Source organism: Crocodylus siamensis, chromosome 6 (assembly GCF_052110815.1).
Source record: "Crocodylus siamensis isolate JL-2025a chromosome 6, ASM5211081v1, whole genome shotgun sequence".
Classification (NCBI taxonomy): domain Eukaryota; kingdom Metazoa; phylum Chordata; order Crocodylia; family Crocodylidae; genus Crocodylus; species Crocodylus siamensis.
Genome location: NC_143400.1, coordinates 14895778 through 14966702, shown reverse-complemented (window position 1 = coordinate 14966702; position 70925 = coordinate 14895778). Strand labels below are relative to the sequence as shown.

The window sequence follows — 70925 nt, the reverse complement described above, 5'->3', positions numbered from 1 at the left end:
CGACCCAGCCAGGGACAGAGGCGAGCGGGGTACCTGATGCGCGAGGCGATCTCGTAGGGCGTCGTGCGCCCGGCCTCGCCCTCCAGGTGTCGGCCATCGGGCAGGGCCACGCGGATGGGCCCCCGGGCCTCCGCCTGTGGCTGGGCCCGGGCTGCCTTCAGCTCCGCGTAGAGCCGCAGGCGCTCGGCGACGCGGGGCGCGAGGACGCCGGCCTGCGGGGGAGCCACGCGTGAGGCGGGGGCGAGGCCGGACTCGGCTCTGGCTCGAGGCTGAGGCAGGCAGAGCTGGGTCTGGGGGGCGGGGGAAGCCTGTGCTGGGGCTGCGGGGCTCCGCAGAGGAGCAGGCCTGCAGGGAAGAGCTGGGGGGCTGCGGGGGGCCGGGGGTGACACGAAGGGACGACAGCTCCAGTCTGTGCAGCTGGGACCACGGCGGGGCCGTGCAAGGGAAGGGGGGTGCAGTGTGCAGTGCAGTACGCGGGGGGGCACATTCCGGTACGGGGGACGAGCGGTGCAGTGCAATGCGTGGGGGGGGGAATCACGCACCACGTGGTGTCGGCGGCGGCCCAGGCCGGCCCCGCTCCCCGCCAGGCGCCGCGCGCAGGCCCCGAGCAGCCCCATCCCGCGTCCGCCAGCCGCGCCGACCCCGCCCCCGCGCACGCCGATTGGCCAGCGCCGGGCGCCGCGGGGCGGCCTCGTTGGCTGCCGCAGGAGCCAATCCGTCCGCTCCTGGCCCCGCCCCCGCCAACACCCCGCCTCCCCGGCCGCTCATGCGCACGAGCCGGGGGCGCTGAAGCGGGATAAGCGCCTTGTTGTGTGTCTGCGGGTTTGGCGCGGGATAGCTATCCCCCGCAGGGGCCTACAAACCCAGCACTGACCCCCACCGTGGGAGTTACCCCTTCTTCCCCAGGGGGCACCAGTCCCCCCCAGCCTGCCGGGGCGCTGTACTCACCCCCTGGAGCTGGCTCGCTCAGGCCCAGGCGCCCCAAGGTCCAGCTCACGGGGCTGCGAGGCAGCACGGATCAGCCCGCAGGGAGAGGGGGTGTTGGTCACGGCAGCCCCCGTCTGCTCTGCTCCACTGCCTGCCGGACATGGTGGCAAGGGGACTGTCCTGGCAGTGCGGCGCGGGGGCCTGTTGGAACAAGGGAGAGGTCAGTCCGTGAGCCTGAGAGATCAGGGAAGAAAACCCCACCCTGGACGGACGGACACAGGTGCACACATACAGACACATGTATGTGTGGCCATGCATGTAGGCACATACGGACACGTGCACACACACACACATGTATGTATGGACATAGATGCAGGCACGAATGGACACAGGTACAGATGCGTGTGTGCACACGCGTGTATGTATGGACAACAAGATATGGGCATGCGTGCACACAGACTCATATAGACACCTGTGGATATGGGCACGCATGCACAGACAGGGACACGTGCACAGATAGACACGTGTACGTATGGACACATGCAGACATGGGCATGCACACAGACGTGGACATGCACACAGACTGGACCACGGGTATAGATGGCTATACCCTGTACACGAGGGATTGTGTAGGTAAAAGGGGTGGGGGTGTACCTCTCTATGTTAAGGAAAGCTACACGTCCCTGCAAGCTGGTGTTGGCAACCAGGGTGGACAACTGGAGACCCTCTGGGTTAAAATTCGTGGGGAACACAGCACAGGGGACACAATGGTGGGAGTCTAATACAGACCTCCCACCCAAAGTCCTGACCTTGACCAGGAGTTTGCCCAGGAACGGGGTGAGGCCACATGCTCCAGGACCATGGTTGTCATGGGTGACTTCAATTACCCGGACATCTCGTGGGAAGATCACTCAGCAAAATCCGAGCCGTCGCAAAGCTTCCGCTCATGCGTGGATGACCTCTACCTGACTCAAGAAGTCTATGGGCCAATGAGAGGCAAAGCGCTGCTCAACCTGGTACTGGTTACTGGGGATGACCTAATCAGTGACCTACTGATCGATGGGAAGCTGGGTGACAGCGACCACAAGCTGATCACCTTCACCATCCACTGTAAAGTCAGTCAGCAACACAGAAGTCCTTGACTTCAGAAAAGCCGACTTTGACAAGCTCCGGAGGCTTGTGAGTGAGGCCCTTAGGGACCATGACCCCAGGGAGATGGGTGTTCAAGAAGAGTGGTTGCTCCTCAAGGGAGCGATCCTCAATGCACAAGCTAAGTCTATTCCATCTCGAAGGAAAGACAGCAAGAGGACACAGCAGCCCTCCTGGCTCTCCAGGGACCTCCTAAGGCTAAAAAGAAAGTCCTACAAAAGATGGAGGATGGGATTCATCTCCAAGGAGGATTATTTTGCACAGGTCCGGTCCTGCAGGGAGCAAACCAGGAAAGCCAAAGCTGCAACTGAACTCCAACTAGCTTCGAGCATCAAGGACAATAAAAAGTCCTTTTTCAGATATGTGGGGAGCCGGAGGAAAAGCAAGGGCAACATTGGACCCCTGCTGAACCAGATCGGGCAACTGACGCCCAGGAAAAAGCCAACCTATTAAATGGGTACTTTGCATTGGTCTTTCATCAGTCCCATGGGACGCCCATGTCCGCTACATGACAGGGAGGTCTGGGTGGGGGACATCCCCTGCCCTCCATCAATGCTGACCTCATGAAGGAACACCTTGAGAAGCTGGATACCTTCAAGTCAGCCGGCCCTGACAATCTGCACCCCAGGGTACTCAAGGAGCTGGCGAGCGTCATAGCCCAGCCCCTGGCACGGATCTTTGAAAACTCCTGGCGCTCTGGTGTAGTGCCCGAAGACTGGAAGAAGGCCAATGTGGTGCTGATCTTCAAGAAAGGGAGGAGAGTGGATCTGGCTAACTACAGGCCCATTAGCCTGACTTCTATCCTGGGGAAGATCTTAGAAAAGTTTATTAAAGAGGCCATCCTTGATGGACTGGCCCAGGCTAACATCCTAAGTGATAGCCAGCACGGGTTTGTTGCAGGTAGGTCTTGCTTGACCAATCTCATTTCCTGCTATGACCAGGTGACCTATCACCTGGACGAGGGAGAAGAGATTGATGTCATGTATCTTGACTTCAAAAAAGCTTTTGATCTGGTATCCCATGATCACCTCTTGGCCAAACTGGCCAGTTGTGGCCTTGGCTCCACCATGATCCGCTGGCTGGGGGACTGGCTCCGTGGTCGGACCCAGAGGGTTGTAATCGATGGCAGTCACTCATCGTGGTGCCCTGTGACCAGTGGGGTCCCCCCAGGCTTTGTCCTGGGACCCATACTGTTCAACATCTTCATTAATGATGTGGACACTGGAGTCAGGAGCGGACTGGCCAAGTTCGCCGATGACACCAAACTTTGGGGCAAAGCATCCACGCCAGAAGATAGGCGGGTGATCCAGGCTGACCTGGACAAGCTCAGCAAATGGGCAGACGAGAACCTGATGGTGTTTAACACCAAAAAATGCAAGGTTCTCCACCTTGGGAGGAAAAACCTGCAGCTTCCTTATAGGCTCGACAGTGCTACGCTGGCTAGCACTACAGAAGAAAGAGACTTGGGGGTCATCACTGACCACAAGATGAACATGAGCCTCCAATGCGATGCTGCGGCTAGTAAAGCGACCAAAACGCTGGCTTGCATCCATAGATGCTTCTCGAGCAAATCCTGGGACGTCATTCTCCCCTTGTACTCAGCCCTGGTGAGGCCGCAGCTGGAGTACTGCGTCCAGTTTTGGGCTCCACAATTCAAAAAGGATGTGGAGAAGCTTGAGAGGGTCCAAAGAGCCACGCACATGATCAGAGGGCAGGAAAACAGAGCTTATGATGAGAGGCTAAGAGCCATGGGGCTCTTTAGCTTGGAAAAGCACAAGCTCAGGGGTGATCTGATGGCCACCTATAAGTTTATCAGGGGTGACAACCAGGATCTGGGGGAATGTTTGTTCACCAGAGCACCCCAAGGCATGACAAGGTCAAACGGTCATAAACTACTACAAGACCGTTTCAGGCTGGACATAAGGAAGAATTTCTTTACTGTCCGAGCCCCCAAGGTCTGGAACAGACTGCCAGCGGAGGTGGTTCAAGCACCTACATTGAACACCTTCAAGAGCAAATTGGATGCTTTTTTTGCTGGGATCCTATGACCCCAGATGACTTCCTGCTCTTTGGGCAGGGGGCTGGACTTGATGATCTTCCAAGGTCCTTTCCAGCCCAAATGTCTATGAAATCTATGAAATATGTATGCATGGAGACATGCAGACAGGCACACATACACACAGGCACGGACATGTGCATGCACACAGATACACACAATGTACCTATGGACATATATCCAGACATGTGGACACAGCCACACACATACAGACACAGGCAGACGCAGACACATGCATATGCACAGGTAGACTAGTCTTACTCAAACCATTTCCCCTTCAGCAGCAACCACCAGTGAGGAGAAAAGCCTCGTGACCACAGCAGCTTTTGCTGCTCTGCAACGACTTGCGTTGAAACATATGACACATGACAGCAGCCCTGCACCAGGCCCAGTGGCCAGCTGGCACAGCAATGCCCGTCTCAGCATAGTTTTTCCTCCTCCTCCGACAACAATTCCCACCTGAACAGCAGCCTGGAGAATTTGCAAGAGCACAGACGTGCGCGCACACACACAGACACTACACAGCTCGTGTCACCCCCTGCTCTTGGCAGCAGAACCCGATGGTTCCTCACCATCACACACTACATTGACTTGGCCCTGGTCCAGCAAAAACCCTTTTCAAAGGAAATCTCCTCCCAGGGCTGTGTGGCGGGTTGCAATAATGAGGCCACACTACTTCATAAGCTGCCTAACAACACCACGCAGGGCTTTCCTGTTGCACACAGCTTGGGTTTCTCTGGTCATCTACGGTCCAGTCTTCAAAAGCAACCGGCATGGACCTAACTCCGTTCCCATTGTGTTCAGCAGCACAGAGCTAAACCAGAGGTAACTTGCTGGGGACAATCTCCCCCACACACATCACCTAGGGAAAGAACTCCCATCATTTCTTGCATATAAACACATTTCCCCCTCAAAAAAGGCTGCTGCAAATTGGAGTGCATGTTATATGCAAAAAATACGGTAAGAGCAGTTTCTACCCATTGCCAGACAATAGCAAAAGCAAAATCTTCAGGGATCCACATAGAGCTGGTCCCACTCCCTCGCTGCTGCTACCATTAAAAGGAAAGATCCTTACCCCCTTCATTCTGCCTTTCAAAAACAAGGCAACTTATAATCCAGGGTGTGTTGTATGTGAGCAAATACGGTCTTCCAATTCCAGTTCTGATACCGTTTTCTATGCAGCAGCCAGGAGGAAGCATGCAAATGAGCTGGATGAGAGCTCCCGGCACACCAGGACAGGAGAGTGAGAGACGGGTCCAGCTAAAAGGCTGCTTTGTTAAGAGTCAGCTGCTACTGTTTTATTCCAGCTGTGCTGCCCTTTCCCCGACAGCCAGGGGGACAAGCACAGGCAGCTGGGCCCCACGGCACAGGGAAGAGGGAATCCAAAGACAGATGCGGTAATGCCATAGGTTGGGCCTGATCCTGGCAGGTTTCTAAGTACTCCGGTTACCCTCCCAAGCACCTCCCAGGATTGAACCCAAGTATGGAGGAGACGAAGTGCATTGTGCACTTCACTAGAGCTGCCATGGAGGACACTGAAGATACCAGATCCCATGGCAGTGGCACACTGTGGCTGGGCGCCCTTCCAAGCAGGCCTGCTCTACTTCACACACCAAGGTGGAGCACTGGATGCCGGGAACATCTGGGCAAGCCTGTAACCTGCCTCAATCCCACCTGGCCTCGCAGCGGCAGGATGAAGGGGACGGATTCCGCAGGCAGTGAAGGGGTTGGACAGATGAGCCGCTTCTTCCCTGGGTCTTGGCCCTGGAGTTTCATCTGCCAAGGACTTGGATAACTGGCAGAGGATACACCTGATGTAAGCACCAAAAGGAGCAGGGTAGCAGGGCCAGGGCGGAGAAGAACAGAAATGGAGAAAGTCTGAGCACAAAGTCAGGCCCATTGACACTGTGCACTGCCCTTGTGCCAGGAGCAGCCAAGCTGGTTGGACCCACTCCACATTCACCAGTCTAGGCCTAAAACCCAGTTCATGCTCCGCTCTCTGAGCCTGACTGCAGCTTGGGGGCACCAGCCGAGTGCAGTGTATTGCCCAAGTCAGCTGCACATCTCCCAGGCTTGACCCCAACCTGTCAGAGCCAAGGGCCCCTCTCTGCCATCATCGATCCTAAATGTGGACACGTAGCTGCTGAAGACACGTCCCACCTCTGCTGTGACAGATCAGGCTCACTTGCATGGAGTGAGTAAACTCTGCTGAAAACCCTGAGCTGCTCATCTTGCGTCATTGACTGCAGCATATTCTGGGAGCGGCATAAGGAGCCTGCCAAGAAATCAGGTCACATTTGAGATCCTACGTGATTAGCATGAGGGTGGACATGGTCTTTGACTGTGGCTACAGTGTGGAGCTGTGCACAGGCAAGGGCAGCGCAGGGCAAGGTCTGGCTACAGCGGCCTCTAAAAGGAAAGAATTCCTCCACCCACAGCCTGCGGAGGCCAGGCCTCACTGCCTGTCCCATGCCAGGAAGTTTGGATGAGTGCAAAACCATTGTGCTCCAAGCATCTCTTGTAACTTCCAAGAACTTGGCTTGAACAAGTGCCTGCAATAACAGGGACTTGACTCAGTGACCTTGGAGTTTCCTTCCAGCCAACACTCCTTACAAGAATATAAACTGACTGCTCCAATGGACAGAAGGAATTCAGTTACCGAGGGAAAACCCCTCGTTATTCTGGGGTGGCTGTGACGGCATCATGTTTCAAAATGGAGAGAAGAGGTGAATTTTCTAAAGCACCAAACAGTTTCTTAAGATCCATCAACTTTCCATCAGGTTTAGGTCCTTGCAGCAGTTTTACTCAAGACATGATGTGGCTGTAGCGTAAGAGAAAACTCCCCACAATGCATGGATGTTCACTGGGGAGAGAGAGGAGCCTAAGGGAATTAGGTGCCAAATCTCACAGGTGTTTCAAATGGGATTTAGGCATCTAACTCTTAAAAGGTCCCTTTGGAAATAGCAACTGCATATCTTTGCTGTAGCACGGAAAGACCTGGCACTTTTAGAACCTCTTAAAAGGAGCTCACCCTGATTTTTAATAGTGGGCAACATAGTGCCAAGTTGGAAGACAGATAAGTTGGGATACCAGTCAGGGCATTACCTAGCACATCTGTCCACTGCAGAACAAAGCTAGCGTAGAGCGTTAGCTTAGACCCAAATGCAAAGGGGCACAGCCGTGCAGGCTTGCAAAGAGCATTTAGAGTCAGATTATTGAAATGAGCGGTGAATCCCAGCTGGCCCTTGCAAACCAAGGTGCGCTGTAGAGATGGGCCATTCGGAAATGTGAATGCCTCATCTCTCATGTTCTTCCAGCGAAAGAGGGGTCACGTGGGCACTGCTGTTCTCTTGCTGGCATGGTGACAGTAGCTGTTCCTTGCTACCGACAAGCAGGATCTTCAATTCCAGATTCAGTTCCTCGTCTCATGGCAATGGCCAGAAATAGCTCTTTGAATTGTCAGGTGAGGAGCAGTTTGTCCTTATAAAAGCCTCTACCACAAGTGCATCATTCCCTTCCATGGGCGGCATCATTTCCTTCCCACTTAAGCTCTGCTTGGCTCCTCCTAACCGAGGGTCTCCTTTGCTTTGAGGCCTGGAGTGGACAGGTGTGATTCACATGACTGCTCAAGACTCCTGCCTTCCTGTGACGCATGGGGAGGGATATATCAGTGCCCTTTCCCAGCCCCAAGTCTCCGATCTCAAATTACAAGGTGGTCAGACACGGTCAAAGCAGTAGATACCTTCCTACCAGGAGAAATCACTCGCATTTTACAGTTGCACCATTTCATTGCACCCTAGCCATCGATAGAGGAAGGCTGGACCACTTAAATCTCATCTGAATAGAGAAGGATATTAAGAGTCCACCACTCCGCCTGGAGCCACGCTCAGTGGTCAATAGAGGCAGTAGGTCTCAGCCTGCTACGATCAAAGCAGAGAACTGGCAGGCACTGCCATGCTAAATGAAAGGGCGGGCAACTGTAAGCATCTTCAGCCTTTAAGTGAATTAAGGCAGCAAGCCCTTGTCAGGTTGCCAAGGCTGCTCGGTATTGGACTGTCCCGATACAGGCTCAGCAGCACGTTTTCAGATTACCTTATTCACATACCGCACTCCCCTTTCCCCACAAAAAAAATAGCAATTGAAAAACTGGGTCATCTTAAACTGACTTCAAACAGTTTGGTTAAAAGGAAAATAAATCCCCCCACCACCACCAAGGCGTATGACATATTCAGGGAGGTGTGTGGTATATGAATAAATATGGTAAATGGCTTGGAATACAGTTGAAGCCACATCTATCTACCGCAGGGCTGCCACTGGGGGCAGCTGTGTTGGAACCAGGCCTTGCTTGTGATGCTGTGTACAAAATGCATGGGGAGAAATGCACAGTAAAGTTGGGCTATGAAAAGTTGAAAGCCAATGGGTCTGGTTAGGATGGCTGGAAAACAGGATGAAGGAGTCTTACAGACTAGGCCTCCATCACACTGAGGGTCACAGCAGAAAGTCAAGATGCTGGCTGTAGTTTAGGCTAATCGCAAATGCCTATTGCAGCTGGGCTGGGAAGGCCTTTTCTCAGGGCAATTCAAGGAGTATTCTCTCTGCACAGGTTTGGAACCCTAGATTATCTTTTATCCTAGAAAATGAGGGTGGGAAGAGAGCTCAAGAGGTCACATCTAGTCCAACCCCCTGCTCAAAGCAGGACCAGCCCCAACTACATTATCCCAGCCAAGGCTTTGTCTAGCTGGGTCTTAAAAAAACCTCTAAGGATGCAAAATGTTGGATAAAAATCTACCTTAAACACCCCCAGGCTGTGGGTCTCCAGATCCCCTCTCCATTTGGCTTCACCCATGCCAAACCAGTGGAGACGGAGGGTTATAGATCCTACATGGACAGTAAGAGGGGACGTGTGCCACTGTCAGGGGAGCTTCTAAGAGCAGTGCCTGGCTGAGAATCCAGTCCATGGCATCCTCCCTGCGTCACTGGCACTCTGCAAGAGGCAGCTTTTATCACTGTGTTGCAGTTGAGGCAGCTATAGGCAACATGGGATTTCTCCTAGGTAATGCACCGGCCAAGCAGTTTGCAACGGTCTAACTCTTCCTCACAGCCGATGAGCTGCGGCATTGGGCCAACATGGATGCGGGATGCGTGGGCAGTGAACGCCATCGTCCAGATCCAAAAGCAGGGTTGGTAGGGGTGCCGTTTCAAGAACCCCACATGGATATTCACTTGGGAGAGTAAAAAAGCATTGATACAAGTGTCACAGGAGTGCAAGCACTCTCAAGGATGCATGAAGAGCAGAGGGGGAAGGGGAAGGCAGGAAGAAGGAAATGCCTGAAGGGCAGGAGCTACTGCAAAAGCAAGGAGGGCCGGGAGGGAAACCAGGCACCATGCCAGAGGATGACTGCTCCAGCCAGTCTGGCATTGCTGTATGCAGCGACCTCTCAACAGACTTGCAAAAGGGCCTTAACAAGCCTTCTCCAGAAGAGGGAAATGATAGCCAAGGCCAGCAGCTGAAAGGAGAGGGAGGCAGCGGCTATTTGAAACTGAGCAACTGCCCATGAGTAGGTGGCTGCTACTGCAGAGCAACGGCAATGCCACAGAATGAGGACTTCCTCCCTGTTGGGAAGGAAGCAAGTCTGACGCACCTGGTCCATGCCACCACCAGCATTTTTGCACAACCCATTGGCAGTGAGGATCTTTATGTTTAAGATACAACAGAGGGATTAAGTTGTTGGAGTCTGTCTGCTATGGGTGTGCCATAAAGATCATGTAAAGGCTATAAATGGGCTTTATTATACCCAGGAGGATTTTGCTCAGGCTACGAAAAAAAAAGCAAAATAAAGCAAGCTTTAAAGACTTGCGTTTCTTCATGAAAGATGGGGATAAATACCGTAGCCAGCTAAGTTTCAACAAGATCAGCTTATGTTAAGACTCACAGATACTAGGTGAGAAGGGGCTCTTGGCTTTAGTCTATTGGCAAACGAGTTAGCACTGGTTTGTGCCTTGGTTTCAAGGCAATGCAAAACCTTTCCTGCCAGCATATTTTGATCTTTACAAGAAACATGGAAATAGGTTGTGAAACAACAGCTTTAGCTTGATCCTGTAACTGTTTTCCAAGAAACAAATGTGAAGTGAGAAGTCCTGGTTTGGAGTTATGCAAGAGGCAAGGATCGTCATGGATGGGTATTGTTTATTGGACCAACTTCACAGCTGGGATGTCAGACAAGCTTACACACGCTACGGATTCCTCACCAGGCCTGATGAAGAATGCCTTACAGTCAGAAGCTTGTCCAACTTGATCCCTACCATAGTTGGTCCAATAGAAGATACTGCCCACATTAAGCCCTTGCTCCATGTGTAATTTCTGCACCAGCATTTCTCAACCTCCTTAAACAGAAGGCATCTTTGGATATTCCCAAGGTCCCCCTTGGAAAATGCCAGTTCTTCAGTTTTCACTCTTTTTTGCTTACAGAAAGTTTTTCTGTTGCAAAGAACTTGGAAAGACCACATCTGTGGAGTCTGATTTGAAATCTATGGGTTTATCTTGGGAATCACGTTTGTAAACCAAACAGGGCACCCCACACCACCCTTGAAATAATCTCAAGGCACCCCACAGTAACCAGGTTGAGAAGCATTGTCTTAAACCATCCCAGCTACATCACTCCAATGCTACCAAAACATGGAAGATATGGAAATCCACTCCTTACAATGGTGTGGGATTATTCATGTTTTTAAAGCACCTGGAAACCTAAATGCTAGGACAGCCCACTGTTGTGCCAAAATCAGAAGCCAAGCATCCCACGTTATTTTAATTGTTCAACTTAAGTGAATTGCAGAACCAGCAAGAAGAGCTAAACCCAAATTATTTTCATTTTAATTATCTAAAGTAGTCCAGGGAAAGAAAATGGACTTAAAGCCTTTTAAAAACCAACAGGCACCTTTCACAGTTGTGAAAGGAAATCTGATCCTTGCTTCTTGGGCTGTTTGGCTACAACTAGGAAATTAAAACCCCATCAGTAGATATACAAACAGGTTCCCTCAAGAACACGTAGCCAGTTGTTACCACCCCTTTTCTGGCCAATTGGGACAGAAAGGTAAGACAATCCTGAAAGTCATTATCACTCTTTAAGAAAATTATGACAGAGATGAATATATATGCAGTATCCCAAGTAAACTGGTGCAATCTTACTCCTTTAAGAGGAAACCACACAAAATATAGTACATTTTATTAATAGGCAATACAGAAATATGGGGGGTAGAGGAAACTGTCTTAGAAGGCAAGTGCGAGTTGGAAAGACATTCTTTTTTCAGGTGTTACTTTGTTAGTTACCCAGTAGCTTTTGACTTGTTGCCAAATGCATCTTTCTTGTACAATTAAACAAGTTGAACACATTTTTGGAAAAAAACGGTTTTCAATTCCTTTCAGCCTTCTTCGAAATAGGTTCACAGAGCTTGAGGTGCAACAGATCTGATTCTTTTTTTTTCTTTTCAGAAGGAAAAAGGGTCAAAGCTACATCAACTCTATATTGCTCATCCAGCAATGATGCAAATAAAGCCACTCTGTTGTCCTAAAATACAAGTGTTAAGGGGAAAAAAAAAAATCACTAGTCTTCTGTCTTCAACCCCGGATTTCGATCTTTTTCACACACTGGGCAGTTGATACCCCCTGTACACTTAAAACAGAAGTTCCAGTTAAAAAAGAAATATCAAAACATTAGAACTAGTTATTTTATTAAATGTATTAATACACATTTCAAAATGATCTGCAGTTTTATTGTCACTTCCTCTAATGCAAGTTTCTTTTCTCCACACGGAACACTTGAGAATATCAATCCAACATTTCCAAGTTATCTTAAACAGGCACAAAAAAAAGCAGTCAATATTTACAGCGATTTCGAAACAACAGCACTGCAGCTTATATGCGAATCATCCACTTCAGAATATGATAATTTATTCTGCAGGTTTCTTTAAAAAAAAAAAATTAGCATTATTCACATTATCTAAACAGGTGTTTCAGACCTGAACAAAACTTTAGAATCTCTAAATGTGTTTAGATCACAGTCAGCCACAGTTGCAGAACATCCCCTTTGATATGCCAACCATACCAGTGTGTCTGGAATTTCTCCAGAGTTTGGTACGTTTGCTACATGTTGGAGGGGACAGAAGTACTCTAAAATGGTACATATCATATATGTCTGATGAGAGAGCATTTGTATTACACTGGTCTTATATAAAAGAGGGTTTGTTTCTAAGTGTCTGTAACTTCTAGTAAGTTAATTTTCTAGTGACTGCAAAGTTTTACCAGAGTAATACTTAAGCTCAACTGTGATTCTACAACAGCTAAGGTGAACACTGAAGGCTGTCTGCCATTTGACTATTTTCCTCTTTATGAAGTTATGTGCTTCATGAGACACGCTGTTTCATGCTTTATTTTTAAAAAATGTGTTTATTTCTCTCTCTCTGAAGGTGAAATACAAAAAGTTAAAGCATGTTTAGGGAACTGAAGTCACAGACACAGGGAAAAAAATGCCTTCATGTCCAGGAACAAGGTTGTGGTTTTTACATATGTACACTTGTGTCTTCAGTTACTGTAGACATTTTGTTTAAAGTAACAGCACAGAGAATAAAATGAAAAGAACTCTAAACAGAAAAAAAAAACCCTATGGAGATTTCACCATTAAAATATCCCACACCCCCCTCTTTTTACAGTAAGGTTTCCTTCTTTTCTTTTTAAATCATCAGTCCATTTACTTTGAGTTGTCCTCAACCCAGCTTGGAGAGCAAGAAAACCACTCTCCATACCAGACGGCACTGTTAGAGTGGCACATAGGTGGCATGACATCTATCTGATTTTAATTCTTTTCTTTGAAATCCAACATTTTAAAAGCAAGAGCAGCAGAAATAATTATTCACATTCTTTTATTCTAGAGGGAAAACTTGTTCAAGATAATATTGGTTTCATGCTTGCATTAGAACCTCCTGAGTCCTCTCACCCGCTCTGTTCCCCCCCCAACAAAGCATCCTGGAGTCACAAATACTCTGAAAGAGTCCCTTTGAGCCAAGACAGTAAAGCAACAGGATTATGTAGTCTGATATCTGAAGCAAATGGGATGCCAGGCTGGGACTGATTGAAAGCCTTGTTTAAAATGTCTCGGTAAGAGCAAAGAAGCAGGGCTGAGTTATGCACCATTTCCAACAGACTTAAGAAGCCAGTGAAATATTTTTGGTTTTCTTGCTAAAGATTCTAACATTAGACATTAAAAACAGCCATGTGGCAGAAATCCTGCCTTTTAAATGTATGGCTGGGAATGAAAGCTGGCTTCGGCATTCTTTCATCTTGCACTGATTTTTGGATGAACAACTCTATTCTTAGGAATGAGAAATAGGATTGTATGTTCCAAGTGAGGATATCAGAAACTCAGCTATAAATATCTTACTTCATGTCACTGGATAAATACACACTCCAGGACTTTCCAGAGTTTTTTAAATGCATCCAACAAATTCATTTTTTTAACTTTACAAATATTTTCTTTAAATTTATTTGAGCTTCCTTCAGCAATGATTGGGTATTTGCCACTGAATAACCCTATGAAAGGATCACTGAAAGGAACTCAAAGGTAATGAATAAAAGGAACTGGTACAGTTAAATGCACCATGAAGCTATCAAATCCAATTTATGCATGAATTCTACATGCACTTACATTTTTCAGAGAGCTTAATCAGTTGGAAAAACAGTCTATAGAACTAGACCCACCATTCTGTAAGACTGCCTACGCACACTTCCCTTCCAGGGAACAGCAACAGCGCTGCCTGCCGGAGACTGCAAAATTAAACAATGCCATTTTTGTCTTAAGATGAGAAAACTGAGAGAAGAGGGGTGGTTTTACACATTGGCACTGGAACAGCATCATACCAGGGCAGTTCAATCACACAGCCTTGCAACCTTCAATTCTCCAACTAGTGTGTACAGATCTAATCGAACACTGGAATATATTAAATAAAACACAGCCCAAGCGCACACAATATAAAATAAATGGTCTGCCCATTTTCTTATGTTGTAGCTCTTTTATATAGATATCTTTACCCCAAACCCTTATCAAGACATAAGTATGATGTATTCTACTCACTAAAAAAAAAAAAAAAAAAAAAAATCAAGTAAAATAATTCCAATTTCATACAAAAAATCCTCAAATGCAGAAGTGAGAGTTTATGAAAGCACACAGGGAAGGAGGTTTAGTATGGTTTCCATTTTGCCGCATGCAGGCCCTCTCACACCTTGCTAGGTACTCTGGACAATGGACAAGAAAAGATGCGATTCAAAAGTGAAGTGGATAATAGAAGTCAACAGTGTTCCCAGGAAAACAGGTCAGTACAGCTTACCAGGCGGGGCTCTAAGGCATGTGGACAAGAAAAAAAAAAAAAGACAGCTGATGCAACCTGCACACGTGTGCAGACACACATTTTGAACAAACATGGTCTACATATGAAAGGTGTATGCATATATCTAGGCTTTACCATCAACTCCCCACCCCCCAACACCCTTCATCTGCTTGTTGTAACTGCATTATGCTGTTCCTATGAAGCAGACACTGGCATATTAGTATTCTGAAGCAGGAAGCTACGTTGGAGATAGTGGTCCAGACTGTTTTCTGAAAACCAACGAAGGAGGAAGTACTTTACAACCCCGACCATGAAAAAAGCTGGTCAGTGGCAACCATGAAAAGCAGACTTTTCTCCTGTTGTATTTTGAGACAGGCAGAAACGCAAACAGAACGGCTGAAAAACTGTACGTGTTAGTCGCCTACCCTCCCCATTCCTGTTGGCGATCTGGAAATGGATCAGCAGCAAGAACATGCCCAAGACTTTGTCAGAAGGGACTGACTGAGCAGATGTCAACAAAAAAACTGACTGGTTTATCTAAACAGGCACAGGAAGGGTTAATATTTCTACCACCGGGGAGACTGCTTGGACCCTTGATTCTTCCTTGATCAGAATACCTTTCCCCACCTTCCTTTTTTTGACATGCCTTCAGAGGACTCGTGAAGTAAAACTTGGTAACCAGCTAAAATAACATCCCAACATTGCACATTTCATCATGTTTTACTACTACTGGAAGTTTTATTTCAATGGCAATACTCTGTGGAATTTTTCTTTTTTGTTAAAACATTTTTCTATACTTATGCCAACTGGATGGCTTAAAAAATAAACAACCAAAGATTCAGAACATTTAATTTAGAAAAATGTTATGGGGCTCGCTAAGGGGGAGGAAAAAACCCAAAAAACAAACAACAAAAAGAAAAAACAAACCCACAAAAGTGAAAGGGCTACTTCCACTGCTCTCTAGAATGTCCAAAATGCCTTCGCTTAGAGATACATGTCTTTTTTCAGTACCTGGGAGGAAAGAATGGGCGTTTTGGTGCAAAGAATGGAGGGCCCCTTCCAAAAGGTGGCCGAGGCCTCTTTAAGCTGTGAAATGGGTCTCTGTTTATGAAAGGTTCCCTAGGCCTAAGGTCTGGTCGCGGATTCCTAGCTATTATTCCGCTTCGGTTTACGTTGTCTCTGTGAGCTGGGCCGATGGGAGCAACGCTACGGGGTGCCCCGAGCTGCTCTCTCGAGATGGAGGTTAGGCCTACGCTTTCTCGAACCCGACCAAGAGATGGACCGCTGTGGTCTCGCTGAGATGAGGCCACGTGGTCCCTTGGTCCTGAATGCACATTAAAATGCTCTTTCATCGTCCCCTGATGAATAGTACCATGATCCTTGGGAAAGGTGACGCCACCGTGTTCCACGGGGAGGGTGGGGGCAGGGAATGGGACACTGCTGTGTTCCCCTGACGGTGGTGGAGTGGCGAACGGGACGCCAGTGTGTTCCACAGGGACAGTGGGGGCAGGAGGAGTGGGAAATGGAACCCCACTATGTTCCACGGAAGAAGGAGGGGGGACCCCATGAGGCAAGGGAAGTGGAGAGGAGGTTTCTTTTGAGAAAGGATTAGTGTGATCCACTGATGGCATGTGGGGAGGAACCGAGTGATCCCTAGGAAAAAGGCTTCCATGATCCTTGGGAGGAGCAGACGGGGGCCCAGCAGGCGGGCCGACTTGTTCCCTCGGAAAAGGAGTCCCGTGCTCGATGGGGGGCGGCGCAATAGGTGGCGGGAGATGATGCTCAAAAGTGGTGCTGAAGTTATTGGTTCTGAAATTGTTGACGCTCTCCTGGAACTGTGGCACGTGGTCTTTGTACGATGTTTGAAAGCTGGAGATCCCACTGCCTGTGCCCATGCTGGGCAGCTCGGTAGCACTCGAAGGCCCATTATCAAAAGCGCTACCTGTATTGCTCAGCTCAAACCAGCCTACTCTACTGGCCTCTCGTCCATGTCCTCTATTTCCTTTCCCAAGAACTCTTATAGATTCTACCGTCTGAATTGGCTCTCCTGACATCCCCCTATTGGATGCATTATGGTAACCCAGGGTTTCAATGGGGGCTCCTTTTTCTTCAGTGCTATCAGGCAAATCTAAGCAAGACGATGACACCCTAGTTTCTATACGGTAATGCTCTTCCTGCTGTTGCTGCTCTCCTGTAGAGATCCCAGTCTGCCCGAGACTGGACAAGCTAACTCCTTCATTTGAGCTACCTTTAGGGACCTGGCTAAAATGTTTTTCCTCCGAGGGCTTGCGGGATGCATTTTTAAGCATGTTCTTGAACTCAATGGTTGAAGTAGCAGAAATGGAAGAACCTAAAGATTTCTCCACACTTGACGTGGGGGGTCTACTGCCAGGGTTTGAGAGAGTGTTTTGGGAAGAAAAAAGCGATCGGTGGGGAATTGAGTGAGAAGAGTCTGGATACTGTTTCTGTGACAAGCCAGAATGTACCACAGATTTTGACAAGTTATTATGATTTGAGTCTGGAGCAAAGAACACATCATTCTTACTAGGTGAAGGGGAGCCATCGGATGTGGAGTCATTTCCCCTCAGGCCATAACCTCCATACATTCCCGGAGAGGACGACAGTGGGTCACAGCTCTCACCCTGATCAAGAATAGACCTCATAGACTGAGGAAAAGAGGACTTAACGCTAAAGTCTTGGGCTCTTTGACTGTAACTAGACAGAACTGGCTGGTATTCTGATGCCTCAGAAAGCTTACTGGACTTCAAAATAGATTTTGCAGGCTTCTTCTCGAGGTTCAACATAGCAGATGGTGGCGGACCAGAATAATCAAAGTCACGATAATCTTCATCCTCCTGAAAAGATGTGTCTGGATAAAACTTCTCCTGAGAGGAGTCCATTAAAGAAGAAGGTATTTCCATACTATCTGAAGACTGTTTATACATGCTGGCTGGAGAGTCCCTGCCTAGAGTATAAGACCTATAGGCAGGCACTGAATTAGAAAGTTCCTGGGAGTAGCCATCATCTCTGCTCTGAGGTGACCTGGTGCTACTGGGAGTAGAAGACCCTGGACTTATGATCTTGGATAATAAAGACATGGTATCAACATTGCTTGATGTTGGCTTGTCCATCATCTCGTCTTGGGTAGGCGTTCCACTTCGCTCGTCACGGACCGGTGTCCCATCCACATTGTCCATAGAGGTGCTGGTAGGACCACGCTGAAAGTCAGATGAATGGCTTTCTGATGTGATGTTGGACCCTAAACTGCTCAGAATTGGAATATTCAAGTTTAGACCACTGAAGCCAGGGTTTCCCTTTAGGAAATTGTGTATCTTCATTTCCAGACTTGGAGAAGGTGGTTCTGACTCCAGCTTTGTTTTTGAAATCTCAGAGGACTGACTCATTGAAGTTTCTGTAGGTAAAAGGGAAGGACTGGTAGAATGGGAACTGGCAAATCCTAGGGAATTTGCTGGTGGCTTAAAACTAGAACTTGAAAGCCCAGGGGTATGTCCAATAGGAGCCTTATTGACAGAAGTAGAGGACACCTCAGCAGTAGAAGAATTTGGAGAATAACCAAAAGTTTTGGACATATAAGACTGGGTATTGGAAGGAATATTCCTCCCCTTGACACAAGGGACAGTCGTGTTGGCTGGTGATGCTGAGGTGCTGCTCTGAGATGCGGTTTCACTTGACTGAGCTGTATTTCCAGCAACACTCTGAAGTAAAGATGATAAACCTGGAGGAACAAATGTTTTAATTAGATGTTTTAAGAGAGAGGATAAATAAAATTTGCAAGCATTTCAACCAAAAAACTATACTAAACATTCACTATTATTCATTTTATAGATAGCCATGGGTCTGTGAAGATTTTTAAGCCATTTTATGTTCCAGCCAGAAACACAGTTACATTTTGCCACCTCTATATAGTAATACTATACAGTGTAATACTTTTACAGTGGTTTTTCAGAGGATCTTAAATTACAAGTTAAATTACAATATCCACATGAAGTATTCATTTTACAGCTGATTAAATACAGGCATTAAAAGTTATATTGTTAATGAGAAGAGGACTCAAACAAGTTACCAGAGAAATAAATAGAAACTTATGAGAATCTTCTGCTCAAAACACCATGGCAAATCTAACCTTCAATCCTCGGTTGTGCTAGATTTCCTTCCATACAACATCAAGGTTTCAGCAAATATTTACAGGATAAATAATTAACTAACTTAAAAGCCGTCAGGAAGTTCAACAACTCAATATATTTGTTTATTTGCTTACTGAGTAGTAATGCCAAGATAAAATAATAAAGCAAAGCAAACAATCTTCCAATGCCATCAGATCATAATTTTTTTTTTTTAAAAAAAAAAAACACAAAACCCACAGGGAAGTACTTCAGAAACCAGTTACAAAAACTCACTTACCAAAAAGGCTGCATTTGGAAAATAATGCATTTCAAGCTAATTTCCATCCCTTACCATCTTAGTTTCAGGATGCACAACAGAATATTTTATTATGGATATTATCAGAAAAAGAAAGGCTAAACATTTACTTCAAATCCATTCTTTCTGCACAATATTGTACCTTGTAATGCTGGTGCAGTTTGGGTCTGGGTTTTGGAGAGAGCTGACAAAATGCTTTCAGGAGTTATTTCAACTTTGGAGAGGATGTTTGCTAATGGATTTGGAGGAGCAGATGGAGTCCCCGCAACAGACGTCTTCAGGCCACCAGTAAGAGTTGTTGGGCTTGTTGGGGTTCCTGGGGAAGGTCTTGATGCGGGGCTGACCCCTGGGGTGGAAATATTAACTGTTCAGTAACATAAAAATGCTATTTTCCAAGGAGGATGAAAACCATCAATATCCTGTTTTGTGAACGAGGGATTTTTTTTGAAGAGGAAACATTCAACTCTTACTACCACCCATAGATTTGCAATGAGGTACTAATGTCAACAAGCTCTGCATTTAAAAAAAACCCTGTCATGCAGACCCACATTAGCCCATTAATACTGCTAGCAGCTGTAGGAGTTGTGTATGCAGTCAGTACCATCTACCTTTACTGCCAGAGATGACAGCAACAGTAGAAAGACATTGCCAAAAAATCCTAGCACAAAATCCCTGAGAGATCACTAGAGCCATATGCCTCACTCACAAAATTATAAACAAGCAGGGCTGGAAAAGACTTTACAGTGAGTAATCTAGTTTAACCCCTCTGCTCATCCTACTTCAAAGTACAGGGGGAGCCTTCATATAATTTAAAAGGAAGCATATTTAACACTGACATTAGGCAGGTGTTTAATTTCTAGCATCACATTACTCTACCCTGAAGTAAATAATACTTCAGTATCTTTGCTCTCAAAGGTTGGTGTCCAAGACCCAATTCCTTTACTGGTGGTTGGAGGTTCATGTCTCATCCCTTCAGTCACTCACCTGTATTTTTCATAACAGATGTTAAACTGCTGAGAATGGAGCTGATCTTTGCTAGATCGACATTGGCAAGGTTTGGCAACGCAAGTGCTGGTGACGGGGGAGTGGTGTTCACTGCCTTCGGAGTGGGAGGAGTTGGTGGAGTCTGAGCAGGTGTTGTCACAGTCACAGTGGTTGCCACTACAGTGGTAGTGGACGGTGTCACTTTTGGGACACTTTCAGTCTTGGCAGGTGTTGGAGGAGGAACCACCTGTTTTTCCTTCCTCTCCTCCACTAATTTCAATGCAAACAGAAAGGAAATGAGAAACATTCAAAACACCCCACAGGATTATTTAATCTAAGAGCTGCACCCTTTTCAACGCATCTCAGGTTTAAAACAAACTAATGAAGCTGAGCTTCAATAGAGAAGCAATGGAATGTGCCCTCTTTACTAATCTATTAGATTATGTATGAGTTGAGACTTTCTTATTTATGGTGAAGGACTGACATAGAAGATGGAAACCTGAAATAAAGTTCTCTGCCCTGGGAATACTTCTTTTTTCAAAACTATTCCCCTCTTTTGTTGTTCCTCCCACAGAACGTACCAATAATTTTTGATGTGTCATCTTCCACATCGGACAGTTCCATGTCCTCCACATCCCGATTATCTGTCACAGGTTCTGGAGATCCAGCCTTGCAGCTCCCTATTGCTGGAGACCGAGAGTCATCCTCCTCACCCATTCCCTGGAAAGGGGATTCAGACCCTGTTGGAGATGGGGCATCCATACTTGGAGAAGGGACAGGAGACTCTTCAGGATCAGGAAGAGTTGCTTTCAGTTGATCTAGTTTTTTCTTTAGATTGCTCACTCTGTTGGCAAAGGTTTTATAAGCCTAATAATGAAAGAAAATTTATTTTAGTGTTGTTTTTACAGAAATATGATACACCTGAGAATCAGTTCTACAATGTTAAAGGCAGCATATTCATTTAGAAAGAAGCTTGCAATATCCAATCCTTTCTGTCTATGCATTAGAAATGTATCTTTTGAATACAGCTTAGAGAGCAAAGGCCCAATAAGAGAAATTAATGTGATCCTGTTTTCCAGCCACTTAACACACTTTTCCTGGAAGAACAGCTTTAAGCCCAAAGCTATCATTTGTTACAATATTTCTAGAAATTAAGCAACTTCAGTATCTAGAAGTCCACGTCAGATTTAAATAATCAAAGGTGCTCAGCTTTTAAAATTACTTTTATACTTAATCCAACATTTTTTTCCACTTGTAAAATGCAGATAACTTCAGGACGCACTCAGAATATAAGCCATCAATTTTGGCAGCACTGAATTATCTTAAGGCAATTTCTCAGACGCTGTCCATTTCAACTGTTTGTATTATGATCAAATAAAATTTCTACTTCATTCCCCGGTATAGTGATATGTTAAAAGCTTTTTTCTAGGAAGCATTCTGCAAATTGTTCGGAATGATTCAGGTGGCATTTCTGAAATTCTGACTGAACGTTTAACTCTGAAGACAGGCTCAGTTTAAATGACTTCCATAAACCACAACTGTAACAGTTGGAGCTTAACCACAATGCGTTACTTATTAGTACCATGAGACAACTGCTTTCGGTGAAAAGTTTGTACTTACATTTGCAACCACTTTGACTTCCTTATACTGCGCTTCATAAAATATACCAGCATTCTCAAGTGCTTCGGTTAGCGAAGGACCATTTTTCACTTGTTTATCCAAACCATTTACAAATTCTTCAAGCTTTGAACTTGCTTCTTCAAATTCCTTAGAGAACTTTTTTCCTCCTGTTTTGTCTAGAAGAAAATATTAAAAACAAATATTTTGTTTTTTAAAGACATCTGCTAAAACACTGAAGCCATCCAAGATATATACTGCCCTGAATTCTGTTGAGAATCTCAATTTCAGATGGGAGCAAAATCTACTATGCACTACCACATATTTGCAAATATGTGCCATCTTAAACAGAATTAATCATCTCCTCTGTGTGAAAAGCTCTACTTCTTTCAAGGGAGTAAGAGAAACATCAGTAAATAAAGTCATTACAAAAACAAACCAATGCAGTTTCTTGTTTTCAAATCAATTAGTGGTTAATTTCTAACATGCTTTTTAATTAACAAAGAACACCAAGTTCTGTGCATTTGGGCACCTGCATTGGTCACATGAAATGTTACTGTTCCAATTGCCAGGGGCAAAAAAAGCTTTTCCTTTTTCTTCATTACCATTTGGTAAAAGCCTGTTTAAATCGCTGTCACATTTTAAAGACAATGCTTAAAGGCTGTAGTCACCAGGCGCCTTTAAAACAAATTTTCAGTTTTACACCAACATTTCTAACTCATTAGGGTAACAAAACGACATGCATTTATTAAACACATTGCATTTTTTACTATCAAGATTGTGTTTAGTTTCTTGTACCTACAGTTCATTAAACAACTAAAGAGCTACTGATTAAATATTCAGGTTACTGAATATGTTTAGAAACCCATGCTCTCACACAGATCTGTCCTTAAAATAGAAAAAAACCCAAATCCTGGTCATTTGTGCTTTGTATTTAAATCCCACGGAATCCCTACCTGAAATGTTAGGTGCTAATCAGGATCTGATTCTTATCTCTATAAAGGCTCAGTGCTAAACAGACTATGAAAGAGCTCCGTGCCCCTCTAGCGGCCAAACCACAAAGAACAAGAGCTACAGACAGGTTTTTAGCTTAGAGAAGTGGTTCTCAATCTTGTTAGACTCCAAGCACCACTTGGGAAATGTCCACTCTTAGTTGTCACTCGTTTTTTGACTACAGAAACTAGGTTTTTTTTTAGTACAGAAACTAGGGTTTATTTTAGTACTGGTTTTTGATTACGGATATTAGAGCAATTCTTCTGTTGCAAGGAACTCAAAGACCACAAGTCAGAATGCTTTTGATGCTACAGATTCCTATTTGCACTCTCTGGATTTATCTTATGAATTATGTTTGCACACTGCAGTGCTAATACTGTGCAGCACCCCTGAAAGGATCTCAGGCACCCCCTGGGTGTTCTGATACTGTTGTTAAGAATTCCATTGCAATGGAAATAGATTCTTGGTATCAGACATCACATTCCAGCCTCGCAGCTGAAGCTGTTCCACAAATGTTACTGACAAGAAACCTGAAGTTCAACGCTTCAGACATGAAGGTCACTGTAAACCTTTTTAACTTATTTTTTTTTAACTTATTTGGAAAACACAGACAAAGGCAATCCTGGAAGCCCTATTTACTTTCATTTACAAGAACAACTGGAGAAAGATTGGAAAAATGACTACATGTGAAATCAAGACAGGTGATTATTTACATTCATAGGCAGCTGACAATACGACTGAGATATGATAGACATTTCTGGCCTTTGTGGCATGTGAAAGGAACATGCACCAACACTGCATGAGATGGTTTGGATAGGGATGATCTTGCTTCAAGCAGGAGGTTGAACCAGGTGCAACCACTTGAGGTTCCTTTCAAGTGATTTTTTTGAATTGCTAAATCTCTATGATTTGGTGATTCAAAGAGAGAGAGAGAAGTATCAATGCTCCAGTCTCCGATACACTTGGGCAGCAGCACACAATACTGTTTTACCATTATATTCTTTTATTAAAGAGGGTAAGAAACTTTTCAGAGGTTTTAACTGTGATTTCATGGAATTTGGCATTCTTATTTTGGATAGAAAACATAGAATCCGTTGGAACATGAAATGACTAAAGGAATGAAAGTATACGTCCTAAATATAAATGAGAGAGATTGATTTAGAACGTATACTTTATATATGTAACCATATATATTTGGTTTCCTCTGATTACAAAAGCTAGAATAAACTTTACCTGTACCTTTTAAGCATTTCAGCGTTTCAGTGCTGCAAACATCCACTCTCATGGTGGATAGCTGCTTCTCTTTCAATTCTATCTGGTCTTCTGAGCGCTTATATAACAGCAACTCATCAATGAGAGACTGTGGCTGAAAAACCAAGAACAGCATCCTCATCACATTCCACAAAAGAGAATCTCTAACTTTGCAAAGTTAGTATCACAGATCCATAAGCAACAGAAATAAATACTTACCTGAAAAAACTATCTGCATTTCAAAAGAGATCCCCCACCACACCCACAAGTGCCAAAGTAAATACAGAGATGTATGGTTTAAATCCACAGCATATTAAAGCAAAATGAGCAAGGTGATTAGAAACTCAGGTCTGGTGTCTATCAAAAAGTTTTACTGGCATAGCTGCAGCAGTTAAAAGCTGATTTACTTCCCCCCCCACAAAACACATCTTTAACCAAGACTGCTAAGACAGCAAAAAGGCATTTCACTGATATTGCTCATTCCACTCAAGACAGTAGTTTAGGCTACCTCTTTGTTAAGACAGTTTTGGTAGCAAAGCTTTGTACTGACAAACTCTAAAGTGTAGACATGACTCTTGGTAGCAGCTATGTTTAAGGTGCATCAAAACAATTTTGCATCGTAGAAAATGGCTACAAAAGCTTTTCATTTCATTCTTAAGCAAGAAGTGAAATGTCTCTCTTCTAGTAACTTAAAAAGGAAGGGAAGATGCATCATGTCTCTTTCAACATACAACATTTTTTACAACAAAATATTTTTCTAACTATAGCTCACATTGTAAATTTTGCATTAAAAATTAGAAGTGCCATAAAAGCACCACAGTGACTGTAACTTTGAAAACGTGTCTCTACTTGACTCCTTGTCCCTCCTAAAACAGGGACAGTTTGGATGTGCATTAAATTCAAAGTCATTTTGCATCTGAAGGACTGTATGTCTGAATTTAAGGGGAAGGTTTAAAACTAACAAGAGGAGACACTTTAACTCATTGCCATAGGAGGCTGGAAAGGGCAGCTATTTAACAGATCAGTCAGGGATGTAGCCTTTGACATGCGTAGGTTGATGCTAGGGAAGACAGAACAGGGGATGGATTACTCTAGATGTGCCCTGTACAGTTACCCTACCTCTAAATCATCTACTATTTGCCACTGCTGGAGACAAGCTAGTAGGCTAGACAGACCACTGGTCTATCCCAACATGGCACTGCTTATGCTCTTATGTTTTCTGACTACCTCCATACTTAGTGGCTCAAACTTTTTGAAACTGCATCAGTGTACACAAGATGAAAGTCTTTTCCACAGCCCCACTGGGGCTGTAGTTGAGATGCACACTGGCCAAACAACTCAACACTGAATGTTCCAGCTTTCAAACAAGCACCAATGATTTTTGGATGACAAACCAGCCTTCACAATATCAACAGTCCAAGAACAGGATTATGGCAATAGAAACAGACATTTGTAAAACTTACTCTGAATTCTGCAACAATCTTAGACTTCAGGGCAGCCTTCGGATGTGTGGCCGCTGTTGGAATAAAAGCGCATAAAAAAATTAAGACACTGGTTAAAAACTAACAACAACAAAAATACGCTCAAGACATATAGGTTGCTGTTTCATTATACTTCTCCCTTCACACAGTGTTCCTTCTGCCTTTCAGTCAAATAGGACTGACATGTTGGGAAGCACAGAAGTAGGATTTAAAAGCCAGCAAATGAGCACATGTGCATATACTATTAAAAAATCACTGTGCAATCCTTTTCCAGCTTTATTTCTGTATAGACAATTCCTTGCAAAGGTTGATCCTCTAAACTGTATTGAGCAGTAGTTTAACTCCTTAAAAGAAGAGTAATCCTATTACCTGAACTCCAGACACAGAGCTGATATGCTCAGCTCAGTACTTCCTTGTGATGATGGATCACTTTTGCGGCTTGTTTATGTGGACTAACTGTTCTCCCTCCTTAAAGAGTCCCTTACACTTCTCTTCTAACCACCTCATTATTGACTGAGAAAAAAATATGGAATCACAGTTCATGATATACTAAAACCATAACAAAATACAGTAAGATGATCACGTAAGAACTGCTAACTCCCTCATCCAAGCTGACTTCCATACCATTCTGTTAGGGAACCTTTTTTCCATACATATCTCATGACAATATTTTTTTCCTGGTTATACAGGTTTCCAAAAGCCCTGGCCTTTCTTTCTAGTCTTCTAGGCTCAGAACTTGAATAGAGTGGTGTGCACCGTAACTACCATATTGCTTTATGGCCAACTCAAGACTTTCCTTTAGTATGCTTTTTGGAAGGTTAAAAACAGATACACTGTAAATGTAGTTCCAGCTACAGAAATGTACTCCTGACAGTGTACTCCTGATGGTTCATTATCTGAACTGCCCAACTGTTAGAATTCCATGTATCCTATCATCTAGTTTGCTGTTGAAGATGTACTCCTGAACTTGAAGGTACAATCCACCACGTTTTACTGTTGCAAATGTACATGGTTATGTCTGTCTTCTCTTCATCTTGGAATATTTTAATGCCAGTTTCCAAGAAGTTCCATCAGATCTCTTTGCTACTGTTCATAACATTTGCTCTCTTAAAGCTTTTATTGCCATTTCCTTCCTTTAAAAAAAGTGGTTCTCTAGCAGCAATTCCTTGGTGCTTTACACAATGGTCTGTAAGGAACTTCACAAGTGTGGAAGACACATGCTTGCTCATACTTTAAGTCCAGTTTGTGCTAGACTTTCTTCTGTTCCTCAAGAAGGCATTTTTATATTAGTTCAGATAGTTGACATTGTTTCCTTACTTTGAGATTTCTTCCACGGCTTATTCGGTTGTTTGTTCAGAGTTTCTTTCAGCTGCTTCTGACTTTTGAAAGTGGTACCTGGAAAACATTTCATTTTTTGCAGTCTGGCAGTATGGGATTCCTTTAAGAGGCTCTGGTTTTGGTGCCATATGTTTGTATGGTAAAAGATTAACAAAAATGTATTTTAAAATACCTAGACCAATTCTCTCAGAGGAGCTGCTGGATGCCCAAGAGAAGCTATGTTTACTCAGGAATACAGCAACTTTCATGATGGTCATTTTATTTTTAAATCAATTGTCTGTTTGCCTCTAAAAGAACACATGATTCAACAACGACAGGGCTTACAATAATTTGTTCCTTAAACTCTCAGACAATTTGATCACCTGTGACCGACCAAAGTAACAGGAAAACACAACACATTACTTCAAGATAAACAGTAAACTGTATTTTAGCTTAAATGGGTATTTATACTTGCTCAAATTCTAAATGAAAGAGACGTGCATCCAACCAAAGTGTTGCGAGACAGTTAACTATTTACTCTATCAAATTTAGATACGAGATGAATATTTAAAAAAAAAAAAAACCTCTAAAAAAAAGCCACAAGATTCCAACTTACCAGATCACACACTCCCTTCACTTTTTCAATTTGTAACAATTAACTGAAGTTTGGAGTTTTACATTCTCCTTTAACACAATTCTACACTAAACACAAATTTCAAGCTCCTTCTCTGATGCCAGGTTAGCCATTAATGATGTAACTGGGAAAACGGTAACCAATTAATCTTTCCCAATCAAAACAACAAGCACTAAAATAGTAGGTTTTAATGTAAAGTGCATGCTTTCAGGTAATGTTTTAGATCTCAGGGTTTCTTTATTGTTGGTATTTTTAAGTATCTGAGGGCCACTAAACTATTTTATACTATAGGTGGTGTTTCCATATTTTTTTCTAATACGGTTGCTGTTTTACTACTAACATTCAACTATGATCCATTACATTAGAACTGGGAAGAGGGCTTTTCCATCTCCCTTCTCTGACCCTCTTGGATGGAATCTTTATACCTGCCATCTCAGACTGAACTTGAATGTCCCCAAGCCCCAGCAACAGGGATGGTTAAACACACACGTTTCATGCAGTTCGCACCTAGGCTCTATACAGGCAAGACACTTGAAACTAATAGGCTGAACAGCCACCTTAAATCGAACACAAATTTGCTCTCAGCTGGCATTACACTATTGATGCAAATGAAGGATTTTGAATTGCCTTTCTTTAGATGCAAGAATCGGGCAGTAAATTACAGCAACGCTCATTCATACTAGCCTTGGCTTTTTTTTTTTTTCCTGGAAACCCAGAAAGAGCAATTAATGCATTTAACACAACTTTAATGAATGTATTTTATTCTAGTGACTTCAGACAGTTCTATTTATAGTTACAACAAGCTTGCATACTAAGTTAAGTTCACATGTTAAAAAAAACAAAGGCCAAAGTAACTTACTTAAAGCTTCTTTTAGAGCCAAAATGGTTTCCTCAGGGTACACATTTCGGTCTTCCCAGATTTTAAAGATTCTTTCTATAGATTTAGAGACTGATGGATCCCTGTGCAAATGACATCAAAACATTGTTTGTGTTTTCACAGTACAAAGTGGAAGCATGTCCCATGCATTCAAAAGCAGCTTGTTTAACAATCCAGTCAAATAAAGGCTAAGAACATCTTGTAACGCTCTGTAAGGAAATCCTACTGTGCAGCTTCAAGCAAACAAACAAGAGGTATCCTACAAAAACCACATGCTATTAGAAAAGATTTGGGGAGCTTAAAATGATCCTCAAACTCTACCCTTACCCTTCCCTTCCCATTTCTCAAAATGTTAAGACATCTTGTAAGATTTAAGTTCTCAAGTTCTACTCTCACAGGCAGGCAAGTGCTCCTATTACTTCAATAAAGCCCCAAGTGATCGTCAAAGGGCAGAACATGATATTCAATCCAGACTTAAAAAAAATAAAGTCAACTCCCTTAGGGTGTGTAGAAAGCTTTCACCGATGAAGGCTACCAATTTTTTCACAACTGAAGCACCCCATTTTTAATTAATTTGTGTGTGCCTTATGGTTGTGGAGCAAACATTTCTTATGATTTTGCTGCTGTTTTGAGTGAAATTACCACGACCCATCAGTTTTGAAGTTGTTCTCCAAAACTCTGGGGAGGGTAGTGAATTTGCAGTTGAATTTCTTTCTTTCACTGTTTAGGGAAGATGTGCACTGGGGAGGTAGTTCCAAACTACACAACCTGGTGAAGAAGATTAAATTAAAAGATTTCTCTCCCCTCCAACAACCAGAGGGCTTAAAAGAGTGGGCTTCATATTTTAGACTCCTACCATCTAAAAGTCTCATAAGATGCACTGAAGCATCATCATTTTAATTTAGTATAAAGCCTAGTTCCTGTTCTCGGTAAAATGTGCAAGGAGATATGGTTGGATGTGGGAGATGAATGAGATAAATTAGAAGAAGAATGGCAAGAGAACTCTGGAAAAGAAACAGGCTATGAAAATTTATAAGGAAAAAGGTAAAGAAAGTAGGGTATACAAGCATGCATGTGTTGGGAAAGAATGAAATAAAACAAACAAAAATAGGAAAAACAATAAATTACATTTTTAGAAGTGTATTAAGCAGATTAGTATGTTATAATTAAATAATTATTATATTCCTTCAATGCCCATGTGCAGGGGTGCTGGACCCAATGATCTTGAGAGGTCCTCTCCAGCCCCTACCATCCATGAATCTATGAAATGGCAGTCAGAATGGCTTGGACAGAGATATTTTTTTACGCAACTAGCCAGGCTAGTACACAGGATAGTCAAGCCCAGCCATAAAGTTGGAAAAATGTCCTCTAAAGATCAGACTGTAAAGCAGTGACATGACAGCAGGAAGGTGACTGATACAGATAGAACTCGTACTTCAAGGAGCACTTGGTATCGCCTTAGTTTTATTATTTGACTGAAAATACCTAGGTGACATTTTAAGCATCCTTTCAAAATAAAGTAATTCCATTTTCTCAGGTTCCAGAGCACTGATCATTTATTATGTTTGTTAACTTTTGAGAGAATACAGCTTCCAGGAACCAGAACACTTTAGACAAACTTCTCAGGCATGGCAAACGCCAGATTATGGTGGTACTGTGAGAGGAGTGATTGTCCATTGGTCTGACCATGAACTCATCATTGACATTTACAAATGTCACTTTTTTTTGTTCAGTGTCAGAAGGGGTTTTGACATCTCAATCCCTCTTCCAAAAGGCAGCTCTTTAAGAGAAAGAAGTTACCCACAGAGATATTTGTTTTCTGCAAATTCCCTACCCAAGTAGAAAAAACAAGTAGTAACTTTTCCTTTAAATGTCAATGGCTTTTCAAAAACCTTTCCATAAGCTGTGGTACTGTACAGGTTTAGCAGCACCATCTGCATTTATGTACAAAGAAACTTTATTTCTATCAAGTCATTTCAAAAGTCCCCTGGCTCCAAGCTCCTTGAATCAATAAAGAAATTGAAGATGAATAAGCAGCTCTATAAAAGAATATGGAGAAAAGAAAAGTGAGTAGCAGCAACTAGCTGCCAGTATCCTATTCACTGCAGGCAGTATCACTCCTTGCAAAGCAAACCTTAATTAAAGAACATGTATAAATACTTTACCAGTAAAACAATGAAACACCTTGAGACAGCATAAAAGCTTATGCCCCACTCTGGGCTGGCCTAGAAGCAACCATCTTAGAGAAATGAAGTGTTGACAATAATAAACTGTCTAATTGGAAATACGAAAGAAAGCTCATGCAACTGCAAACCTAACTTCAAAGGAATCTCATGGCAGCTGGCACCAAAGAACCTTTCAGAGCAACAGAGTTAAAAATCTTTCCCTGGGGACAGTCATCTTCATTGCTTTAAGGTGCTCTATCAGGCAAAACTTTTCCAGAAAGACTAGCGCACAATGGTCTAGTTAACTAGCAGTTAGGAAAGTTAACTTCAAGCTTGTGGATATTGTAGTCAATGACAGCCAAGAATATCCAAGGGTTATGATGATGCAGTTATTTTAGGCAGAAATTTGCACTGCATTTCACACACAGAATGTGTGTGTGTGTGTGTGTGTGTAAAATACACACAAATGTTCTAGTATACAAAACTAGGATGTTATCTATTTTGCTACATTTAATTTGTTTCTTTGGGGTCTTCCTGCCTATATTGTGATGAGTACTGGTTATTATTTATGAATCTGTCAAAAAGAGTTCATTATTTAATGCAACTGAATTGGTGCAAATTTCTGAAAGACAGATCTATGTAATTTTGTGGCACAGTGAAGTTAAATGTAAATCAATGGAAAACAGCCAAGATACCGGGTGAATCTATGTGCATGCTGGACGGCGCAGTTGTTACTATGCAGACATTTGGTCTGGATGCCGCATAGGTCTTTTCCCATGCTACTGCGCAGTAGCATCGGTTCATGCCTATCACCACTACACTGCTGTAGTAACAAGCTACAACAGCATAGCATCTCGAGTAGATGTGCCCACTGCGTTTTAAAACTCATCTAGGTGGGTCAGGTCTCAACAGCTAGGCAAAACTGTGGTTCTGATGGAAAAGGAGGCACAGGTATAACACCTAGGGAATGAGCGCATCTCATTTCAGCACTTAATTCTTTAGACTGCAAGAACAGAAGTGTACTAGGCCACGTTCTTACAGTAGTGATTGTCAGCAGACTGAGGGTATCCATGATGGTCTCTTTCTCTTCACTGATCCTTGAAACCACTCTGTCAGAAGGTATCCTTTGTTCAAGGGATGATTTGTATGGAATAAATGATGGGAGCCATGCACTAGCTAACAAATCCCAAACAATGCTAACCACTTTGTGGAGGTGCAAAGACACAGGTAACACTGCATTTAAAAAGAAAGTTATGCTTAATCAAAGCAAGCAGATGAAAATCTAAATGGCCTCAAAGTGAAAATAAAATGCCTCAAGTTGTTCCAGTATGAAGTTGCACGCTTAGAGCATCTGGGTCTCTTGCACAAGTCATGTTTAAAAAACAGAGATCCTTTCAAACTACTATTTCTAGATACGAATTTCTCATCTCCCCTAGGTACAAGGTCACTGCCACAGAAGTCAATACACAATCACAAACTAAGTTTTAAACTTCACTGCAAGCCCAGGCAGCAGGAACAGACAAACTGGCTGTGAAAATGAGGCTCTTTGATTAACAAGACTATGAGATACATGAATGCAAAGTGAAAAGCATTAGAAAAGTTTTCATCTAATGAGATTTCCAAAATATATTGTAACATTTATAAATAACAGTCAGTTTTGTGGGATAGAATAAAGAAATGTGAAAATAGGGCAGGAGGCTGGACCAATGATCGCACGATGTCCCTTCCAGCCTTAATGGCTATGAAATAAGTTGGCACAGGCCCAGTCAAGAGATACAAATAAACAGTAGGGAGAAAAGGGAGAGAAAGTTGCCAGTATGTCTGAAGTAAAAAAAATTCTCTATAACAACATCTTTCCTCAAATAACTCTTTTTAAAATACCCTTCAAAAAACAGCGGCTGAGAAAAGTAACCTCTTACTAGGCAAATCAAAGTCCTGGAATTGTGTCTTGCATATACAATGAATACAAGTATAGTGCTTTACAGATAATTCCTTCTCCCATAACTTCATTATGTTTTCACTCAAGCAATAACTTGCATATTAAAGTTTCACCATGCAACTCTAGAAGAGCCCATGAAGCCAAATATAGTCTATGAAGCCTATCTAATGAACTCTGTACAAGAGAACTATGTCAACTGAGGTACTCTAATATCCTCAAGGTGATGTTTAACATTGCATGCAAAAGTATATTTTTGGAACAGAATGATCTAGTGAAAGAAATTCTGTTTTCTGTAAGCAAGAAGAAATAAATATACACATCCATAGCCCTCAGACATTTTTAAGACCCACAATTACCATATTGAATAAGACAGACAGAAATATGCTTCACCCTTCCAAGTAGCTTGATATGAAAGGAAAATGGAAAGCAAATTCACACCTTTCATGCTGTTGTTAAAAAAAAATAAAAAATAAATAAATAAATAAATAAAAAAAAAGCAAATCGACAAAACACTTCACTTACTTCACTAATGAGGCTGCTTCAGGAAGCACTTCTGCAAAAGTATCTCGAAATACAATTGCATTTTTTCTTTTACAGTTCTGTATGACATCATTGGCCAGGTAAAAGAGATTCAATCGATGAGGAAAAGCAGCTAAAAAATGAAAAAAAAGATAATTTAGTTTCACAGCAGAATAAAAGTTATCATCGGTAGCACTTATGACAGGAGTGTTGCATGTGTTTGACTCTGCTTTAATGGCGCAGGGGGAACAAGGCAGGCAGGATTGGAAATCAAAATTCCTGAGTTCTGTGCATTGACCTGCCAAAGATCTGCTGTGTAACTGAGAAATCCTTTCCCCTGCCTGCCTCCATTTGCTGATCTGCTAATTGGATACAATACTGATTTGTCTTGAATCTGTTGTAAAACTTCATTCTGCAGGCTGCTTCAACATCTCTGAATAAAATCATTAGGTAAATACTAGCATCTCCCTTAGCAATACCCACTCTCTCTTCTGAAGCTGGTTTAAAAGCAGAATAAACAAAAGGCGACTGGCTTATTGTAGTTTTCATAGTATGTGATTCTACTCAAGGGATCCTATAACCAGAAAGACCTTCTGACAACACTTGGCAGTAAAAGATCAGAAATGCAACACTGTGTGATCTTAGATGGAAAAAAGGCCAAAATTTGACCTAGAATATGTGCATTAGACATGTTCACAGCTTTTAAATAAACATTAGGCCTTGCAGTTTTGGCTGTTCAATCCATGACATTTTTATTTAAAAAAAATTACTTAATTTCAGAGGCCTGCTATTTCAAGTTTCAGAAAAGTAATTATGGTATAAATTAGTCTATGCTTCTTTGCCATATAGGGAAGACTGTAGCCATAGCAAGTGCAAGGACAGGAGTAACAACATTACTCAAGGAGTAACAGAAACAGTTGACAGTTTTTGGCCTGAAAAGTAATTTAATTAGAATAGCAATGGGGAAGCAGTTACTTAGAAAGGAACACAGTCTATTTAGGAAGTTTCCATATCCACAGGAATTGCAAACAACTGAGACTACTACAGTGCCGAGTTTTTCAGTTTGCTTGCTCTGTACACAAAAAATGCCACCCCGAGCACCATCTGTTATTTTCCTTCCATGAAGAAAAGATCTTTATAACCAACAGGGAATAGTACAAACACTTAGGAAATGTCTTTAGATGATTTTTTTGTAAAGAGTTCCAGGACGTATTCATGCACAGTCTATCCAAGCTATCCATAGCTCTCTATGTGAAGGAAAGCTACATGTCCCTGCAAGCTGATGTTGGCGACCGGCATGGACAGCTAGAGACCCTCTGGGTAAAAATTCGTGGGGAACACGGCACAGGGGACACAACAGTGGGAGTCTACTACAGACCTCCCACTCAAAGTCCTGAGCTTGACCAAGAGTTCGCCTGGGAACTGACTGAGGCCGCTTGCTCCAGGACCTTGGTTGTCATGGGTGACTTCAATTACCCGGACATCTCGTGGGAGGATCACTCAGCAAAATCCAAGCGGTCGCAAAGCTTCCTCTCGTGCGTGGATGACCTCTACCTGACTCAAGAAGTCTATGGGCCAACGAGAGGCAAAGCGCTGCTCGACCTGGTACTGGCTACGGGGGATGACCTAATCGGCGACCTAGTGACTGATGGGAAGCTGGGTGACAGCGACCACGAGCTGATCACCTTCACCATCCACCGTAAAGCTGGCAAGTCAGTCAGCAACACAGAAGTCCTTGACTTCAGAAAAGCCGACTTTGACAAGCTCAAGAGGCTTGTCGGTCAGGCCCTTAGGGACCATGACCCCAGGGAGATGGGAGTTCAAGAGTGGTTGCTTCTCAAGGAAGCGATCCTCAATGCACAAGCTAAATCTATTCCAACATGGAAGAAAGGCAGCAAGAAGGCACAGCAGCCCTCCTGGCTCTCCAGGGACCTAGCGGACCTCCTGCGGCTAAAAAGGAAAGCCTACAAAGGATGGAGGACGGGATTCACCTCCAAGGAGGATTATTCTGCACTGGTCCGGTCCTGCAGGGAGCAAACCAGGAAAGCCAAGGCTGCAACTGAACTCCAACTAGCTTCAAGCATCAAGGACAACAAAAAGTCCCTTTTCAGATATGTGGGGAGCCGGAGGAAAAACAAGGGCAACGTAGGACCTCTGCTAAACCAGATGGGTCAACTGGCAACTGACGCCCAGGAAAAAGCCAACCTATTAAATAGGTACTTTGTGTCAGCCTTTCATCACTCCCATGGGACGCCCATGCCTGCTATGGGACAGAGAGATCTGGGTGTTGGGGATCCCCTACCCTTCATAAATGTTGACCTCGTGAAGGAACACCTTGAGAAGCTGGATACCTTCATGTCAGCCAGCCCTGACAATCTGCACCCCAGGGTACTCAAGGAGCTGGTGAGCATCATAACCCAGCCCCTGGCACGGATCTTTGAAAACTCCTGGCACTCTGGTGTAGTGCCCGAAGACTGGAAGAAGGCCAACGTGGTGCCGATCTTCAAGAAAGGGAGGAGAGTGGATCCGGCTAACTACAGACCCATTAGTCTGACTTCTATCCTGGGGAAGATCTTAGAAAAGTTTATTAAGGAGGCCATCCTTGATGGACTGGCCCAGGCTAACATCCTAAGTGATAGCCAGCACGGGTTTGTTGCGGGTAGGTCTTGTTTGACCAATCTCATTTCCTTCTATGACCACGTGACCTATCACCTGGACGAGGGAGAAGATATTGATGTAATATATCCTGACTTCAAAAAAGCTTTTTATCTGGTATCCCATGATCACCTCTTGGCCAAACTGCCCAGTTGTGGCCTTGGCTCCACCATGATCCGCTGGCTGGGAAATTGGCTCCGTGGTCGGACCCAGAGGGTTGTAATTGATGGCAGTCACTCATCGTGGTGCCCTGTGACCAGTGGGGTCCCTCAAAGCTCTGTCCTTGGACCCATACTGTTCAACAACTTCATTAATGATGTGGACACTGGAGTCAGGAGCGGACTGGCCAAGTTCGCCGATGACATCAAACTTTGCGGTAAAGCATCCACGCCAGAAGATAGGCGGGTGATCCAGGCTGACCTGGACAAGCTCAGCAAATGGGTGGACGAGAACCTGATAGTGTTTAACACCGAAAAATGCAAGGTTCTCCACCTTGGGAGGAAAAACCTGCAGCTTCCTTATAGGCTCGGCAGTGCTACATTGGATAGCACTACAGAAGAAAGAGACTTGGGGGTCATCACTGACCACAAGATGAACATGAGCCTGCAATGCGATGCTGTGGCTAGTAAAGCGACCAAAACGCTGGCTTGCATCCATAGATGCTTCTCGAGCAAATCCCGGGACGTCATTCTCCCCTTGTACTCAGTCCTGGTGAGGCCGCAGCTGGAGTACTGCGTCCAATTTTGGGCTCCACAATTCAAAAAGGATGTGGAGAAGCTTGAGAGAGTCCAGAGGAGAGCCACGCGCATGATCAGAGGTCAGGAAAACAGATCTTACGATGAGAGGCTGAGAGACATGGGACTCTTTAGCCTGGAAAAGGTAGGCTCAGGGGTGATCTGATGGCCACCTATAAGTTTATCAGGGGTGACCACCAGGATCTGGGGGAATGTTTGTTCACCAGAGCGCCCCAAGGGATGACTAGGTCGAATGGTCACAAACTCCTTCAAGACCGTTTCAGGCTGGACATAAAGGAAGAATTTCTTTACTGTCCGAGCCCCCAAGGTCTGGAACAGCCTGCCAGCGGAGGTGGTTCAAGCACCTACATTGAACACCTTCAAGAGTAAATTGGATGCTTATCTTGCTGGGATCCTATGATCCCAGCTGACTTCCTGCCCTTGGGCAGGGGGCTGGACTCGATGATCTCCCGAGGTCCCTTCCAGCCCTGATGTCTATGAAATCTATGAAATCAAAGTGGGATTTAAAAACAAAAAGAGGGAAACGAAAAACTTCAGTCAAGTGTCTCCTGATCAGCACCAATGTCTATATAATCTATTCTATTCTGGAGCACTACATGCTAGGCATAACTACAAGAGCAAACACCTTTCACAGAGTATTTAATTTCCGAGATTATATAAGGTCCAAATTAGCACCTCTCATGGCAGAAGCCCCACCCAACTTTTTGCCAGGGGTTTCCCACCTTGCCTTCCCATTCATTCTCTCTCTCCAAAAGGCCAGGTAGTACAGCGATGCTCTGGCTATGGAGAAATGGGACATGGCACACATCAGCTGCTCATTCATTCAGCGTTTAAGCTGAAATTCCCAAGTACTGTCTCAACAGTGCTCACACCACCTGGACATCTCAAGGAGCAAAACCTGGCCCCGAACCAACTGATCAGCCTTGTCCTGCTCTCCCTTCCAGGATCCTAGCCTCCTTACCCACATTTCTTCTACAGTACATGTGTACTTCTGCTTGTCCCCAAGGCAGGACAGAGGAAAGGATAGTGCATAAGGACAGCAGCACACAGCACTGGCCCTGTCCCCACTAAGGAGAGGAAGGGGACAGATTTAACTTACTAGACCTGCCGCTACAGCAGTAGTGAAGCTGTGAGAAGCTGGTCACCAATGCTATGCCAAGCAACTCACAGATCTTCCCACTTACAGATAAACACATAAGTAAAAGTTCAAAACTAGTACGTTCATCTGGCTGATGAATTTTAAAAATCCACTGCTCACTGTTTGCATATAAACATAGTGTGATTATGTGTGAACATGAAGACAACCTTGCTTGGCATAGAATGAGCGATCGGTTTCTCACATCTGCTCAAGTGGCAGGTCCAACAACACTCATTGTAACAAATGGACAGTACTCAAAATGGGGGTGTAAGCAATCAATGAAGCACAATAAAACAGCCACACAAGAAGGCTCCTACAATCCTTTCTTCAGCAAAGGCAGAAAGCTTTGTACAGTGCTAAGAGACATACCTATGAATCTTCCTGGGGAAATATGAGGGGAAAGAAGAACTGCCAATAATTTTGTACCCTTAGTTATTGAGAGAAGCCTATAACATAAAGGCAGGCTTGAATTGTGCTGTAGTGTCAGAGAGAACCCCTAGGTATGGCCTATCAGCACTGAAATATTGTAGTTGTAGCAACAACAACAAAAAACCCCAAACCCATATGCTGTACAATGTTACCATATTATGGCTGACTTAGAGGTGAAAGATGTAAGGAGGGCTTTTGCCATTCTGTTTTTAATGTTACTACACTATGAGTTGAACAGTACGGAGATAATTTGTCTTTCAGAAGACAGCACTAGGAGAAATATGCAGGTTTTGATTTCCTGGAACCTGTTAGCTGCCTGCCTAAGGCACGTAATTCATAATTTTGCATCACCATTGCAGCATTTCTGGTCCTGCACCCTGCAAATAATCAAATAATAGTAATAGAAAATATGGAAAGCACTTAAGGACCATTCCTATTTCAACTAAATAACTAAAGAGACCCCTTTAAATTGTGCTATCTGTGTTCAGATGTTGCAGTTACTGCTATCACTCCTGTTTCAGCGTGAGTGCTCTTGGGGTTTAATTTGTCTCCTGGGAAAGAGAGGAGGGATGTTATAACAGTATACTTTTAAAGTGACCTCTCTTACTATAGATTTGCATCATGGAAGCCCATGCTGGAAAAGGCAGTCAGTAGCACGCACTGCTCTCAATTCCATTGTCATTCATTGTAAAACCCTCCTTAATTTCGTTCAACACTCCCTGTAGGTGCCGAATAAAAATGGTGACACTATATAGTTTTGTCTCATGGCTGCTTATCTTCTTTTACAAAGGTCTGCAGGTTCTGTACGTTTGTGTTCATGACTGGAGCTCCTGACCGTAAATTCCTATGGAGATTTAAGCAAACAATCTGCCAGGGTCACATACTTTTCTCAAGATAGGAAAAGTAGCGTTAGGTACATTTCACTATCCATCATTGATTCCTCCCCAGGAAACCACTTGCATGGGACCCTTGGCTCTGCTCTCTTGAAGCCAGCCCAGACATGGTTTCTATAGTGGGGGGGAGCCCTGGCTCCCTCCCTGGTTACCCATGTCCCTTGGCTCAGGGAGCTAACCTTGGAGCTCAGCTCCCTAAGGGAAAAGCTTTATTGCTGCAAAGTTAAAAAAGGCCACCCTGAAGTCCCAAGGAACAAAGCTCCTCTTCAATAAAGGTGTTTTGCAGGGGCAAAGGCCACAGAGCAAGGAGAGCCTGCCCCCTCCAAAGCGTCAGGAGTTCGTTCCTTTGTCAGGGAAAATGAGGCATGCAACGTAATTACAATATGAACACATTTACACCAGACATATTATAATATTGCAGTACATCATAACAGTTTGTCCATCGTGCTAGTCTATTTTTTCATAGAAATTACAGGGGTGTTGTTGTTTATTGTGCTTTTTGCACTTCTGAAGCTATGTTTTTTCCTCGTCAGCGTATTGCTCTTTTCTTGCATTTGGTTTTGAAAAGCAGTTTTGGATGCATTCCTTCGCTAAGCCTGCTTTCCTTGCTTCTCTGCACAAGTGGCTAAAGGGACAATGAGGCCCAGAGAAATTTCTCTTCTTCCTCCTTCCCCAAGAACCTAGCAGAAATAGAATAAAACCCTACTGCCCCTACCAAAAGCAAGAACAGCAAACTGAAGTGACAAGACTTTCCACGTCATTTCACAGCTTCTATATCCTGGCTTGAGAATAAAGTGTTTATATTGGCCACTGAACGACAGAAAAAGTACATTTTCCTCAATGTGTTTTCCATCTAGACCTTTTGCTATTTAATGTAGAGATTTCTTGTTGTGGCAGAGTCGAAGTGATTTGCCCAAGCTTACACAGCAGGACTGTGACACAGCCCCAAAAAGTGCTCTATCGAGTAGCCCACTCCCTCCACATCCCCAAGATGTTTAAAACCTTCCTCAAGGAATGCGAGCAGCAGACCTGTGCTGAAACACAAGTGATGTCACGAATGAGTCCATTACAGAGAAGAAAAGTACAGCAATAAGGGTGAGAAGCAAGAACTATGTTTATAAATTCCTGCAGGTTTACCAATCAATTATTAGACAGTTCCAGCCACGATTCATGTTATTAGAAATCCTCCTCCAGCCACAGGAAGCATTGTCTTATTTGTGTTGTCTACTACCAGACTGCAGTGACTCCTAGATTTCTTCCCCTGTCTTCTATACAAAGTCAAACAGACCTCAGCAAATAACAATGCAAGGTTTTGCTTTAAATCATTGGTTAAGCCTTTATATGAAGTTTAAAAATATGAAAAAAATAATTAGCCAACCTACAGATTTGTATTTTGAGTCTAAAAACATTCAGTGGTTCTCAATCTTTTTAGATTCAAAGTACACCTTGGAAAATACCAGCTTAGTTTTCACTCATTTTTGGATTGCAGAAAAATACTAGAGCAATTCTTTGGATGCAAAGAACAGAGAGCCTGCAGCACGTCAGAATACTTTAATACTATGGATACTTATTTGCAATCTCTGGGTTTATCTTGTGAATCGTTTCTGCACACCTTGCAATGCTAACACTGCATGACACCCCGTGGCACCCCTGAATGGATGTTAAGGAAAATCAGGGTGGCCATGGCACCCTGGTTAAGATTCACTGGGCTAACTATACTCAGCCAGTTTGATTTGAAAACTGCATTGAATGATGCCACAATGTAGCACACAGAAGTTCACAATAGTTTTCCTGAAGCTGAGCTCTGATACAAGTGCCAAGTCAGAAATAAGATTTACTTTTTTCAGCTTAAGACAACTCGTTCTCCCCAAACTGCATGCACACTCTCAAAATGGGCTGAGAAACTATACAGCTACTGTCGTAGACAAGGCACGACAAGCATGTTTCAGTAATTAATTATAATCCAATAAGAACACACTAACACACTAATTGCATTTTGCTTCTATGTAAACCAGAATTAAGTTTCAGCAATGCCAATGTATTATGCAATTAACAATGTATACAGTTAACACCTATTAACATAATGGGAAGCTGCATTCATCCTTGCACATTGATGGATTTACTATTCTGTTAGAATGCCTCTCAAAACTGTACAATAAACACCTGAAACAGGAAATTGGTTTACTGATTTTGTATTATTTATGGCTAGCTGGGTTTTTTAACACCTGGCTATTCAAGTGCAAACCTAAAGAATGTGGTAATATATTGCTTGGTGGACAAACATGTCTCAAGTGAATAAGCACATGCTTTACAGAGTGTAGTGAAAGGACTTCATCTTCCTACATGAAAGGTTCTTTATAACACTGATTCATAGCCGTAAGATTTAGAAGTGATTACTTCATTAACTATTTTGCACTTCTACAAACAAACATTATTTTTATAAAATTTCTGACCTTTACATGGGCAAGTGGCCACAATCATTACAATTATAGTTCCAGAACAAACCTTGAACTTGGGGAAGAGGCAATTCCTGTGCTGACAGCCATATCTATAAACATCAGCAGTAATTTTTCACAGGGAACAACATTTCCGCATTCAAAACTTTTTGTTTCCTTTACATAAAAGAGGGGTAGTACTATTATCTACTAGAGTACTAGACACTCAAAATTCAGAAACTGGAGAGGAAAAAGGGGAAATTTGCCAGGATTTCATAAGCTTAACTATATGCTCCAAGCAAAAGAAAAACAAACACACACAGAACTGAAGGAAACCATACCAAAGATTTAAATAAAACCAAAAAAATCCTGTTCCAACTTAGATTCATAGATGCTGGACAGATCTCCAGACAGATCCAGAGGTTGGTGGAAACATGAGAATGAACCTAGGCAAGTAATCAGGACTGCACGATGGTGAGTTTAACCATGACTTTCTCCTCCCCAGTTTCCAACCTGAGGCACCAAAACCAATGATCTTTGTAACAATCCTGTGAAAGTCACTGCATGTAATGCTTTTACAGATTCGCAGAACACTACATGTAAAGCATTAGGATTTCACAAACACCACTGCTATGTTGCTCAATTCAATTTTTGCTTGATGTTTTTTTTCCTCAGCCATGTCAGCCTTCTCTAGGAGATGCAAACATCAAACTACTTTTTCAACCCAATACAAGTATTTTTATCTTAACTCTTAGAAGAACTCCAGAATCAGTAGATGAAGCCACTCTTATCTTATTAATCCCATCCTTCAAGAAGCTCTCAGGAAATAACAGCTGTTAGACATTCTTATAAACAGTTGAGACTTAAAACATGTTTAAGCAGCAAAAAGGCAAAACAAAAGCAAATCAGATTTTCTACTGTAATATATAGTTTTATATATATAGAGAGAGAGTGTGTGTGTGTGTGTGTGTATATATATAGTAGTTTTAAATTTAGAGTTTTACTGTGAAAGGTGCTATATAAACACAAAACAAAGACAGACTGACAGCAGTTTGGGGGCAGAGACTATGAGGGCAATAAACAGACAAGTTCTTGCTTCAGGAATCGTAGAAAAGAAGGGTTTTAAGGAGGATTTTGAAAAAGGAGGCGCCAGTTTTGGAGATGTTACAAGGAGCTTCTCAGTGAAATGAGGGGCTGCAGGGGAGAAAGCAAAAATGAAAATGTAAGTACAACATGGAGGTTGGTACCAAAGGCTAGCTGAAGGTGGGAGTAGATACCTTTATGGCAAATGAAAGATGATGGGTAAATGGAGACAGGTTGTGAAGGGCCTTGACAGTAAAGGCAAATAGCTTGTCTTTGATGTGACAGAGCAGGGAAACCAACCGAGAGCTAGGAATATGATCTTTGGAGCAGCATTCAAAGTGAATGAGAGATGCAAGGCTGCATATGTCACAGCCAGACAAAAGGATCTTACAGTCTACTCAGTAGCTCCTCTATCCAGGTGTAGCTTCTAGAACGACCTGGAAGTTGACAAGACAGTCAAAGAATATAAGTAATAGACTGAAATTGTAATACAACAATATGCAAGAGAAAAGAATACTATCTAGCTGATTGTATTGGATTAGCTTGCAAAGGGATGATTCACAGAATAATTCATATATTAAGGTACACGAGATGGCAAGAGCTTGGACAAGAGTTGAACCTGTGTGAATGCATAAGAAATGTTGTTTCAGAGATGTGATGCAGAAAATCTGCAAGATTTAGGTCTAGCCTGAATGTAAAGACTTAAAGAGATGCAAGAGGTTTGGGTGAGGCCTGAGCAGGAAGCAGGATGGTCAGGGACAAAGAAAGGAGGGAGTGGGGTAATTAAAAACTCTATGTAGCCAGACCAAGCCAGACACCCCCAGAGAGATGTCAGACACAAAAATGTCAGTTTGGACTGGAAATAACAGGTCTGGAAATGAGAGTCTTCAGGGTAGCTGAATCTGTATTTGTTCAAGGATTATCCAGAGGTAAGAGACAGAGGGAGAAGAAAAGTGGACCAAGGACAGAGCTGTCTGCAATCCCCTTGAAAGACTGTAAAGGGAAGGACTAAGGAATTTCCTCTAAAGGACACACTAAAGGAGAGGTCAATAAGGCAGGAGAAGAACCAGGGGAAGGCAGCATCAAGGAAGCCAAAGATAGCTTAGATTTCAAGAAGAGCATGGAACAGTGTCAAAGGCAGCTTAAGGCAAGGAAAAAGAGGAAGATCCGAGTTCAGCTCTCCAGCTAAGAAGAAATCCTTGGAGACTTTGGCAAGAGCAGTTCCTTAAGGGCTAGTACAGTGATTCTCTCATTATACCATTAAAAGACATGGGGTTAGCCCCATGCCACACAAACAAGCAAAAGCAAATGATAAGCTATTTTTTTAAGTTCTAGTTTAACTCTACTCAGCAATCCAAGTCTTAAAAGTAAGACCCACTTTTCACTACCATGTAGCTGAGCTCAGAGATATCTGAAAATAAAGTTTCATACAACCTGAAAAGAGCTTTGTTTCAGCTAGGTAACAGTACAGCTGAAAGTGTCATGGTAGTACAGTTATTTTTATGTTGGTTAAAAGAGGGAGAAAAGAGTTTAGTGTTCTACCTGCCCTCTCCCATATGGGCTTGCTTGCAAACATCCCCCTTCCACAAAGTGGGCCCTCACCTGCAGACTCCTTCAGCTTTTCATTTCAGTTGGCGTTTGTTTCAAAATACACCTCAGTTCATATCATATGACAAGCCAGGCATACTGTAGGAACTTTCAGACCACCGAGAACATGGAAACAGGTTATGTTAACTGCAGAAGTTTGTAAAGGCTGTTTGACATCTTTACATCCAGAAAGATTCCAGCAATCCTAGCCCACAGCTGCCGCCGACATGTATCAAAAACGATAACACTTGCACACAACACTGCCAGTTTACTCACTTAGCAGATTGACAATGTGGTGAGCTATCTTGCTTTGATCCTGTTGCATACCTCCAAATGCCATCAGTCAGTGGGGTAGAAAGGGCACTTGCTCGATTTACAAACCATCAAGAAAGAACATCTAATACAAACTTCAGGAAAGTTTTATATAAAAAAGAATGCCACTTGACAGTAACTATTACCTCCCCTCTGCAAAACTTACTTCAGCTAACATTGTAATCTGTAACACATTTACAATGTCTGACATGCCAAAGAGTAATTCCAGTGAAGATGATCCAACAATGTTTAGACAAGTGAAAAAGATTAACCTCTCCGCTCACAGATCAACATGGAAACTTCTGCCAGGGTGCTCTCAATGTATTTTTTAGCATCCATAGCCTCCCCACCACATCTAAAAAGATTATGATTTTTGGAGGAAAAAGCTGGTGACTAGTCACAAAGTAAAGCTGATGTTTTATGTGGTTAATTTGTACTCTCATTGTTTTTGTACAACAAAACAGCCTGGAGAAAAATCTTTCAGATCCAAATAGAATAGGTGCAGAGTTAGTGATCCCAAAGACACTGTTCCTGGGATACTAATTAATACTCTACGTGAGGTTTACAACAAAGGTAAGATCATACCGAAAATACTGACAGACACATAACAGAGTTTGCTCAGAAACTGTCAAAAGGTTTTCTTTGCATGCATAGTTATAATCCAAGATCCTTAACTGCACTGAACAGAAGTAAAACCAAAGTCTCGAAAAAGACTACAGTGATTTACTGAAACATGTTTGAAACCTGAGGTAGAAGAGAATAGTTATCTATCTTTGCCTCTGCCACTCTCTCCTCCATCCAAGTGTGTCAGAAAGCCTGTTACACGCATGCATCCATTTCAAACTGTGTACTACTTCTTGAGGAGCAAAAAAGCATGCCTACAAAACTAAAACAGCGGGTGAGCCACATAAGATATTTCCAGACTTGCCCTGTTACTACAGACAAAGATTTCAGGCTCCCTGTCAAAACATTTGGATTTGGAAAATTCACACTAGTTTTGGGTTCTCAGATGCTCACCAAAAAACAAACAAACCAAACCAAACCAAAAATCACACAAGATTTTTAAGGTATGTTATCTGTGCTAAAGGTCATAGACCGAGTTTCAGTCATTTCTCATTATCACTGCCAGCCAACATATGCATTAACAATTGATAAAAATAAACAGCTTTTTCACCCTACTAAATCCCAGACACTTCACAACCTTGTCTGACCATACAAATTAAACTGACTCAAAACTTTATCCACAAGAACCAGCCAATTAAGAAACAACATGGGAATTATTTTCCCTCCAATGAGCTGATTTTTTTGGTCTAGTTACACTACTTCTGATACCTGATATCTGTCGCTAATGACAACAAGCAAATGCATTCAGATCAGCGCACATGGTTCCCACATTCAGTAGATTACAACAAGAACAGCAATACGCAAAACCTGGAAAATACACTGTGGGTAACCTTAAGGGATACATTAAAATGACAACAATGACACTGCTCTGATGCAACACCTCTACTACTGGCAGCGCCCTCCAGCCAACCATTACAACTGCTACCTGGTACATCCTTAAACAGCCAGATCTCACCAAAACCCCCTGAGTTGGAGCCGTGATCTCAGTGTACTGGGGCCAGATGCCTTCTTTATGGAGAGTAAAACATCCCAGGGACAAGCCTGGGAGTGGTCCAAAGGGCCAGTGGGGCTGTGATACACTGCTGGGTTTGGCTCCAAGCAGTGAAAGAAGAAACAGACTGGGGGGTACTTTCATGAGCATGTGGGGAGGTCTCAGGGGAGGAGAACAGGTAAATTCACAGACTTGGGGGGAGTAGAAAGGAGCTGGAGGGTTACACCAGGGCGGGGGGAAGAGGACGGAGTTACAGGACTGAGGGGAATGACGAGGAACTGGGGGGGGGGCGTTGCACAAGGCAGACAAGGCTCTTTTGGTAAATGTGATCTCTTTTATTAGACCAACTAAAAAGTTGGAAAAATTGTTCGTTGTAAGCTTTTGGGCACATGAGGAATTCACAGGACTGGGGGGAAGAGACAGGAGCCTGGGGGCTTGCATGGATGGGGGGGGAAATCAGAGAATGGGGTGGATGAAGGGGAGCTTGGCGGCTGCACAGGGAATGAATTCACAGGACAGAGGGGAGATTGGAAGTTGCACAGGGAACTAATTCACAGGACTGACAGGATGAAGGGGAGCTTGGGGGCTGCATGGGGAGCTAATTCACAGGACTGGGCAGGAGGGCAGGGAGCTGCGGGGTGGGGGGAGAATCCAGAGGACTGGGGGCAAAAGGGGCCGGGGGAGGGTGCATGGGGCATTCGCAGAGCTGTGGGCAGCTGCATGAGAGTTTTGCAGGCTGAGAGGCTGCACAGAGAATAGAGGGAAGAGGTGCACGGGAGACCGACGGCGCGGGGGTGGGAGGATTCACGCGGGACAGGAGAGCTTTGCCCCCCCTCCAGCCACTCACATCGGCGCAGCCACTTCATCCAGTGGTAGACGATGGTGCTGTGGTGCCGCTTGTTCTCCAGGCACCAGGACGACAGCCCCTGGATGGACTCCATGGTGTTGGTCACCGCCTGCAGCTTGCGGTCCAGTGAGGCCTCCAGGCCGCCGGCCGAGGACGAGGCGACGGCCGAGGCCTTGCCGCTGCTGCCGCCGCCGCCGGCCGCCATCTTCCCGCCCTGTTCCCCGGGCCCGCGCTCCCCTCCCCCCGAGGGCATGCGGGGCCGCCCGCCCCGGCGCCGCCCTGCCCCCGCCCCTGCCCCGCGCGCCAGCTGGGGCCCAGACGGCCTCGCGCGAGGGTGCAGGTGGGGGACGCCTCAACGGCGGCGGTGCCGCCCCCCTCCGGGGCTTTATCAGCGCCCCTTGCTGCGAGAGGGGAGTGTGGGGGGGCGCGGGGCCCGCCTCAGCAGTGCGGAGCGAGGCTCTGCCAGGGGCCGGTTATTCGCCATCCCCTACCGGGCCCGGAGCCCGCCCACCCGCCGCCATTTTGTACGAGGTTCTCTCACACACCGCCACGGGCACGCACTGCGCAGGCGCCAACCCCCGCGGAGGGGGTCGGGGAGGGGGCGGCTGCGCATGCGTAAGGAAATGGGTGGGGGGGAAGGAGGGTCAGGGCGCAGCCTCAACGCCGGCTTCCGAAGAGGCTTGGCGCATGCGCGTCGCTCACGCGGCCTGCGCCGCGGGTGTTTTGGACGTTACTGCGCAAGCTCCGGAGTGCGCCGCGCTTGGGCGCAGGCCGGAGTCGGGGGCGCAGTGCGCAGGCGTAGGTGCAAGTATGCGAAGGTGTGCTGTCACTGCGCATGTGCGGGGGGGCAAAAAAGAGGGGCAGCAGGGCCGGGGCAAATGACGGGCGGGCGGCCGGGGTCGTGGCCGGCCAGAGCTGCCCGGCACGGAGTGATAGGGCTCGGCTCCAAAGCCTAAAGGACATGGCCTTTTTCCCAGCATCCTTAGCACCCCCACACCACTGCCACTCCCAGCATCCTTAGCGCCTCCACACCACCACCACGCTCCCAGCGCGCTAGGTGTTTTATTTCAGCAGGCTTTGTCCCGGGCATGAGCAGCATTCTCTCTCCTGCTCTGAGCCAGGCTCTCTGCAGGGCTGGAGGACATGGGGTGGAGGGGTCTGACTCACAAAGAGGATGAAACTCATCCTCAGCACACAGTTATGGTGTAGGGACAAAGGCCACTGAGGATAAAATGCATAGCAAAAAGGATGCTGTAGGGAGGACTCTCCAGCCTGCACAGTGTGTGACTTGCATGAACCTAGGTTATCATTACCACTGCTAGGTTATTCGGCCCTAAACCTTGCAAGTACAGGCCTTCTTTGTCAACCCCAAGCTAGATCTACCCCTCCACCCCCCCACACGCACCCTTCCATCCATCTCAGGAGAGCTTTCCCTTCCTTCCCAACACTTCTTGAAAACATCTGGGATAGGAAACAGCAGCTTAGAGCAACACATCAGCTTGAGGATGTCAGAGCTTGGAGGCTGAGCTCAACTAGGAGAGAACAGCAGAATCTCCAAAGTAAAGCCACTTGGAGAAGACCACTCCACATTTTTTCCACAGGAAATCAACAGGGCAGTGGTAGTTGAGAGAGATTTTTCAGAACCAGGAGTGGTTCTTATTTAGCTAAGCTTGTAATAATTAAACTCAAAAGTATCAGCCTTGCTCTATATTTTAAAAACAATTCATTGAAACACTGGTGTCCACAGTCACGTAACCCCCCACCAACTATTAACATTGAATTTTTAATATTTTGTTATTAAAGATGCTTAAGAAAAAGATACAAGATTATCTCTTTACAATGAAATCTTCACTTTGATGAAGCTACACACTTGGAAGCACGAGAGACACTGGCATGATACAAGCACCATCTTCCACTAGAGCAGGGGTGGGCAATTATTTTGGGCAGAGGGCCGCTTACTGAGTTTCGGAAAGCCATTGAGGGCTGCATGACAGGCAGCCCAGGGCAGATTAATATTCCTTTTCTACATTTTTTAGGGGCCCCGTGGGCTGGATAGAATGGCCTGGCAGGACGCATATTGCCCACCCCTGTACGAGACACACCTGTCAAAGAAAAGGCAGTTGCTAGACTTTAAACAGCAGGCAACAGGTTGGTTACTAAGAACCTATTCCCACAAACACTTCTGCTTCAGTATTCAGAAAAAAAAAAGCCAGAGGGAGAGAGCTTCTGAGAATTGTCACTATAATTTTAAAATACTACAATGTGACGGTGACCACTTTAGTCTTTCCTACATTCAGGGTACAAAAACATGGAGGCTATAAGTAGTTCTCAGAGTACAAACAGAAAAACACTTAAGCAAGAGACAGCCAAAAAGAAAAAAGACTAATCCTGTTAAGTAAGGGGAGTGGAACTAGGCAGGGCATACAATTTTAGAAACAGATTTGACTGATTGTGGCATTTTGACACATGCAGCTAGTAGTCAAGCTGGTCATTCCTCTGTTGAAGTCATAACCTTTGGGAACATCCTCAGAAACAGAAGCTGGCAACTGCCTCTACTATGCAAAGTAGGATGCAGTGAAAAAAATGTCTGCATTCACAGCAGAGGACAAACGCTGGCTTAGTTCTCTGGCTTTGCATCTTGTGGGATCATCTATATCTGTACAAAGAGGTGTGAATGGCTTCTATTCTGCTGTGACATCTTTTACCTTGGGTGCAAAACACAAGTTGCATGAGAACAGTGCCCCACTGGATCCACCCAGGAAATTGTTTGTGCGACAGAGTAACGAGCAGCTAACTTACTTTGCCTCCCAGCTCCTAATGGATTGACAAAGGGAAAGTCAGGATGCACTTTCCTGTATTGTAATAATAAGTACAGATTATGCAGCAGCTCGTTACTTTCCATCTTCACAGAAGCCAGGGGAAGCAACCACCTAAATTAAGGGAGGTGGCACTGAATCATGTTTGTCACACAGTGAAATACAAGACAAAGCAACTGTGGCTGCAGCAGCCTATGCCAAAATGAATGGAAGAGGCATTTCAAAACTGTTTTTTCAGAGGGATAATGCACTGTTCACTAGATCATTTTTGTCCCAATATCTAAGCTACATTTACAAGACTTCCAAGCGCTCACAATATTTACTGCTGACAATTCAGAATACAATGTAGAAGGGGGTAGGGTGTTTTGGATGTCCACTGTTTCCTAAACAGAAGAATCCAAACTTCACAACTCTGCCCCTTTACTGTCTGCCTGTCCCTACTGCCACTGTCCACATCAGCTTCACAACAGAACATCAGACCTACTTCCCCGTTGCATCTTACACATGCAGCACCCTCTCTCAAGTGATGTTAGGCCAATCCGCTTTCCTCCATCTCAAGACCCATCCTGCATTAGGATGCTAATTAATGATGGCTAAGCAAAGTATCACTAGAAAGATGCATGTATTTGATTGTATTCCTTTCCCTGCAAACAGTTAGATTATTACTCCCCTTTTGTATTTGGAGTTTCATGAGGTCCTATCTGTTGAGACTAGTCATAGAAATAATCTTGCCAGATATCCCTAAGGCTATGGGAGAACATGTTGGTGCAAGAGTCAAGGATACAAGGTCAAGGTTTGCCCCAGAAGCAGGAAGCTGACTGGAACTCTGTGGAAAGAAACACATCTCTGACTTCCTTTTAAAAAAGTTTATTACGTAAATATAGGATGTGGGCTAAGTCCCCGTCTCCTACTCTGCTTTACAAATTCCAATGCTCCATGCTCAGAACACAGTTGCTGAACTGCCTCGCCTCTCCCACCAACGAGCAAGCTGATTAGGTGTATCATGTAGTTTGCCCAATGGCAGATCTCATCTACCAAAGGATTGACAAAGCAAAGAGGTTGGTCTGTTTCCTCCAGTTGAGACAGCTGTACTTGAAGGACTAAAGACATCTGTGGGGAAAAAAACAAACCAAAACAAAAAAAACACCCTCTCTTCCCACCACCCCAAAAACTGAGTTCTTTCCAGAGAACGTAAGAGATGTCTAAGAGCACACACGTTGTTAGCATCGCTGATGGATACTATGATCCAAAGGTTTTTTTGCATCACACCCTCCAAGGGTTGGATTCATCCAGAAAACAGTGTAGCTGTGACTTGTTTTAAAAAATATTTCTTTAATCGTATGTGTTGTACTGTGAAGGTCTGAGGGGAGGGAGGGAGGGGCTTTTGTCCACGTTTTCAGCGAGGCATCGTTCTCAAATTAGCAATGGGAACCCTGGGGGCTGCAGCACCCTCAGTCTGTGGATTCCAATACGGACTCACTCAGAGCCAGGTCCCAGTAATGCTCTGCTCCGTGCTTCTTAAAGTGCTCCCGTGCCATGTTTTCAGTGGGGCACTGCTTAAATTTCATTTCACCGAAGCTGCGATCCTTTGCTGTGCCCTGAAACACAGAGGGAAAGAGGAGAACTTTTCTGATATACAAACTACCAAAAGGGATCAAGACTGTTTCTTTCAAACTTAGCGGCAGTTGTTTCCCAGATCTCTAACCAGGTATGCAAAGATGAACTAGGATTTGCATAGTGAAATCAACCACCGGGGGTGGTTCAAGCACCTACACTGAACATCTTCAAGAGTAAATTGGATGCTTATCTTGCTGGGATCCTATGACCCCAGCTGACTTCCTGCCCTTCAGGTTTGGGGCTTGACTTAATCTTCCAAGGTCCCTTCCAGCCCTAATGTCTATGAAATCAGCCATTATTTTTGTGCAGCAATGACAACCTGTCTATAAGAGGTCTTAAAATGCTGCCAATCCCTACTCCCATTTTCACAAGGCTTGTTTTTAACTCAATTACCAGGAGACACTTCCTTGAATTTTCCAGATTTAGACACATCCAGGCCCATATCATTATAGCCAGTGGATGGCTTTGAAGGCTCCAGGTTTTATTTCTGTCCGTCTCTGTTTTGGTATACACAAGAGTTAATATCCTTTATTATACTCTGCATTATTATACTATAACTAAAGATCCTGGATGTACTCAAATTTTTAAAATATCTTAAAACAGTATTTGTAACATTTTGTAATGATCATGAAAGCCAAAGAGTGCAAGCACTTGACTAGTCACTCACGAGCTATCCAGCCTGAATTCAGGAGAGCTATGCAGTTGTACCATATCTGGTCCAAGCTCCTCTTCAAGCTGTGAGTGTAGTTCCAACCATTTATCAGGCATCACTTGCTTTCTGCTCTATGAGTTTTGGTTATGCTACCTCTCTGGAAGAGCATTTGAAACCCAGGATGCTTCATGTGAATGGTGAATATCTGAATGGGAACTGAACTGCTACAATCCCCCCAAACTTCCCAGGGCAAAACCCTTTCAAATCTTATCCTGCTTAGCAACTGCCCCAAAGCCTGACTGGAAAAGTATGAGCATCACCTGCAGAGAAGTCACCACGCTTTCATTTTGCGTGCCTGTTCTCATCTGCAGCAATGAGAAGCCAAAACAACTCAGAAATCAGCACTCCAGTTAAGCTGCAAAATGCTCCTTTAGTCAAGTTCAGAACTTACCTCCCAAACCAGAGAGCATTTGTTTGTCTTTTTCACAGATTCCTCATCCGATTCATCATCTTCTGAAAAACAGAGTAGACTCCAGTACCACAGGAAGCAAGAAACTTCAGGCAGCCACTAATAAAGCACTGAGGATTTCCCCACCCCAAAGCTTAACGCAATGACAGTCAGAGCCATGTTTTGATTCTCTCCTCCTGCTTGTTTCCCTCCCAGTAAACATTCCCCCTCCAAATCCCAGCTTTGTTCCTGGTATTTTGACTAAGACTTCTATATTTCCATTTTTAGAGGAACATATGGATGCTTGCTGATTTTTTTTCACCAACAGAAAAGAAGAACATAAGAACTGCCATTTACTGGTCCATCTTGCCCAGTCTCCTGTGTTACACAGGGATAGAATAGATGCTGAGAGTGAACTGGGTCTGACCAGGGCTTTTTCCCCCTGTTCCTCTCTTACTTGCAGCCTCCAGCATTTAAAGGCTGGGAAGCTCCGATTCAGAGGCCGTGCCTCTCACTCTCATGCTCAATAGCTACTGATGCCCCTTTCCTCCAAGTATGTGTCCTGTCCCTTTTTAAATCTGGCTAAACTGTCAGCTTCCACCACAACTAGTGGCAACGAATTCTGCTCTTTAATGACACTGTGTCAAAAAGAACTTCCTTTTGTTAGCTTTAAACTTATGGTCTGCTGGTTTCATTGCATGACCCCCAGTTCTTCTACAGTGAGAAACAGTCAATTAATCCCTATGGACTCTCTCTTCACCCTTTAGTATTTTGTAAACCATTCTCCCATCTGTCCCCCTTCTTCCCCCTACCACCCCCCATCTCTTTTCTAAACTGAACAGGCCTGGCCTCTAAGTCTTAAGTCTCTTCTCCTATGGAAGCCCCTCCATACTATGAGTTATCGTTGTTGCCCTTCTCTAGTTCTCTATATTCCGAGGTGTGCAGACCAGAACCAGGCATGGTATTCAAAGGCATGGATGCACCATAGATTTATAAAGAGGTCTGATGATACTTTCCATTTTGTTCACAATTCTTTTAATAATCCTTAATGTTCTGCTTGCATTCTTGACAGCTGCCGAGTACTAAGCTGCTGTTTTTAGCAAACGGCCCACTGACTCCCAGATCTCTTTCCTGTGTGGTAACAGCCAGTGTAGAGCTCATCATAATATAGCTCTAAGTTTGGGATATTTTTGCCCATGTGACTTTCCCTTCAATTTTTCAGAGGGTATCCTGTGTATCTATTGCTGATTATGCTATACCTATCATTTCAGATCTGAGCACAAAATTCAACATCAGTTACTGCTGGAAGTCTGACTTTCTTGCACAGAAGTGACTGCATCACATTTATTTTTATTCACCTTTCAGGGCCCATCATGTGCTTAGAAAAAATGCTATGCCCACAGTTTGGTCTCACAGGCAATGCAGGACTAGAATATTAGTGTCTATATATTGCAGTAACATCTACCGGTCATTCAATCTTAAGTGGTCCAACCCTGGACTAAGTGTGGCACAACCCATGTGTGAAACCATAATGTGCCCTGAGGAGATGACAATCTATAATAGCCACAGATCAAGTGCCATTTTCACAGTACAGTGGTTCTCAGCACTGTCCACACACATTCACATCTGTCAGGCTTTAGTGACCAGTGGTCTGGACTCCTCCTCTAAACTGCACCAGTCTTATAACTGAAAAGTCAGCTCAAGCTGCACAGTAGGTCAGAATACAGACAGGAGGATAGGAGGTGCAGATATAGCAGAAGTGAGCCTGTCAAACTGCTGGTGCCTGTAACAGCAAGGAGTGTCAGCCAGGACTGAAATGCCCCACTTTTTATCATTTAAATCACGGTCCCATAATCTGCTTCATTTTAAGAGTCTGAATGATCCTAAAGAAAGGATCTCTTCACAAACCCCTCTTGTGGGGGAGGAAAACAGAGTCTCTCTCCTTGGATCTCTCAAGGGCACTTCAACAATTTTTGCAGTGGCAGGATTCTGCCAACTCTTGTCCCCCTGCTTTAACACTGCAGACTAGGTTGCTTGAGCTGTTTTGGGACAATACACCTTGTAGTTATGCAACAGCGTTGATTTGTGTAGTTTTAGGAGCAGGATAAAACAAGCACTTGTATAGGATGGTCTGGATAGGGCTGATGCTGCTTTGAGCAGGGGACTGGGTTAGATGACTCCCTGGGGCTCTTCCATCCCAACTTTTCTGTGATTCTATGACAATAAGATGACCTTACTGTCACTTCTTGATAGTCACAGCAGCTAGGCTTTCTAACTAATGGCATGGCTATATACTTACCATCTCCCTTTGTGTTTGAAGTCTGCTCATCCCATTTTATTCGATGGAGCATAAGACGCTTGAATTTCTTCTGTGCTTTTGGGCCTGGTAAAGAAAGATTGTGATAATTGTTTTCACAATGAGTTCAAGAACTTTTGCTGAGTTTTAAATCAGGGTCACATTTTGCCTGAAAAACCTAAGTCACAGCTAGTAACACTTGACATTAGAGATGCAAAACTAAACACAAAAATGTGCTCACTGACAGCAGTGGACAAAGATAATATTGTAGACCAATAAGAGAAGCACCGTCTGGCCCCAGCACATGTCTGGGAACAAGCATTCCTTCATTCTAACACAAGCTTGGATATCACCACTCTTCCATGGCCTTTGGCAAGTCACTTGCCTTCTGTGCCATCAAGTTTCCCCGGCTGAAAAAGGGAGGTGATACATTATACAATGAATGCAGAGAATGCCTCTAAAGCATTGTGCAAGCTGTAAGCTTTTTAGCAGACTCAACAGGATAGAGAGTTCCCTCATGTTTTCAAAGCACTGAGGCTTCATGTCTGGCATATTTAACAATGCTGGCATCGTTTAAAGTATACGCTGCAGTTTAGATAACAAGGTGGCTACAGAGTATGTTGTAGTACACTAAGGACCAAAGAGCCAGAGCTGAATAAACCAAAGCAGTGACATAATGCCTCACAAATCCATAAATCCCCTTAAGTAGTGATCTATCTGGGTGTCTTTTAGAACAAGGCTTTTAAGCGTGTGATAATTAAAAGCCACATCCTTAGACCTTACCTCCTTCCACCACAACCACGTTGACATCCTTGTGCAAAACCACTACTCCTGTTAAGTACAGCTGGTTTGCATTTGCTTCAATTTTAAATTTTTTTGCTGGGTTGCTCAGATTTCTGACTCTAAAGAGCAGGAAAACAAATGTTTAGTTTAAAAAAGGAACTACAGAACTAGGAGCAAGAGAAATAATACAGTAAGAAGTCCTTTCCAGCTCTTCCAACTCAGCACTATACTTATTTTCACTTCCCCCTCTCCAACAGAGGGGTGTTTGGCTTTTACCTGCTGCTAACCTAGGGTTCTGGTCCCAAACCAATTAAAATGTACCTCTCTGCGTTTTTATAATATCTTTTATACCAATGTCACATCCTGCCAAGTCTAAGCATGATAAACATAACATTATGAAGTAATATCACTTTTTATCTGACTTTTGAAAGCTCTGTCAAACATCAGGACTCTTGGGTTCTACAACCAGCTCTGCTTGTGAGCCTGGCCAGGGCCGTGGGGGGCAGGGGAATCAATCACCTCATCCTTGGACATCAGGTGAGATGTGCTACAAAAAAGCTTAGAGTGATAAGACTTCACATCTAATACTCAACCATGGCAAGATAAGTTATGTAGTCAGTCATTTTATTCACTTTGGGATAGTAGGGCAGGGGGCATTTCTCAATCTATACCAATTTAAGCAAGAGTCAGTATTTTTAAAGGGAGTTCAGGGTGTCAGATGACAGCAGCCTTGTGTTAAAAGAACCTGCCATACCAGCAAGAACCCACACTTAAGTTTGGTGTGTGCACTTACAAAAATGACCGATGGAGAACCCTATGTTGGGACTCCATGCTTTCTGACTGAGCAGAGCACTCACCTGTACACAGCTATGTGGACTCCCTGTGAAATATCTTCTTTCAGCTTTTTAACCTTCTTTGCTTTTCTCTGTTCTGCTGTTAGCTTTCGTGCAGCGTTTGCCTCTTCATGAGCTCTGTATGGGAGGACACACAAAAGCAGTAAGCAGCAATGCAGCTTACTGGATTTCTGGGCTCATACCTTTCAGTTCTATGAACAGAGTCCAAGCCAGGGAGCATGCCCTATAAACCCAACATATAGCAGCAGTGACCTGGGCTCTTCTCAATCCCAGGTAGCTTAGAGGCACACTGAAACCAGCAGCTGGACCCACGTGCAACAGATGGTGTCCAGCTACAGAGGGACTAGGCCAGATTGGGACATGCATGCAGCATTGCCTCTGTCCAGGAAGCTGACTCTCCACCATAAAAAGGGAGATCAAGCAACACAGTCCATGCAGCTCTTGGCCTTCTGTCTGCAGCTGGACAACTAGTGCTACATTAGTGATTTATGGTGTGAGCTCAAACAAAACCAAGCAACTTATTTAGGCAGGTCATGATGTCATCTTTAAATTTACAGTCACAGTGTTATGGGCTGCATTTAATTGAGTGGAAACAAAGCACAGGGGCCTTCTATCCTTACCACATCTTGAAAAACCCCAGTCCCTCCAGTTACTTGTAATTTATGAGACTTCACAAACTGTGATATTAATTCAGGAACTGAGGTTCAGTTTAAGAGACTGATCAATTCGCTTTTCTGCAGTGAAACCTCTGCATTTCCCAGATAGCTTCCTTCAAATAGCATAATGGGTGTATGCTGTCTTTCACTGCTTTGTTGTTAGAAAGAGTAATCTAGAACTTTGCAATTCAGCTTCAGGGGATTCAATGCTACTGGCTCAGGTTAACTAGGACATAAAGTCATTACTACCCGAACAGTGGGCGGACAGTCTGTGAAACAAGTTGCTGGGTCTCAGTCTAGCTCCTGGAAGGGAGCCAGAGCCACTTACTGGCTCTCTGTGTGTGATGTGTATATATAGGGGAGGGTTCAGTGTTTAAGGACTATCTCCCCTGTCTTGAACGCTCTGAGAGCTAAAGTTGAAACATACTGAGGGGGTGAAGGGAAGGAAAAAAAATTGGGAGTGCTTCTCCCTTTGCTGGACTCATCCTACGATTCAGTGGATGACTGACTATCTACGCAGCTGTTCACACAGCACTGGTACTAAAAATCCACCTTAAGACGAAGAAAGCCAGGACATGCAACCTACTTCTGTCTCTTTGCCATCTGTGCTCGAACATGAGCTTCCACTTTTGTCGGGTCCTGAACAGCTTCTGTCCCCAGTACTCGCATCAGGTTAGAAATTCGTACTGCAAGGAAAAGACAATTAAACAATCTTCCAGGGGTGTGATCTAGTTCCTAGAAGGTAGCCAGCCTTGCTCAAAAGCTAGTATTCTAACTGAGTCTCTGGGTGACAACTGTTGGGGAAGGAGGGTGAAGGGGACACTTGCCATAGTTTGGGATTAAGCACATTAATTTGGGATTAAGCATGCTTCTTGGCTTTTTGGCTCAGATTAAGTGTGTAGTTCCTGGAAATACAGGATGGAAGATGCAGTGAGATTTTAAGAAAGGGAAAAGCCCAATCTTGAGTGCAAGTTTTACACTAAGATGTGAAAGCAAAGATTTTTAAAAACAAAAGCAAGGTAGGGGAAGGTCACCTGACAAAGATACAAGACCATTTCTAGACGAGATCAGATCCCCTCCGCAAGTCTTGTTCCTAGTACTGTTTTAAGACCTTTCTGCAGTGCAGTAATTCTCAACCTGGGTGCCATGGCACCCCGGGTTCCTTGAGATTCTTTCAAGGGTGAGGTGGGATGCCATATAATGTTAGCACCGTTAGATGTGCAAACAACACAAGATAAAACCGAGCTTTCAACTAGAAATCTATAATGTTAAAAACATTTTGCTCTGTTGTAGTCTTGAAGTTCCCTGCAATAGAAGAATTGCTCTGGTATTTTTCTGAAGTAAAAAAAAAGAGTGAAAACTAAGAGCTGACATTTTCTAAAAGGGCCTCAAGTCTAAAAAGGTTGAGCCCTACTGCTGTAGTGCCTTTTTAAGGCACAAAATACTTTAAAGAATTACTAGCTACATGCATAGTTCCCATCTACCTCTGAAATGCAGACATTTCTGGGGTGGTGTGGCAGGCTGGCCAACAGCAAACAATAGTAGATAAAAGCCAAGTTGGAAAAAACATTCCTCGAGTCTGAACGTGCCATGTGGCTTTTAAGTTCTAAATGCATGTTCTGCACTTGGTTACTACCCCAGTGCAACTCCAATAGTGCTAGTGGAATTGCTGGGGGCAAAGATCAGCCTAGATGCTTCTCTGAGTGCCTGGGGCTGGATGTAGTTACTGGGTGGAATCATATGGGCCTATCATGCACCTGAGATGATGCAGTCTTTGGTAACCTTAGAAGTCTACAAAAACCACACACAGGCTGTGTCCACACAAGAGTGGATGTTTATTTCCCTGTGGACAAGAAGCAGCAGTATACTTTGTACCACTGCTGCTTGTCCCTGGGGAGCACCTGTGCTATGTGTCCTCTAGTACACAGCAGGTCACCCCAGGTGGGGAAGGGGAAGCTGGCCTAAGCAGCCTTATGTGTGGTCCTGGCGGCCTTCTAGGGCTGCAGGAGCAGTGATCCTGCCACTCGGAGCCCGGCCAGTAGCTGGAGCATGGCTCTAGCTGGACAGGCTTCGGTTTTGGGTGGTACATACTGCCCCCATGTGCACCACTCCACTTTTTTTTTGCCCAGGTTTTTCTGACCCTGGGATCTCCTGGGGTCACCCCCACACTGCTACCTTGCAGTGCTGAATGTGCAGCATGTGGTGCTGCAGATGGCCGCACTCATCTGCATGCGTCCACAGAGTGCAAATCCACTAAAATCTATACGATTTCTCAAATACTGTTGTTGCTTTTCCTGCTAACAAATTTTCACCTAATCATCTAGTCCCCAGTGTGAATCCCTCGGGCCAGGTTTTAAAGTGGTGCTCTCCTGTTGAAAACATTGCTTACCTTTGGGCTCAGGAGGTGGCATTAAGCCCAGCCTGACTTTCTCCTGCAGCTCCTTCTGGGCTTCCCGCCGGGTCTGTCGTCGCAACTTCTTCTGCTCTTTTTTAGTGAGATAAACGCCCAGGGTCACTGGTGTGTCGCTATCCACTGGGGAGGGGAAACAAAAACAACAAAACACAAAAACCCATCCTGCTGTCAGGTTATATTCTTCCAAGAATAGCACCAAAACACTGCCTAGGATCCTTGTCAGGAAAATAAAATAAAAGCATGCTAGGAAACAGCTGTAAATAGTTCCTCATGCTTAATACCAAGGCAGCCCAAATTGAAATAAACATCCCTTCCCCTGGCCAGAACCTAAAAAGGCACCACTTAAGGCACATGTATTGGGTCCAGAATTTATTTCAACTCTTTGCAATCCTTGCAAGCTGTTTACATCAAAAACTGAACCAGAAAACAGAGGTCCTAATGCTACGCTATAGGCTTAGACAATTTTGGGTAATTTTTCTCCATTTTATGTTTGTGTCTCCTGTCTTGGGTACAAGTTATCATGCTCACCACAGGAAGCGGACAAGGACATGATGTCTAAAAGTAGCAGCAGCCATTCCTTCTAGCAAGTCTACCTGATCCAGATCAATGGCTTTCACAGGTCATCTCAACTTTCTCAGTCTCAGAGCTGCAAATTTTACCCTAACATCTTTTTTTATTTCTTTCTTCCCAGAAAAAAAATTAAGTCAATGGTTTTGCTAACAGGATCAGGACTTACTGGTTTGGTTTAAACCACAAACTGCCAGAGGTCAAGAACACTCAAGCTTTCTGAATGAGTCTTCCTATAAAAGCCTCTGTTTACCATCACTGTTAGGAGAAAGCTTCAGGCTAGACTGCTGTGCAACTGTACCTGGCGGGTTGAGCTGGGCCGGGTGTTCCACGAGGTTTGTGATCCCAAAGTAATCCTCTCTTTTAGAGGTTCCAGCTGCTCTAAAGGGGGACAGAATTGGTGCGTCAGTAGTAAAGGCTTAAGGGTGACTTCCAGCACCTCCCCTTCAATATGGCAAGTCACAGCATTCTGCAAAGCATCTTTCTCTTCCCATGCAATGCATTAAGTATGGAACACATCCAAGGCCTAGTTTTGAGACATAAGCCTGAAAAATTTAGGAATGCAGGGAGAATCATGGCTCTTAAAAGGAGTACTAACAGACAAGAGGTCTCATCACCCAATGCCATAAATATCCATCTTTCATTTAGACATAAGATTTACTTTAAAGAATTACTTTAAGGCTTTCAAGAACTCTTTAATGGCTTCAGAGAGCCAGGTTATTTGCTTCCAATGAAACTTGTGCTCCCTAGTCGCACCAAGGGGCTTTGGAAAAATCCCACACCAGCTTTTAAACCCAACTGCTCTCCTGAAGCCTGCACTTTGCCAGGCACTGATATAAATAGGGACCTACTGGATTCATGGTTTCACCGATTTTGTGGAAATCATACAATCAGTGAAATCAACAAAAATACTGTAGTATAATAAAGGACATAGTCAGTTTGTCTGTCTGTAATTCTTGGAGCACTCTGATTGGTACTGAAACAACCAGAGTGCTCCAAGAGTGTTATGGACAGGAGGTGGTGACAAATGATGGTGGGGATAGAGGGGCTCGGGCTCAGCCCCAGCCCCAGCCCTGCTCCTTTGAGGTAGTGGAGTGCTGCTGTGACAGCAAGGATGGAGCAGGGGGGTAAGGCCAGCATTGCTCCTTGGAGGTGGCGGTGGTGCGGGGTGCTGGTAGAGGGGGACAGTGGAGCAAGCTCTCCCTCCCCTGCCCCGGAGGCAGGGGGAGGTTAGGAAGCTTTCCCCCGTCATTCTTGATGGACAATTCGCTAGTTAATAAAAATAAAATGCCAGCTCCCCAGCGTGAGCCAGCTGTGAAACGTCCATGAAATCGGATCTGCTCACTGTGTATAAACTAGGACAGGCACGGTAGCTGTGTGGGACCATGCAACCGTTCTGAGCAGTTTATGCATCTCTAAAGGTGCATAAAGACGTACATCTTGATTTGAAGATTTGGTAGCATCTGATGCTCCCCTTGACTACAAGGGAACCTTGGAGTTGTACAATTGCTCTCAAAAATTAAGCCAAACAACTGTAGTTTCTTCCCTACAATTAAATGATCAAAGCCCAGCAAAGAGAAGCTTACAGGTCAAGGCCATTAGGGATGATATACGAGTCCCACCACTCAATCTCAGGAATCTCCCCTTCTTTCAGCTCTTTTTTGGGAGTGATAAGAGCCAGTTTGGTAGAGGTGTGGATCCCTGTCTTTCTGGCAGCCTGAGAGATCTCTGCCTGCAGCTTTTCCAGTTGAGCCTAAGAACAGAGATGGCACATGAGTGGAGGTGAAGAAGCAGGAAACCATTAACTAGCAAAGCAAGCTAGATACATTTGTGTAACAAGCTAATCTGAACAGGCCCAGGGGAATCACAGATGGGGATTTTAGGAATGCGTGTATGTGGATCTTGTGGTTTTTGCATGCGTTAAACCTGGCCCATCTTGACCCAGATAGTGTCCACAAACAACCTACTCTAAGGGTGCTCCTCACAAGGGCAATAACTAGTGTCTAGCCTGTTTTTAAAATGTCTCAAGTGATAGGGCCTTCATCTGCCCCTCGAGGGAACCACTCTACAGCACTAATTCTCAACTAGGGTGCCATAGAGTACGGCTGTGAGAAGCTTTGGTCACTAGTTCAATTCAGAAGAGATTCAGCCTGATTCACAGACTGAATCCAATGTAATCGGGAGACCAATTAAAAGCTCTGAATCAATTTGAAGCATCTAAATCACTTCGGAAAAGCTTTGGTTGCTTCGGAGATTCGGCCATAGACTAAACAGGCAGCAGTCCTCACCACACTGGATGCAGCTGCCTCCAGCTGGTAAGTCTGTTGGGGTTGGGGGAGGAAAGGATTGGGACTGGGACAAGCTGCCCAGCTGTAGCGGGAGGGCGCAGGATGTGGGCACAGCAGTGCTGGGAGCGGGGGCTCTGTCCTGCTGCTGCTTGCCCAGCTGGACAGTGGGGGTGAGATGTGGGCATGGCTCACTCTGGGCAGAAGGGTGCAAGTGGCAGCAGGGCATAGCCCTTCCTTCCAGTGCTGCCGCACCCCGCACCCCCCAGCCCAGGCTGGCAAGCGGCAGCAGGACAGAGCCCCTGCTCCCAGCACTGATGCGGGTGCAGTAGTGCTGGGAGCGGGGACTATGCCCTGCTGCCACCCAGAGTGAGCCGTGCCTGCATCATGCCCCCCCATGCCAGCTGGGCTGGACTGGGGATGGGGCCAGGGAGGGCAGCTGTGGGGACGTCTCCCATGACTCTTCCTGCTGAGGCAGAGGCAGAGGCAGGCACAGCTGGAGGAGCTGCAGGAGAAGCCCCATGACGGTTCTGCCTGGCCCCAGCCTCCCAGCACTTAAAAAAAAATAATAAAAAATGCCCCACACTCACTGGCTGCAGTAGCAGGGACCAGGGCCTTTGAGGGCTCGTGGCTGAGCCCCTGCATGCAGTGCAGTGGGGGGCAGTGGAGTTCGCGCCTCCGTCCCCCTGCTTGGTACCCGTGCAGCTGCTGTCACATTGCATGGGTGCAGCGCAGCTTGGCAGGGTGTCGCACACTGCCTGGGAACTGGGGCGGCTCCAGCAGTCAGCCGGGGCCTGGCAGTGCTCAGCCCCAGTGGCTCCAACTCCTAGGCAATGCGCGGCACCCTACCAAGCCGCGCTGCACCCACGCCATAGGGCAGCTGCCATGCAGGTGCCAGGCATGGTGGGGACGATCCCTGCTGCCTTGCTCTGTGCGCACGGGCTCTGCCACAAGCCCTCAGAGGCTCCGATTCCTGCTGCTGCAGCTGGTGGGTGCAGGGCTCTATTTTTTTTTTTTTTAAAGGTGCTGGGACTAGGGGCCGGGGTCAGGCCGGGCAGCTATTGGGGCTTCTCCTGTAGCTCCCCCAACCTGGGGAGAGGCAGGCACGTCTGGAGGAGCCATGGGAGAACCTGCAGCCACCTGGCTGTGCCTGCCTCTCCCCAGTCAATCTGAACCTCCAAATCAGTGCCGAATCTCCAATTCTGATTCAGCTGAATTGACTGGGGACAGTGATTTGAAACCACCAAATTGAATTGCTGTCCTCAGAATCATCCGAATCTGAATTGAATACTTCCCAATTTCCATGGGCCTACTGTAGAGTGCCACACAATATTAACACCATTAGGTCTGCAAACACTTTACATGATTCACAAGATAAACCTAGAGATTTCCAAAAGGAATCCAGTGTGTCAAAAATCATTCTGATCCGTTATGATCTTTATGAGGTGTTTGCAATAGAGGAAGTGCTCTATTATTTTTCCAAGGTTGAAAAATGAGTGAAAGCTACAAGCTGGCAGTTTCTGAGGGATGCCTAGAGTCTAATGAGGTTAACAACCACTACACTACGTGTACTGAAATCCTTTTTAAACCCCCCACACTTGTTAATGTATTTCTGTGGGAAGTGGAACTAGCTGGAAAATGGGTTTTTCTATGGAACAATTCAGCAAATGATCAGAAGCCTGGGAAACCAAAGTTATAAGGAAAGATTGAGAGCTAATGTTATTCAATCTGGAAAAGAGAATACTGAGAGGGGGATTCAATAACAGTCTTAAAATACCTGAAGGGTGATTATGGAGAGGATGGAGATGGGTTTTTCTCCATGGCCACAGGAGATAGAACTAGGAGCAACAGCCTCAAGCTGCAGCAGGGAAAATTGAGATAGGTCCTCCTTATCTCCAATCTGATACAAGGGTGGCCAAACACTGAAACAGGTTGTTTAGAGAGGTGGTAGAGTCTCTATTCCCGGGAATGTTCAAGAGCAGGTTGGACAGACACATGGCTGGGATGGTTTAGTCAGGGACTAAACTTGCCTTGAGCAGGGGGCTGAACTAAGTGACCTTGTGAAGTCCCTTCAAGCCATAATTTAATCAAAGAAGGTGAACGTTTTGGCTTTCAATAAGCTGTCACAGTTGGACAAGTATTTTACATAAAAACTGGTATACTTTAAAAACCCAAAACAGATTTGATTGAAGATTTTCAATCATCCCAAACAGAAAGATTCTTAGTTGTGTTGCGTTCAGACTGAGCATCAAGTTTCAGGAACCCGACATACAAGCTGTGAACTCTCAGCCATGCCCTCACTTTTCAGCACTGTTAACATCTGCCTTCAAGCAGGCAGCACGTACCTTTGTTCGCAACCTCTGTGCAATTTTTTCAAATTTGCCTTTTTCATGAAACTTAAAGAGGCGTTTCTGACGCTGGGCTGGGGCTATGGAGACCCGGTGGTCAAAATAAGTGTTGGATTCCATGTCCTCTGAAGGTTTCTCTTTGAGCTGCTGTTTGAATTGCTCCCTCTTCACAGCCCTGATGTTCGCTTTCAGTGTTGGCATGCGGTGAGTCAACTCAATCTCTTTACCAGAGGCATCAACTGTTCGACCTTGTTCATCCAAGATCAATGGTGTCGGCTTTGTCTGATCCTTTAGCTCCACCTTCCTAATGCAAGAAACATGTATAATGTTAAAATATAGCCGCAGCATTAGCTCAGAAAGAAGTAGAGTTGGTGTTGTGACTACACACCAGCGGATCTACACCTTGAGACAACTCTAGCCTGCTTCACATCTCAGTATGCCTTTGCAACCAAAAAAAGGGAAAATAACTGTGAAAACAACTTGGTACAACAGCAACCAAAGGTTAGATACCTTCCAAGCCACCATAAGGCTCATCAAACTATTGCTACAAAAGTTTCTATGTGCTGATTGCTCATGGAAAAATAATCAATAACCCAAACATTCCCTGTTCTCAGCAATTTGGGAACTACTAAGTTTTACCCTTCCCAAAAGCTCTATGCCCATACTATGAACCCAGCCTCACTGATATCAAGGCTTACTGGTACCTTTCCAGCCACGCAGATGCACCTTTAGTTGAGTCTACATGTCACGTGATTCAAATGTAAAGGAGTTTGAGTGGTACAAAGGGACTGTGGTATGAATATAAGGCTAGTGTCCTGTTCCCGCCCTAGTCAAGATTTCCAACTGTTATTACTTGCTCAGCACTAGTGCAGATCAACTGTTGGAGACCTGCCTGGCATTTTCAGTCACTCAATGAGCTGATGCTGCTCTGAGCAGCATTACACAGCAATGAGGCCAAGTATCAATAGCTTGCCTATCCCAGTGCTCCCCTCCCTGCCATTATTGAAGCCAACCATGCATCAACAGAGAGAAGTCATTTCAGAAAACGCCTTGCAGGGAGAGCACCAAACAGGCTCAGCTGAGATTAGATCTAGCTGGCCCCAAAATGGACTTAACATTCAAAAGACAATGAGCAAGTGATGTGGTTGGGGTGATGAACTTCAGAAGCTAAACACCGGGATGGTAGCAACTGATGTTCCCAAGCAAGTTTAGTTGGTCAACAGCAAAGCAAATACACAGGAAAATGTAGCTATTTGGGGGATGACAAGGCTGACAACAAATGCATATCAGGATTCGGGGCTGTTTGTCAAGCTGGTTGTACTCACGGAGGTGCGATTCCCATGGCATGCAGATTGGCCAGCCCCACCATGTTTGCGTTGCCGATGAGCCCTGGTTTCAGAGCCAGCTGTGCTTGAATTCGGGCCTGTAGCTCTGCTGCTTTCCTGGCTTTCTCAATAGCATCATTCATGAAGGTGGCTGCCTGCGAGGGCTGGATGGTGTTGCCAATAGGGAGGCGCTCCTGCTGTGATGAAGAGGAAACTTTGGGCTGCAAAAAGAAGAATATTTCCATTAGATGCATCAAAAGCAGCCTACAAGCCACTGCTGGAAGAAAAAGGCCAAGAGGCCACTTGAATCCCAAGAGACAGGATTTTCCCCCTTTCCTTCCAGGCTGTACCTGTGGTGCAGGAGGACTGATGAAACTCAGCTGCTTTTTCCTCTCCTCAATCTGACGCGTGGCTGCCTCCATCATCTGTTTGATCTGCAGAAATAAAGTTGGTTGGTTATATTTTTTGCTTTTCCTTGTAAAAAGGTAAGACTAAAGCCTTCCTTGGCTCACCAAGACTCCCTACCCCGTCTGGTAAAACCTACCTCAGTTTTCATATGGGACAATTCCAACCAAATCACCTTCAATTCAGAAGCAAGCACCTAATTGTGTAGGCATTGCATTGCCCAGACCCCTTTCTTCCCATTCAGATCACCCCACAAATTCACTGTTTGCTTGTTTAATTTGTGAAGAGATCATTCAGGGTTTCCTTTTTGGGCAATTATTCTTTGCCATGTTCAAGTGTGCATTTTGTGTGTTCCAAAAGAAAATGAAAATACCTGTAACATGACCGCCATCCTATGAAATCTATGAAAATTAACCTGCTCATTCAACCTGAACTGCAAAGACTGAACTGCCTTGTCCTGGGGGAAAAAAAACATTGCAGTTCTACAGAAGGCCTGCTAATTCTACAACACTCCCGCTAGCCTTGATGTTATTAGTCAAACAACTAAAAAAGCAGCAGTGCCTATAGCACTGTTAGTAAGATGCTTCAAGTGTCCAAACTTTATGGTCAGCCTTATTTTAGATTAAGATGTTAGTTCCAGACATCATGTTTTCTGTATCTCCAGAACATGTAGGTTTTTGACAATGAATGAAGAAAAAATGAAATTGTATTTTCCAAAGCACACAGAGTGTTCAGCTCATGAAGAATTTCTGTTTCATGTGAACACCACATGTAAGCTAGGCTATTTTAAAGAGTCCAAGGAACTGCATTTTCTCCATTTACTGACAGTGTACCTTAGGTGACTTTATTAACACTTCAGTGTCTATGATGTGCATGGGTTCAGCAAAACAAGAAGAGTATTTGCAATTTAAGTGATTACTTGCCACTTTCCCTTCTCTCTAATTGTCAAAAATGGTAAAGAACTAGCTTAAGATTGGGCTGTGAAAATTGAAGTGACATGGGGCATTAGTAAAAAAAACAAAACAAAAAACCACCAAACAAAAAAACAACCACTAAACAGAAAAGCTGCTTGGCCCCCTTTTTTTTTTAAAAGGATGCTAACTCCTTACATTTAAGTCTCTAGGCACAATATAAGATACCTGGACTACTGAGATGTTACGACCTAGGATCTCACAAGTACTGGTGGGAGGGGGTGTTCTGGGTTATGGTGGGGACAGGGGGAGGCCTAAAACTAACCTGGAGTTTGGTTAGCATTCCGGGACTCTCTGAAGGTGGGCCTGGGATCACCTCTGGCTCATCTTCTACCTCTTCAAAACGTGGAATACGCCGCTTCTTGACACCAGATGATTCCTTGGAGACCTCCGAGTCATCCCCGAACACGTCCTAATGTAAAGAGAGGGGACAGTTAGTGACTGGAGATCTACCCACACTACTCAAAATCATGGCTGTAAATCAGAAAGCACCGCAGGATAGTCCAGCAATTCGGAACTGGAAAAACATACTCTGGCTAAGTAGTTACTGAACACTCAATCTGCACTCCTGAGGTGTGTGCCTAGCCTACCAACTGATCCGGTGGGCTAATCCTGTACAAGTTACATATGTGATTTTGTTTCCCATTTATGAAATGAGAAGTGATGGTCCATCCAATAGGGTGAGCGAGCTAACAGGATTAAGGAATACTTGCAAAGCAGTTAAACCTCTGTGTGAAGTCCTGACCATCCTTTGGAATAGTTAAAAGTGGCATCTTTTCCCCTAATTCTTCTCAGTATACCCCTGTGCTCTCTCATCCATGTACCTGCCTAGGATCATAGTAGGGCTAGAAGGGACCTCACAAGGTCATCCAGTTCAGCCGTCTGCTCAAGGCAGGATTGTCCCTGACCAAACCACTCCAGCCAAGTGTCTGTCCAAGCTGCTCTTGAAAGTTCCCAGGGATGGAGACTTCACTACCTCTCTAGACGGCCTGTTCCAATGCTTGATCACCCTTATGTCAGAAAGTTCCTCTTCATCTCCAATCTCAATTTCCCCTGTTGCAACTTGAGTCCATTACTCCTAGTCCTGTCTCCTATGGCCACAGAGAAAAAGCCCATCTCCATCCTCTCTCTAATTGCCCTTCATGCACTTGAAAACTTATCAAATCCCCTTCTCAGTCTTTTCTTCTCCAGATTAAATACCCGTGGTTCGTTTCAGTATTTCTTCAGTAAGTCTTACTTCTCAGGCCCCTAAATGTTGTTGTTCTGTGATAGACTCTTTCCAATCTGCCCAAAACTAGACCCTGTGTTCCAAGTGAGGCCTCAACTGTGCTCAGAGTGAAATAATCAATCCCCTTGATTTGCAAGTGACAATACTATTAATACAACATGGAATACTACTGGTCTTTTTTGCAACAAGCGCACACTGTTGGCTACTGTTCAGCTTATGGTATACTGTAACTCCCAGCTCTCTCTCTGCAGTACTGCAGCCTAGCCATTACATTCCACCATTACAGCTCGAGGCAACAACCTAAAGTGATTTAACCCATCCTAAACTTAAAACTGACTTAACAGGACCCATCCCAGGGAATTGCACTGATTTAACTAAACCAGTTTAGTTAAATGCGTGCCATTTTCGTGTATAGTTGAACCCACAATTTACCACACCATGGGCACAGTGTATGACAAGTGAATGTGTTATTGGAAAAGAAAATATACACACCGGTCGTAAGCGTTAGTTGAAATCCCCTCTTCACTATTATCGTTCATATTCTACAAGGACACATCCTCGTCCAGACACAGGGACTTCTTGGAAAACCTACAAGTTCAAGAGAAAGGACTTGCCCATAGTATAAAGTGTGTAGACCATTACGTTTCAGTTCCTGACGCTTCCCAAGCAATGATCTAACCCATATAAGTGTACCAGGGAGAGAGGAGAAAGAAGATCAGAGCACTGGAGACAGCCAATAAGACTGGTTTCTAATGTTTTCTTTCAATCCTCTATTCACCACAACCCTAAGTCTGGGGACATACATAAAAGCACTGCTAATATTTAAGGAGAAGCTAGAAGGAAAAGAATCATCCTGCAATAATACCACCGTGAGATGTAATCTTGTTATGTGTTATGCTACACAGAGGCAGGGTAGATCAATATTTGGATGCAATACTTCTAAGAAAGGTAACTCCAGAGAGGGGAGTTGATGGCATTCTGGTTTACAGAGGGCATCGATTACTTGGTCACCTTTTTTACTAGAGAACGGCATTAAGACCAATTCCCCCATCCAGTTCCTGCTTGATATCAAGTCCACCTACCTAAGATCCTCCCCCCCAGGCTTTCAGCAAGATGTCATGGGCTTCTCTTCTAGTCCTACAGTCTGAGGTACTGCTGCTTAGTGCTAAGTTAATTCTGCACCAGAAGGAGTTTTTAAAGAGGTTGCAGTAATTCTTGTAAATAGTTTGTAACCCAGATTGCAAAAGGCCACAGGGTTTTAACAACAGTTCTCTATGAAGTGCAGCTTCAAAACCCTTGCTGAGCCATCTGTTTTTGCAGCAGGATGTCAAGTGGCTGTGTGTCCTCACTGAAATGTTTCTCGGTTCTTGGGAAATAAGAGGCCTTGAGGATTTGGCTGGGACAAAACAGGGGGCTGACAAATTGACCTTCAAGTTTACTCAAGCCGTTCAGAGGCTTGTGGGAAATTAGCAGTGAGCATCAATCTGATTCCTAATTATGGAGCCTATAGTCCAAAAACAACACTACAGGGAGCATGTAGGCTCTCCCTTGCTGACAATTTTGGCAGAGGGGCTGAGGACTGAGTAAGCCATGCATATACACTTCCACTGTCCCTTCTCTGGTGTGGAAGAGAAGGCACACTGACAAGCCAGACTAAGGGGAACATGGTTCTGCTGGTTCTAGAACTCTAGTTCCTACTCTCGGTCTTCTCTTCTACCTTGTATTTAACCAGTGAATGTCACTGAAACCAGGAGGAAAGGTGAGCAGACCCTTCTCTGGTACAGTTTAAACAGTCTCAGTCAAACCAAGGAGAAAAGTTTCAAACAGAGAACACAATGCACAGAAACTGCTCTCTTAATACAAAGCACCTGCTCCACAGAGAACTGAAAAGACATTGTTTTGAGCCTTGAAAGGAAGTCTAGAAAGCTGATGTACTCAACAGCTACTCAAAACTTTAGTGAAGGGGGAAAAAATAAAAATTACAATAAAATAGGAACCTCAGAAAAAGTGAAAGGAAACTTACTTTGAGGCCATGGAACAGCATGAAGAGTAGGCACTTTTAAATTCTGAATGTGAGGGATGAAAACATCATAATTTCCAAAGCCTGAGAGCAAAGTCTTCAAGAGAGAGGAGAAGCAGAAAACAGCTTGGGATGCATGAGAACCTCTCCCATCCCAGCCAACTGCAAGATGGGGAAAAATGATCAAAACTATGAAATCTTAACTGCGTGTTTCAGGATCTTAAGCTTTAATGAGGAAAAGAAATTGCTAAAAACCAAGCACTGAGAGTTCCAGATGTACTTCAGTGAATAGAGAAAGTGAAAATCCACCAGAGAAACACTAATTTGTTCACTAACAGCCGTGAGAGCAGCTGTTCACAGAGCTTAGGATGATGCATCTGAGCAAGGAAGAGAACAGGAAGTTACCAGAAGCCATGACTAGATAACCAAACTCCCTGCTGGTAGGGAAGGAGACTCCATGTGGCAAAATGCTGCAGAAAATAAAGTAGTAAGAATAATGACAAGATATGTAGCTCTCTGCTGTTTCAGCTGGACTGATGCACTAAACCTACCAGGGACAGTTAAAGAAACCAGATGCCCAGGACATGGTCTGGGAAAGTATTTTTGGTACCTCAAGGTACCTCAGAAAAAGGCAAAAAGAACTGAAAAGTAAAGGCTCACACACTTCATTGCAGAGAAAAGTCTTTTTTCTTGAACTTTAAGCTTTACAAGATGTGCCTCTCTGGAAGAGGAAAATGTGATCAGGTAACAGTCACGCGTTCATACC

At 44.4% G+C, this 70925-nt stretch overlaps 3 protein-coding genes across 9 annotated transcripts in view; all 3 read right to left on the bottom strand.

Annotated features, from left to right (window-relative positions):
- TARS2 (threonyl-tRNA synthetase 2, mitochondrial) overlaps positions 1-653 on the bottom strand; it is a 14253-nt gene extending 13600 nt beyond the window's left edge. For all 3 annotated transcript variants that reach the window (XM_090052789.1, XM_090052791.1, XM_090052790.1), the window contains exons 1-2: positions 543-653; positions 34-212 (exon numbers count right to left, since the gene is read on the bottom strand). In XM_090052789.1, coding sequence (XP_089908915.1) covers positions 34-212; positions 543-617 — 254 coding nt within the window. In that variant the 5' untranslated portion in view covers positions 618-653. The remainder of the gene's footprint in view (positions 1-33; positions 213-542) is intronic.
- A 10469-nt stretch (positions 654-11122) lies between these two features.
- RPRD2 (regulation of nuclear pre-mRNA domain containing 2) lies at positions 11123-47008 on the bottom strand. Its single transcript, XM_090052945.1, has 11 exons — positions 46476-47008; positions 32730-32859; positions 28086-28186; positions 26593-26670; positions 25258-25310; positions 23783-23909; positions 21554-21729; positions 20515-20800; positions 19934-20203; positions 19092-19295; positions 11123-18245 (listed from the first exon to the last, which is right to left on the bottom strand). Exons 1-11 carry the CDS (start codon positions 46726-46728, stop codon positions 15514-15516), a joined length of 4410 nt encoding a protein of 1469 aa, XP_089909071.1. The 5' UTR covers positions 46729-47008; the 3' UTR covers positions 11123-15513.
- A 3134-nt stretch (positions 47009-50142) lies between these two features.
- The window catches only part of PRPF3 (pre-mRNA processing factor 3), a 25866-nt gene continuing 5083 nt past the window's right edge, over positions 50143-70925 (bottom strand). For 3 of the 5 annotated variants that reach the window (XM_090052876.1, XM_090052878.1, XM_090052877.1), the window contains 13 exons: positions 67177-67323; positions 65886-65969; positions 65536-65756; positions 64208-64514; positions 61164-61330; positions 59879-59958; positions 58987-59130; positions 57184-57283; positions 55945-56058; positions 55088-55206; positions 54308-54391; positions 52012-52073; positions 50143-50889 (listed from right to left, as the gene is read on the bottom strand). In XM_090052876.1, the coding sequence (XP_089909002.1) occupies positions 50743-50889; positions 52012-52073; positions 54308-54391; positions 55088-55206; positions 55945-56058; positions 57184-57283; positions 58987-59130; positions 59879-59958; positions 61164-61330; positions 64208-64514; positions 65536-65756; positions 65886-65969; positions 67177-67323 (1776 nt within the window). In that variant the 3' untranslated portion in view covers positions 50143-50742. Of the gene's footprint in view, positions 50890-52011; positions 52074-54307; positions 54392-55087; positions 55207-55944; positions 56059-57183; positions 57284-58986; positions 59131-59878; positions 59959-61163; positions 61331-64207; positions 64515-65535; positions 65757-65885; positions 65970-67176; positions 67324-68631; positions 68728-70925 lie in introns of all 5 variants that reach the window. The other 2 variants (XM_090052881.1, XM_090052879.1) reach the window with 2 other exon arrangements.

What these genes read in the sequence shown, in the direction of transcription:
- RPRD2 (XM_090052945.1), bottom strand. Translation starts at nt 46,728, where the DNA reads ATGCCCTCGGGGGGAGGGGAGCGCGGGCCCGGGGAACAGGGCGGGAAG. An exon ending in AGATTGTTGCAGAATTCAGA is followed by an intron (nt 23,910 to 25,257) that starts GTAAGTTTTACA and finishes TTGGTTTTTCAG; the next exon opens with CCACAGTCTCTCATTGATGA. An exon ending in AACGCTGAAATGCTTAAAAG is followed by an intron (nt 21,730 to 23,782) that starts GTACAGGTAAAG and finishes ATTTTCTTCTAG; the next exon opens with ACAAAACAGGAGGAAAAAAG.